The sequence below is a fragment of the Rhamphochromis longiceps genome, linkage group LG11, assembly GCF_057381845.1.
Source record: "Rhamphochromis longiceps isolate RC_006_pf linkage group LG11, R_longiceps_female_GT1.1, whole genome shotgun sequence".
NCBI classification, from domain to species: Eukaryota; Metazoa; Chordata; class Actinopteri; order Cichliformes; family Cichlidae; genus Rhamphochromis; species Rhamphochromis longiceps.
The window spans coordinates 11,545,512-11,617,600 of record NC_140567.1 but is presented as its reverse complement, the minus strand read 5'-3'; the positions used below and the strand labels follow the sequence as shown (position 1 = coordinate 11,617,600).

General features: G+C 41.8%; 2 protein-coding genes across 3 annotated transcripts; one reads left to right on the top strand and one right to left on the bottom strand.

Annotated features, from left to right (window-relative positions):
- Positions 1 to 20,985: 20,985 nt before the first annotated feature.
- LOC146658615 (uncharacterized) lies at positions 20,986 to 53,331 on the bottom strand. Its single transcript, XM_085424142.1, has 18 exons — positions 52,996 to 53,331; positions 52,523 to 52,587; positions 50,057 to 50,339; positions 49,674 to 49,819; positions 26,002 to 26,284; positions 25,629 to 25,774; positions 25,242 to 25,524; positions 24,869 to 25,014; positions 24,482 to 24,764; positions 24,109 to 24,254; positions 23,722 to 24,004; positions 23,349 to 23,494; positions 22,962 to 23,244; positions 22,589 to 22,734; positions 22,202 to 22,484; positions 21,829 to 21,974; positions 21,442 to 21,724; positions 20,986 to 21,214 (listed from the first exon to the last, which is right to left on the bottom strand). The coding sequence occupies exons 2-18, from the start codon at positions 52,584 to 52,586 to the stop codon at positions 21,034 to 21,036; spliced, it is 3,531 nt and encodes a 1,176-aa protein (XP_085280268.1). The 5' UTR covers position 52,587; positions 52,996 to 53,331; the 3' UTR covers positions 20,986 to 21,033.
- LOC146658616 (uncharacterized) lies at positions 33,140 to 48,746 on the top strand. 2 transcript variants are annotated; one of them, XM_085422319.1, is made up of 5 exons: positions 33,140 to 33,409; positions 33,502 to 33,544; positions 33,825 to 33,983; positions 40,928 to 42,161; positions 45,501 to 48,746. In XM_085422319.1, exons 4-5 carry the CDS (start codon positions 40,977 to 40,979, stop codon positions 45,501 to 45,503), a joined length of 1,188 nt encoding a protein of 395 aa, XP_085278445.1. In that variant the 5' UTR covers positions 33,140 to 33,409; positions 33,502 to 33,544; positions 33,825 to 33,983; positions 40,928 to 40,976; the 3' UTR covers positions 45,504 to 48,746. The 2 variants fall into 2 exon arrangements, with proteins under 2 accessions (XP_085278445.1, XP_085278444.1); XM_085422318.1 differs by having other exon boundaries at positions 44,964 to 48,743.
- Positions 53,332 to 72,089: the final 18,758 nt, after the last annotated feature.

Below are 72,089 nucleotides of genomic sequence, written 5' to 3'. Positions count from 1 at the left end.
ATCCAGCAAGTGCTGCATAGATGCCATGACAGACAGACAATCCATCCATATGGCCTCCAATATCAAATTCCCTAAGTGGAATTGCTCCAATCACAGACTCCCTGTGCAGACTCAGCAACTGATCTGCAGCACCCTTCCTTTTGCTTTCCTCTCACCTACCTTTCCTGTCAATTACCACTCTACAGATAGATGGAAAACTGCACATCTCAGCACTCTGAGAGCCACCTCTGCTCAAGTATTTCCCAAGGTTTTGATTGCAAAATCATATGAAAAGCTTGAGATAGTGGCTTTTGAGGACAGCTCCCTGTGGAATATAAGAGCATACAAATGGCTGCCCTTAAGTCCTAACTGAACATAACAAGGAGAGAGAGTTAAGAAAGAAAAGGCTCTTTTTCTCTCTCACTCACTCTGCTTTTTTGCTCTGTGTGCGTGTGTGTGTCTGTGTGCTAGAGAAACTACATTTCAAGATTTGTTTCACAAAAACAGCATGTGTGCTTGTTACACAGGAACTGAAAGACTGATTCAACTTAAGATTTAAATGGAAAAGAAATAGAAAAATTAATAAAGGCTCGCTTCTAGTGAAAATGCCTGGTATGTGTAAAATTTAGGGGTAGGTTTAAGGGTAGCAAAGTATTTTGTTACTAGCTTTAAAATTGTGGCATGTGAACATTTCACATTATTAAAATACGAAATCATGTCATGGTCCTCCAGTCCTCCTTTGTGTCTCCACCGTTTCTCTCTCTCCTTTGTTTTCCCTCTCTCTCCCTCTCTCTCTTATTCTGTTTACGTGCTGACTACTCTGTGTGTGTGTGTGTGTGTGTGTGTGTGTGTGTGTGTGTGTGTGTGTGTGTGTGTGTGTGTGTGTGTGTGTGTGTGTGTGTGTGTTGTAACGTGCGGTGGAGATGAAGCCAGCCGCGGAGGTGTGCAGGTGGATAGCGAATGAGCAACAGCTTCTGACTTTCCAAAAAGTACTCATTTATTTACAATATCAAAAATAAGTGCTACCTCTACCACACATTACTGAAGAGCACACTAGTCCGCGTACACACGGGAGCATCCATTACAGGAGGAGTGCGAAGAAGAACAAAAAAGGGGGTGACACCAGTCGTGAGACAGGAGGCGCCGCCATGTGGTGATACACTGCATTACGATAGCAACTGTTACAGTGTGTGTGTGTGTGTGTGTGTGTGTGTGTGTGTGTGTGTGTGTGTGTGTGTGTGTGGAGCTCCACCCTTTCCTGGCCACACCTGAATCAATCAAACACCTGTGGATCGCAAGGCAATCAGCTGGCTGCTATTTAAGCTCGGACCTGACCTTCAGTCTACACCTCAGTGTTGGCTAACTGTAGTAGTGTCTGTGGGACCGCTCTTTGAGTCTTTGTTTCTGGTAACTTGAACAAAATTTCTAATGTGCCTATTCCTATGCTTAAGACGACCCAGTGGAGCTCTGAGAGAGTGTTTGTTTCCTGGCAGAGTTATGAGGTTCCTAATGTTCAGACTCAGAGAACCAGGGACTTGGAATCACAGAACCTTCCTTCCATATGATTTTTTTTAATTTAAATTTAGCACTGTTCAAGTTATTGAGGCCATTGTAAACATATCAACTTGTGAGTTGTTGACAATGTCTATAAATATTTACCACCCTGAAAGACAGTCTTCAGTATAATTTTGTATAACATAAGTATACTGTGAATGTATTTTCTATTTCAGTGTCATCTCAATGATTGTATAGAAAGCTAACTTAAATTAAAAATTCATAGTCATATGAACTACTTTCTTATTGATTTCTTTGCCCCATTTACATTTTAATGATGTGTGTATTTGAACCTCATTGAACCTAAAAACCTCTAAACACAATTGTTTCCTTACTCTGTGACATGTAGTTATCATCTATCAGTACAGTCCTCAATAACCACCACCCATGAGGTTCACTTATGACACAAGACCTTGGATGGAACATCATAAAATAAATCATTTTAACATAATAAACTTTGCAGTAGAGACTTAAATGTACACGATAACTGTCTGAAAATAAGAAATGCTTCTAATATTTTAAAATACCCTGCAAGTTATCACATAACACAGAACTCACATTAGTATGATTTTCCTAGTGACACATCTTGCCTTTAGCCCCCACAAGGGTCAGGGATCAATTATATTTTGTACCATTTCTTGCCAGATAATAAGTGGAGGTTTCACAACATTAATAATGGAGGCAGCATAGTCTTATTTTTATTATTATTAGTGTGTGTGTGTGTGTGTGTGTGTGTGTGTGTGGGGGGGGGGGGGGGGGGGGGGGGGTTCGTGTTGGTGTTTTACTGTGCAGTATTGGTTAGACAAATTACATGTAACATTCTAGCTACAGACTAGCAGCACATCATCAGTGGTGAACATAATGATTCTGGGTTCAGACCACCTGGGTGTGTTTCTGTGTGGAAGTGGCTACTTCACTTCTTTCCGTAGTCCAAGACATGCAATGTGGGTTAATTTTTTGAGTCTAAATAGGTTGTAGGTGGAGGTGTGAATGGTTATCTTCCTCTATAAGTCAGAGAATGCCATGTCAATGTTTCCCCATGCTTTTTTAAATAAGTTGATAAATAATACTGCATATACAGAGGCATTGCTTGCCATCAGGCACAGCAGACAACTGCTTATAGGCCCCAGGCCACTGGGAGACCCCTAAGGCCTGACAGACTTTAAACTACAGCAGTGCCATTTTAAAAAAGGAGAGACTTAACCTCCCTGCATGATAGTGTTTAACCAAACCTAATGACAACATTGAAGCTCAGCAAAATTTGAGAGGAGAGAAAAGAGAAAGGAAAAAAAAAAGGGGGGGGGGGGGGGAGAGAGAGAGGATAAATAAAGCAAGACCAAGGTGAGTGGAGTAGATAAGGATTAAATATGTTAATATCTAAATGCTGCTAGCCTTAACAGTAGGGGAGTGACACTTGAGCAATGTAACTTCCACTAGAATCACATCATTTTTTTCTTTCTTTGTTTTTTTTTACATTGGTTAACTTAGCTAGCAGAGGGGTTTAGTGTGTCCAGCTCTGCATGGCCAGCAGTTAGAGTCAGGACCCCAACAAACACTAGAATCACCACTGCACATTAACAGCACTTTAAGTACATCTACTCCAATGAGCTAACAAAATCCTGGCTGCAGTTCATATAACAGCAAAGAAATTACTGACTTGAATAGATGTCAATAAAACAGAGTGCAACTCTCTAGCACAAACAGTTTCAGTTTTTTATCCCCTAGTTATTTAGAAATGCCAAACTCTTACTGTTAAAATTTGCATTCATATGGCTTGAGGCAGTGAAGATGGCTGCAACGTTCACCTTTTACATCACAAATCTCATTCATCAAAGAGAATGGGACATCCCATTAACTCATTGCTTATTCAAATACAGAATCCCAGCAGGTGGATCCTTTGCCTTTCATGGCAAAAAGGGTCAGCGATCAAGAGCTGGTCAGAAATGAACTAAAGGTATGAATATCACTTCAGAGTTCTCTCACCGAGGGGATGACTGATGACTGTTTTTCTGCCTGACTGCCACTGTGGGTTAAGACAAGGGGCTTTATGATGCATGGACATCCTTTGTTACTAATTAACCTTCATACCACACTAATTAATTAGATTCTTCCAAGGTCAAGCTTTCTAAATGGGACAATTAAGTGCCTTCCTCTTAAAGTATTTTGCAATAAATAGCCCAAAGAATAAGCCTGCTTGAGTACACACATTTTCACTAGAAGGCGTAATCGACCAGTTGGACAGGACAGTTGGACAGGACAGCTTGCTTGTGTTTAGAAGAAAAAAAAAACATATCAAATAATGACAGAAGCAAATGCTTGCACTGCCATAGTCCTTTACATACACATATGCACATATGCATGCATTTCACATTTGAATGGAGTGCACAAATATGTGAAGACATAAACAGACTGTGGGCTAGGTATCATTTGAAAGACAATTCCCCCTGTACAATGGAGCCGATATCTGACTAACGGTGTGGAACCAGCCAAATGTGGGAGCCAACTGGTGCCCACCCTCGGGCTATCCCTGGATTTGGACCAAGTACAAAAAATTGTGTGTGTGTGTGTGTGTGTGTGTGCGTGTGCGTGCGTGCGTGCGTGCGTGTGCGTGTATGTGGTATAGGGCCTTACAGACAGTAAGCTCTGGCTCATGAGATAAAATAATTGCCTGGAATGGAATATTATGGTTGACTTGAGGTTGTGCATGTGTGTGTGTGTGTGTGTGTGCCATGGAAATACCATAGAACCTTTTTCTCGTGTGTACTTTGCTAGCGGAACAGTTATGTCTCACCATCAGTCAATCAGTAGTACATATACAGCAACTTTGATAAATGGCTAATTGTTTTCCTCATTCTCAGTTGAAAAAACTTCTTCAGAAAACTGTGTATCTGACAGAGATTAATAAACAGCAACGCCATCTTGGATCTCTCATGGATACATCCAATGTTTTATTAAACCCCATATAAATGAAAGCATAGGGTGCCTTTTGCTTTTAAATACAGCAATGTTCTTTAATTTGAGCATGGTGGAAATTTAGATAAGTTTATTCAGAGAAGGCAGATAAGTGATAGAAAATCTATCATTATCATTATTACTTATTCACTGGTATGATACTGTTAGATGACAGGCTCGGTTAGAATATTTTGTGGGACAAATTAACAACTCTAACGAGGTAAAGACTGAAGATACAAGTTACCCAAAGTAGATACTCTCAGAAATTCTGCTGTGCTTTTACTACATAAAAACAGAAGATTTCACACTTTATATTTGGTATCACTGACATGGATCAGAGGTTCAGTATTCAACAACCAGGCTAGAGCCAGTGGCTTTCTATGTACCTACCTGACCAAAACACAGATGATTCATGGAAAGTGTTTAACACATTAGTAACACTCTGCTCATAAACAGATTAAGTTTTGTTTTTTGTAAGATAGATTGTAAGATACATTTTTTTGACAGAGCACAACTGTTTTACTGTGATTCCACTGTGTATGTGTTTTAAGTACATATTATGAATTTAAGTCTGTTTAATTCTGTTGCAATTCTTTTAAATACCATATCAAATGTATTTTGGATAAAATCACACTGGGCATTCTGTGCCGTGCCAGACTCCCAAGATTTTGTGGGCAAACACATCCAGGCATTAACTTCTTTATTAAAAATTTCAAGTAAAGGATCGTTGTTTGTTGCAAGAGCTGAATCTCCAGCTATGCCTGAGGAGTCTTCTGCAGCTTTCTGTTAAAGAGTCCAAATTCTCCAACACTTTTTGAGACAGTGTTATGCAGTGTCAGCTTGTCCCAAAGTGTAAGACTGTCTAGGTTTTCTGTCAAATTAAGAGCTATGTTGCTTTTAAAATGAAATTCTTACAGGAAATGTTGAATTTGCCTTAACAGCACTCTACTCTACAATATACTTCAGGTCAACAGATGATGAAAGTAGATCTTGTTCAAATATAAACAATTGTTCTTGCAGTTGTTACTGTTTTATTAAATGTGTTGTAAATAATCTTAATACAGTGTCATGGCATCATGAGAAGGCATTTGGTGACAGTTTGCCAGATGCATCTGATTGCTAAAGTTTTATTTTGGACAGTACAAAATTAATAATACCACTCAAGTCATATAATTTTCTGTAGTATTAAGTCCTATAATTTGTATGTCAGTGGCACATTTTAAACAGCAGGTGCTGGCTGAAAGTGCCTTGCAGAAAAGGATGGATTGTCGGGCGTTGTGTGGAGGCGAGGAAGAAGGAACCCAAACGCAGGACTGGCAGGTAGGTGAAGGTTTATTATAGGGAGTGGGTGAACAGAGGGTGAACGGACACTGACTGGCTGGACAACTGAACGGCTGACTGAACTGAGGGAACACACGGGAAGGACAACATAACATCAATGACACGACAGTGAACGAGTAGAAACAGAGGGCTTAAATACACAGACTGATGAGGATTATAATGAGAGACCGGTGAGTACACAGCTGAACATAATCTGGCTAATGACACAAGACGAGCTGACACAGGAAAAGCAGGAAGTGAGCACATGGAAGTGGCAAAATAAACTGAACATGAACAAAACTGAAAACACTGGGTCACCGACCCAGGAACCCTGACATGGATATATTTCGTAAAATCCTGGGAAATTATTTGTTATTTGTCTGTATTTATTAATTTACCAAATAATAAATATTTGTAGACTGCACAGAATCCTGTTTTCCTTAATGTATCATTTTGCAAAAATGCACATTTTCCACATCTTAACAAATGTGTTATACATTTATAAGCAAATAAAAACCTGAAGACAGAAAACAGAGAGAATGTGTGGGTGTTAGCAAGAGAGAGGAAGGGCTAATTAGAGAACACTGTATTATATTCATTCTCATACACTAGGGACACCCAGTAACACAATGCCTTGGCACAACGAGACAAAATGCCACATCTCCAGGTAAAATTTATTAGGGAGTGATGCTAGATAATATGGATGCCCTGGCTCACATAGGAAACAATGTGTTATCCAGTTACCATTACACCCAGCTAGCTGTGAAAAAAGCTTAGATTAATGATGCACCTGTTTGGTCTATATGGAGTACTTGATAATGGCCTGCATGTTAGGGCTTATTAAGATGCCAGAGAAGGAGAAAACGAGTGGATAGTAGGAGACCAAAATGAGGAAAATAGGGCTTCAAGAAAAATAAAGAAAGGGGAAAAGACAAATACAAACTGAAAGAAAGAGGCAAGAACTGAATAATATAAAATGGGAAAGAAGAGAAAAAAGTGGGAAAAAGAGACTCGAACACACATATTATTTTATAAATTTGACCTTTTGTTCATGAGGGTCATCTTGTATACATTTAGACAGTTTCCAGGATTGCTGTTTTCACGTTCTTTTTGAAAGGCCCCTTTCAGGGTGTACTGGCACAAGATGGCACACACAATAGCTCTATTTCCCCTCTACCTCAGATGCCTTGGGATGTTACAGTAGAATTCCTAACTGACTGCCTGTGGGGGATGATTTTATGGTGCAAAACCCCATAAATGTTGAAAAAATGACAAGCAGGGTACTGGTTGTGCTCAGACCTTATGTGACAATTTTGGGTTTAGAAATTGCAGTTTCTTCCATTTACCAGTGATCTTTGGCCTGTAGGTCATTGCCTTTGATTTTGTATGGATGCGGTTGTGAAAGTTACTGATCATTTGTGTCATCACTTTTTCGATGAAACAGTGCACACGCAATTGTCTTTTTTTTGCCTACATGAAAAACATTCTCAGAAGAGACAGTCTGAAGTTCCATTTACTCCACTATGAAAGAAATACTGAGAGCAAAGAGTGACAATCATCCACCTGCTATGACAACCTGCTATCATTACAGTGTCAAATGACCCCTTGGGCTATATTATATCCACCCAGTGACACCAATTACTAAACAAAGATAAGTTGTAATATCACCAACATACATTTATACTGTGTTTTGTCAAATGTTAATGTTACATGGAGGTCATTTGGGTGTACTTTGAGTATGTGTTGAGGCATTTGATGAACTGTAATGCAGCCAAGTCTGCACCAAAAAATGATGAAGGAGCCTAAGATGTTTCCTTTTGGGTCAACAGTATTTCACAGTGATGGCTACAAAATGCAGTTTCACAGCTCACAGATCTCTTTGCACACATTTGTGCAGAAGAATAAATATATTTGTATTATTTTGGTGAATAATTTCGAAGTTAAAGAATCAGTTGCTTTCCATATTTTACAGTCAGAGCCCTGAGAAAGTACTGAAGATGTTCTGTTCTGAGCCTATTTCTTCCATTATGGAATATGCTTTTGAACAATACCAGCATCAACTTAGCTATGAAATCATCTTATTACCATACAGTCTACTAATCTGCACTCTGGAAAAGCAAGTTATGTTATTCCTGTGATGACCTGTAGGGTACAGTGGTATGACAGCTGGAAAAGGCTCCCTTGGAAACCTTAATGGGATAAGTGACTAAGAAAATAAATCAGTCCTTCACTAGCTATTAATTAGGCATGAAGAAAGAAAATACATAGTTTAAGAGGATTGCCATTCCATGTTAGACATTTTAAATATGTATCTAATATACATTGTATATAGCTGTTGTGGGAAGTTGCTTGAAATTTTGCCATAATTACAGTCCTGAAACTGCTGAAACTGAAGATAATATGGCAGGTAAAACATCCTTGTTTAAGACTTGTAATACATTTTAACCCAAATTGTGTAGTTTGCATTTCAATAGCTTAATAAATAATCTTATTCAGCATAAATTGAGGAGTTTGTTCCTATGTCTCAGGTGGGAGTCAATGGAATGACTATAGGAACCAGCAAATCATAAGAGGAGTGCATTTGCCATTACACACTGCACATTCCCACAGGGACAGTTGAAAAGAAAGGAATGGATAATTTGCTGATCAGGGCATATTCCTTTCCTCATCTCTCTTGCTGTGCATGCATAGTGTCTCCATACCAGAACCTGTGACTGTGTGCGTGCTTGTAAAGGCAGTGATGTGTGCCTGTGTACATGTGCCGCATAGGGAAGAATAAATGAAGATGAACATTCCAGACCCTCTGCTCTTTTCTTGTGTTTTCCTCTATTTTTCTGTCCCCCACCACCAAATATGTATTGATTGCCATGCATATTTATTATCTGTGCTGAACCAGTGGCTCTCTGGGGCTTTTAGAGGTGATAGGCCTCCTCCATAGAGCAGAATCAACAATATTGAACAGACAAGGAATCTCCAAACCTGCCTTTAAGCACTGATGATATAAAGCATTCACTTCTGACTCATTGCATACTCATTGTCCACTGGGTGCATATTATGTACATTGCATGCAATTGGATGTTGGTTTTATGATGGTATTAAACAATGATTCAGTTTTTTCATTTAAATTTTTTGCACTGTATGTGCTGGCATTTTTTATTTTTTATACATATTCAGATCACATTGTGCCTTTCAGTTTTCTTTTTCTCTTGTTTCTGCATGACGTTTCTTCTTTCTTTATGTTTTATTAAATTTTCAAATTTAAACTTGATTAAAAGGACACTCAACATCACTAATCTTGTGATTCTGATTTTATACCGTAACGTATTTATTAATACTTTTATACTTATAATCAAGCCAAATTATTCATTTTCCAACAACTGCAAGCCATCATTTATTTCCTATCAATAGGCTCACTGAGTATAGAGCTCTTAAAGGGAACGCCCAGAATAAAGACAAGAGAAAGGTCTCCTAAGTGCCTCTTCATCTGCCTGCTGTCATCCTTGACCTAGTACTGATGGTTCTGTGCCTGTTTGTGTGAATATAAGTCTTTTTTGTATACTTAGTGTGCAGTAAAGCATTTAGACTATCAACCTGGTAAGAGTCTTGCTATATAAATTAAACAATATTACAGAAAAATAGATATATTACACTGAACATGTTTATTTATTTGTATGCAATGCATGCCTTCACTCTGCTCTCCATCTCGATTAGGCTTAGGTCAGGTGGCCAACATGGCACCTGTGTGTTTGGCATGCCATCTATTGCTCTCTTTTATTTGTTTTATTTTATTGCTTTTAGTCAATTTTGTGCAACATGTCAGCCCTACATTGTTTTATGATTGCCAGACATTATTGGAAATAGGCTTATCTACCCAAGCTTTAGTTCGGTTTGGAAATGACAACCAAGGCTTTCTGCCTCCCGATTTGGAAGTAACACCACCACACTGGCGTTCCTTACCACTGCCACTGGATGTGCGGAAGCGACGCAGGAGACGGGGTAACCGTGGAGGTTGCCTCGTCAAACTGAGACTCAAGATTTCTTGTTTTCCTCATGAGCTTCGCTCCATTTGTCAATCCGGCCCGCAACTCTTGGTGCTGTTGCATGCTTTGGACCCGGTGGACTCCTGCTTGGTTCCTCTTGTGGGATCTCTCGAGAAGGGTTCTGCAAAATCCCCTCCTCTCCGACATCTGCGTTGGCGTGGAGTGGACCGAACAAACCTCCGACCTGTGGATCTGGTTGTTAACGCCTTGGAAGCTCCCAAGCCAATTCCTCTCAGGTTGGGTTTAATTAATACCAGATGGCCAGTGGCAAATAAGACATTCATTTTGAAGGAATTTTTCTCTTCCCATGCACTGGATTTTCTTTTCTTGGCTAAAAACTTGGATTCCACCCGGTGAGTTAAGTGCCTTTTCTGAATTATTGCCGGCTGGCTGTGCCTTCTTTAGTGTTCCGAGAGTTTCTGGTCGCGGAGGAGGGCTAGCTTTTGTTTTTAAGGCACATGTTGACTTTAAGCAGCTATCCCCATCGACACGCCACACCAGTTTTGAACTGTGTTTGTGCAAACTGGGCCACTCGTCTTCGGTGTTGTGTTTGATTGTTTATCGGCCCCCAAAATATAATAAGGAGTTTTTATCCGAGTTCTCAGAGTTTCTTGCTAACTGTGCATCACGGTATGACCAGATCCTTTTGCTTGGTGATTTTAAAATGCACGTCTGCTGCCCGGGAAGCCCCTGGCTAAGGACTTTCTGGACTGAACTATTTTAATTTTGTTCAGTCTGCTAAAGGTGCCACTCAAGAACGTGGTCACACACTGGACTTGGTTTTATCACATGGTTTATCTGTCCGTAACCTACTCATCGAGGATGTTGTGTTTTCTGACCATATGCCTATTTTATGTGACATTGTTCTTTTTAATCCTGTTGTTAAGCGAGCTGTACCTGCTCGATGCTATCATGCTTTTGGCTCAGATACTGCCGAGCGGTTTTCCATATTGTTTGACCAACTTATTTCTTATCCTCCTGAGTTGTCCACCTCAGATGGATTACTTTCTTATTTGGATTCTGCTTGTAAATCTGTCCTCGACGTTGTCGCTCCTTTTAGAATCAGACAGTATAAGCCAAAGTCTAGTCCTTGGCTAACTGATTTTACCAGAGCCGCTAGAAAAGAATGTAGAAGATGTGAAAGACGGTGGAAAAAAGATAGGCTGCATGTCTCTCTGGAAGCTCTTAAGACTAGCTGGAAAGTCTATCAGAGAGCAGTAAAGGCTGCCAAGCACTCCTATTTTTCCCAACTTATTGCTGCCAGCTTGCATAACCCTCATGTTCTATGTAACACTATAAATTCTGTACTTAATACGGAAGGCTATATTCTTTTGCACTCTTCTGCGGTTATGTGGAATAAGTTTCTTAATTATTTTGTGGACAAGGTTGCTAGTTTGAGACCTCCGACTCTATCTATTGCTGACCCAACCATGCATGGTTCTTGCTCAAGTCTGTTCTCTGCTTTTCTACCAATTGTTTTATCTGATTTAGAGAAACTTGTGTTGAATGCTAAACTGTGTGGCTCTCCAAATGACGTTGTTCCTCCCCATTTTCTTAAAAAGGTATTTCCTACCATCGTACCAAAAATTTTGAACATTATTAATACTAGTCTTTTGTCTGGTCAAGTACCTAGGGAATTTAAGCATGCAGTCATACATCCTTTACTTAAGAAACTAGGCTTAGATAGTTCAGTCATATCAAATTTTAGACCGATCTCTAAGCTTCCCTTTCTTAGTAAGATTCTGGAAAGGATTGTTTATACTCAGTTGATGGACTACTTGAATGACTCTAATTTGTCAGAAATCTTTCAGTCCGGCTTTAAGCCATTTCACAGTACTGAGACAGCCCTCGTAAAAGTTATGAATGACATCCTGATAGCGACAGACCGTGGTAAATATGCAGTGCTGGTCTGGTTGGACATGACCGCTGCATTTGACACAATGGATCACGATTTGCTGATCTCCCGCTTACAGCACTGTGTGGGAATTTCTGGTTCGGCACTTTTGTGGTTAAAGTCCTATCTCTTAAATAGGACCTTTTGTGTTAAGTTGGAGTCGTCTTCATCCTCTGTGGCCCCTCTGCTTTCGGGTGCGCCACAGGGATCTATTCTTGGGCCATTATTGCTTAACACTGTACCTTTTGCCTCTTGGCACGAATTCCCGAAAACATAAAGTGCCATTCTATCTATATGCAGATGACTGCTGCCAGCTTCATTTACCTTTTAGTCATTCTGATAGTCTCCCAACTGGACCTCTGCTTGACTGCCTTATTGATGTTAAAGCATGGATGGCAAAAAACTTTTTAAATTTTAATGATCGGATCGTTTTTCTCACACTCCAGATGTTGATCTTGGCGTTTAACTCTGTGGGTAACTGACATTTTTCTCTTTTTTTTAAAATTAATTTTATTGCTATGTCTGGTTTCTGCTATCTTATTACTATATGCATATTTGTATTGTACAGCACTTTGGTCTACCAGGTGTGTTTTTAAAGTGCTAATATAAATAAATGATGATGATGATGATGATGATGATGATGATGATGATGATGATGAGGTGACTGTGAAGGCCAGGCCATCTGGAGCAGCACTCCATCACTCTCCTTCTTGGTCAAACAGCTCTTACACAGCCTGGAGGTGTGTTTGGGGTCACTGTCCTGTTGAAAAATAACTAAACTAAACTCAAACCGGATGGGATGGCATGTCAGTGCAGAATGCTGTGGTAGCCATGCTGGTTCAGTGTGCCTTCAATTTTGAAAAAATCCCCAACAGTACAACCATCAACCACTTCCACACCATCACCTCCTCCTCCATGCTTTACGGTGGGAACCATACATGTAGAGACCATCGTTCACCTTTTCTGCGTCACACAAAAACACGGCGGGTAGAACCGAAGATCTCAAATTTGGACTCATTAGACCTAAGTACAGATTTCCACTGGCCTAATGTCCATTCCTTGTGGGGGGTTTTTTTTTTTTTTGCCCAAACAAATCTCTTCTGCTTGTTGCTTGGTTTTAGTAGTGGTTTCTTGGCGGGTATTTGACCACAAAAGTGCAGTCTCTTCTCGACAATTGATGTAGAGATGTGCCCTCTACTGTAACTCTGTGTGGCATTTATCGGGGCTCTAATCTGAGGTGCTGTTAACTTGAAATTTCTGAGGCTGGTGACTCGGATGAATTTATCCTCAGCAGCAAAGGTGAATCTTGGTCTTCTTTTCCTGGGGTGGTCCTCATGTGAGCCAGTTTTATCGTAGCGCTTGGTGGTTTTTGGAACTACAGTTGGGGACACATTCAAAGTTTTAGCAAATTTCCAGACTAACCGACCTTCAGGTTTTAAAGTAATGATAGACTGTCGTTTCACTTCTCTTAGCTGATTGGTTCTTGCCATAATATAAATTCTAACAGTTGTCAAATAGGGCTGTCAGCTGTGTACCAACCTGACTTCTGCACAACACAACCGATGGTCCCAGCCCCATTAACAAGGCAAGAAATTCCGCAAATGAACCCTGACAAGGCAAACCTGTGAAGTGAAAACCATTTCAGGTGACAACATCATGAAGCTCACTGAGAGAAGGCTAAGGGTTTGAAACACCATCTCCTGGTAGACATAGCAGTTGTTGTCTGAGACTGCAATACCAAGCTCACCAACCCATGCGCCATGCATCACCATCCAGTGTGGGATATACCAAGGAGATGCTCTGTCCCCACTGCTGTTCTGAATAGGCCTGAAGCCTCTCAGTGAGATCTTTGACAAGACTGATTATGGATTCTGTGCAAGCCACCTCCTCTACATGGATGACATCAAGCTGTATGCCAAGAGTCAACTAGACATCAATTCACTGATCCACACCACCAGGATATACAGATATACAGGTAGTCAGAACTGAAGGGATTGCACTGCCAGAAGGCAACACTGGAGACATAGAGGACAGCTACAAGTACCTGGGAATCCCACAGCCAAATGGGAACCATGAAGAGGCCGCTAGGAAAGCTAAAACCACTAATTACCTGCAGAGGGTCAGGCAAGTCCTGAGAAATCAACTGAACAGTGAGAACATGATCTGGGGTATCAACACCCATGCCCTGCCCATGATCAGGTACCCTGCTGGGATAATAAGCTGGCCAAAGAAAGAGAAAGAAGCGACTGACATCAAGACCAGGAAGCTTCTGACCCTGCATGGAGGGTTTCACCCCAAGTCCAGCACCCTGAGGCTGTATGATAAGGAAGGAGGCCGGGAACTGGTGAGTGTCAGCACTACGGTCCAGGATGAGAGAACAAACATCCACAAATACATCAGGAAGATGGCCCCAACTGACCACATGCTCAGTGAATACCTCAGGCAACAGAAACCCAAGAAAGAGGAGCAAGAGGAGGAATGATCATGGAAGGACAGGCCCCTGCACAGTATGCAACAATGGCAGATAGAGGAAGTGGCTGATATCCAGAAGTCCTACCAGTGGCTGGACAAAGCTGGAATGAAAGACAGCACAGAGGTGTTAATCATGTCAGCACAGAAACAAGCTTTGAACACAAGATCCATAGAGGCTGTGTAAAGATGCCCCTGAGACAATCCAACACATAACAGCAGAGTGCAAGATATTAACAGGCAGGGCATACATGGAATGCCATAGTATACAGAAATATCTGTGCTGAGTATTGCCTGGAAATCCCAAGGTCAAAATGGGAGACGCCCCCTAGGGTGGTTAAAATTGACTTCCAGATACAGACGGATAAAATGGTGATGGCTAACCAACCAGATATAGTAGTGAAAGACAAGCAGAGGAAGACGGCAGCAGTGATAGATGTAGCGATACTGAATGACAGCAACATCAGGATGAAGGAACAGGAGAAGCTGGAGACATACTAAGGGCTCAGAGAAGAGCTCAAGAAGATCTGGAGTGTGAAGGTAACAGTGGTCCCAGTGGTAATTGGAGCACTAGGTGCAGTGACTCCCAAACTAGGTGAGTGGCTCCAGCAGATCCCACGAACATCAGAGGAGCGCAGTCCTACGAACAGCTGAGAAACTTCGCAGGACCCTCAAGCGCCTGGGCCTCTGGTAAAGGACCTGAGCTTGAAGGATAGACCATCTGGCTTTATGTCAGGACTTCTTGTTTGTAGAGGAAGAGTCTGAATTTGAGTTCTGAACTAGTCTGCCAGATATCTGGATAATTTACCAATTCACCAACCAAAATCGATTTGAGCATGAATAACTCGATATCGATTCATTAAAATCCTGAATCAATTTTTAAATATAAAATTATTTTGCCCAAAACTCCAGAATCTACAGAAACCAGGTCAAACCTCACAAAATTCCAACAACCACCAAAGACATAAACACAAAGTGCGGACCCGGTGACGCATCACCATCAGTGAGATGTTGGCTTTCTCACACGGATACGCTGTCGGGGCTAAAAGCCGACAGCTCACAGATTCTGATGTGTTGCCGGGTCTGCGCTTTGTGTTTACGTCTTTTTTGCACTAGATTCGGAAGCTCCAGGTTTCAAGACTCTCCAAACAATATTGACTGAACCAGCAGCAAAAGAAGATCCAAACTGCGCTTCACATTTCGGTTCACATAAACATTGTCATGAATTCCCTCTTACTTTTGCTGTTGCTTCCACCACGATAAAATGACACTTCACGTACAGCTCTTTCTCTGTCTCTCTGTGTACTCCATCTAAAAATCTCTGTTTTCTGCATTATTCGCTTGCTTATTAACCACCAGTCTACCATTGTTTACAGCGCTGTCAGCCGCTGTTTTTTTTTTCTTTTTTCTTTTTTTATTTAACTGACTTCCGACAAGTCACCACATTCCCAAACCAGAAACCGTGGATGGACAGATCGATCCGCACTGCAGTAAACGCCAGGACCGCCTCCTACAACGCGGGTCTCGCCACTGGCGATATGAGCGCCTACAAAGCGGCCTCATACGGCGTGCGGCGCGCGGTGAGAGATGCCAAACGCCGGTACCGGGAACGTGTGGAGTCCCGCTTCCACCAGGGCGACACACGGAGTATGTGGCACGGACTACGCACCATTATGGACTACAAAGCCAGGGACACTGCGCCGATCAACGCCGACTCTGCATTCACGAACGAGCTGAATCGGTTCTACGCCCGTTTCGAGGTTAGCCAGGCGGCTAATGCTATCTACCGCCTGACTACCGAGGACAGTGACGTCATCAGCGAGAGACCGGTGACCAGCATCGCGGAGCATGACGTCCGAACGGCACTGAGGAGAGTGAACACAAGGAAAGCGGCGGGGCCAGACGGCATCACCGGCCGTCTGCTGCGCTGCTGTGCTGACCAGCTAGCAGGTGTGTTCACTTACATCTTCAACGAGTCCCTGGCGAAGTCTGTGGTCCCCACATGCTTCAAAAGATCCACCATCATCCCTGTGCCCAAGAACAGCAAACCCTCATCCCTGAACGATTACCGGCCAGTTGCACTGACCTCGGTAGTAATGAAGGTGTTTGAGAGGCTGCTGAAGAACATCATCTCCTCCTCCATCCCAGACACCACAGATCCGCTGCAGTTCGCCTACAGATCCAACAGATCCACAGAGGATGCCATCGCCCACGTCCTACACACCACTCTCAGCCACGTGGACAAGAAACAGGGTAACTATGTGCGAATGCTGTTTGTTGATTACAGTTCAGCGTTTAACACAATAGTGCCCTGCAGACTGTTCACAAAGCTGAGGGATCTGGGACTTAACAGCCGTCTGTGTGCATGGGTGTTGGACTTCCTCACTGGCAGAACTCAGGTGGTGAGGGTGGGCAGGTGCTTCTCCAACAGCATCACCATCAACACAGGAGCACCTCAGGGATGTGTCCTCTCGCCAATGCTCTACTCCCTCTACACTTCAGACTGTGTGGCCACCCATGGCTCCAACACCATTGTGAAGTTTGCTGACGACACAGTGGTGTTGGGTGCCATCTCCAACAACGATGAGGCGGCCTACATGGATGAAGTGAAGAATCTGGCATCGTGGTGCCAGGACAACCACCTCCAGCTGAACGTCAGCAAGACCAAGGAGCTGGTGGTGGACTTCAGAAGGGGTCAGCACAGAGACTACAAGCCCATTATCATCAATGGAGCTCCAGTGGAGAGGGTGCAGTCCTTCAAGTATCTTGGTGTCCACATCTCCTCAGACCTGACATGGGCTGCCCACATTCAGGTCCAGACCAAAAAGGCTAGGCAGCGCCTGTATCACCTACGACAACTGAGGAAGTTCAGGGTCTCTCCAAAGATCCTCAGGATTTTCTATACAGGGGCTGTGGAGAGCATCCTCACACAGAACATGACATCGTGGTTCGGGAACAGCTGTGTGAAGGACCAAAAAGCTCTCCAGAGAGTGATCCATACAGCAGAACGCTGCTGCAGGATTGCTCTCCCCCCGCTTCAGGACACCTACACCAGGAGATGCCGGACTAGAGCAGCGCAGATACTGAAGGACCCGTGCCATCCTGGCAACAAACTGTTCCAACTTCTGCAATCTGGTAGAAGGTTCCGCATCTTCCGGGCAAGGACAGAGAGACTCAAGAGGAGCTTCTATCCCCAAGCCATCCGTGCCCTAAATACACACACCCGCCCTCTCACATCATCTATAATTGACTGAGACAGGACTCTCTTCCAGACACTCTAAACCAAGGCACAATGTACATTTCAATTCCTTTAATTTTAAATATGTTTATATTGTCTATCCTGCAAAATAGTCAGATGTCTATTCATATTAATGTACAGAATTCACCTGCTTGCTGCTACTACTGCACATTCACCCAGTGTATATGCTATATATATATATATATATATATATATATATATATATATATATATATATATATATATATATATATTAGGGGTGCAACGATATTCGTATCGATATTGAACCGTTCGATACAGTGCTTTCGGTTCGGTACGCATATGTATCGAACAATGCAACATTTGTAATTTATTTTATCAATTTTCCTTCTGACGATGCTGTCTGTGTTGAGCGCTCAGTGAATCTGTGTTCGACTACTCCGCCTAGGCTGCACTGTCGAGCGCAGATCCCCTGAGCGCTCCACACAGACAGCATGGTCAGAAGGAAGAGCGCAGGGCAAGCTAGCGAGACAGAAGTTAAGCTCTCCTTTCAACAGGCAAATTGAACCTCATTCAGATCTGGCGTTTGGAATTATTTTGGTTTTCATGTGACGTATGACCCTGAAGGTAAGCGAGTCATGGACTAAAGTAAAACAGTATGTTGGATGTGCCATGCAATGCTCTATTACATTGGTGTGAACTAGTGTGTTACCGCAGTTAGCTCGTTAACGTGTTGGCCGTCTAGCCCCATGCACGGAGCGATCGGCGGTAGCTCGTTAACGGAGTTTTGCCGTGTTGTGGCGTTAAGGTCATTTCAACGAGATTAACCTGAAAGCACTAGTGGGAACACAACGAATATGACTGCACATTTACGCCGACATCATCCTAGTGCAAAGACAAGTGGAAGCAGACAAAAAAAGCAAGCATGCTACTAACTTTAGCCGAGTCATTTAGACAGCTGTTAGCACATGATTCTCCTTATGCTGCTGAGAATATAGCCCAGAAGAAGCGGATAGTATAGCTTTTATTTTGGAAAGAGCCATTTCTCTGTAATAAACTCTCTTTTCCAAAGATGAGTGATTCCTCAATCAGATACAGGGCTTGCAATATCGCTAGCCCGACGTCCCGGAGCTAGCGATTTTTTTCAGTCGGGCTACCAAAATCTATCTCTGCCCTGCCCGTCGGGCTATTGTAGGAAAAATATATGTCAATGCTTTTGCATTCTTTCAGAAATGTAGCTGGGTAATTATGTCATTGGCATCGGTGAGCCACTGTCAATATGTGACATATTGAAATCGCGTTTGAATTTGCACTTGTTTTTTTGCTTTCACTTTGCAATCTTGCGAACTGTGTATAGAGAGCGACAGCACTGATCTGTGAGTGATGATAATTTGTGCACCAATTCCTCTGACATCGTCTTATTAATCGTTAGCTTACTATGCAAACATGACAAGTGAAATCTCCCGCAGCAAGCTTAAACATGTGAGAGGTTGATCGCGCAGAGAATCGCTGAGCTTATGTGAGTGCGTGTGTAAAAGCATTTCAGTTCTGCTGAGACAAATAAGACAGGTCAGGGTGAAGAAGTGACAGCCAAATAAAAGCTTGCCACAAAACGGAGAAGTTATGACAAATCAGACTATAAGGCAAAAAGAAAGTGCAGCTTTATGGTTTCATGGACAAAAGAATTTCTGTGGCTGCAATATGACGAGCTAAATAACCAGGGCTGCACATAAGTGGTCCGCAGGTGCGCATTCGCTGTCAAAATAAAAAACACGCACAAGGGTTAGGGTTAAATTTAAAAACTGTACTTTTGAGTTAAAATATATATTTATAATTTTAATAAATGACAAATTAAAAATGCATGAACATTTTTTTTGTATCGAAAAAATATCGAACCGTGACACCAAAGTATCGAATCGAACCGAACTGTGAATTTTGTGTATCGTTGCACCCCTAATATATATATATATATAATGTTCTTCCTCTACCCCCCCCCCCCCCCCCCCCAATTTTTGCACATGTCGAGGAGCGTGTCAGGCTACATTTCACTGTGTGTTATACCAGCCGCTGGTTTTTTTTTCTTTTTTCTTTTTTTATTTAACTGACTTCCGACAAGTAAGTCTCAATACTGAATAAATGTAAACTTTTTAAAATTATGCGAAACTGCAAAATGCTTGGCTGTGTCTCTAATAAAACCTCTATAACTTTGCTCTGCTTCACTTCAGCAGCACCAGGTAATGTTTATATGTTGATTTCTGTTTTATCCTCAGTTACTTTGACATCTGCTGTGATGCTTACACCTTTGATAAAGTCTCACAAGTGTCAGCTCTCTTTTTATAGATATAAAAATCAGAATTATAAAATAATATTTCTGGCTGTCTGAGGCAAAATTTCCTCGATTCAAATCAAACCAAATCGAATCGAATCATGGATTGAATCGATCCATGTGAATCGGAATCGAATCCATTCTAAAGATCAGTGACGATACCCAGCCCTACTCTTGAGGTTTATAAAAAGGTGAAATACATGGGTCACTTTATTACTGATCAAATGAATGATGACGATTAGATATATATATATATTTATATAGACAATGTTGTAAGCTCTATATCCAGGCAAATACCACTGCATGTAAGTTCAGCTTCTGTTCAGTGGCTTTGCTTAAAGCAGTGGTTCTTTTCTCAATGAGTACCACCTCATAAAATATATGGCTCTTGAAGTACCACCCTCATAACTGACATTAAAGTACAGTAGTATAGGTCTATTTAACTCCACATACAGTTTACAGGAGACAATTTTATTTCTTATATGAATGTTATATATTTCAACTGTCATAAAGCGGATGTGACAAATGATGATAATAATAACAACTGTACTGGATTAAAACATCCACGCTTTGTACATTAATGTTTTTGTTCTATTTAATCTGAACAAGAACCTAAAAAACAGTCAGTGATCACTGCTGGCCTCTCTTGGTTGAGAACCACTGGCTTAAAACGTATTGCACAGCACTATATACTGCTTCCTTGTGGTCATCTTACAAGCAATGCAGCATCCAGAAGCTGCATGTTGCATATAATGATGCAATGAGAATCCTGCGTGGGATACCTAGAGGGGTAGTGCCAGTCAGATGTTTGTACCTGTGGGTATTTGGACCTTTAACAAAGTTAATGTTCACGTTTCGGGAACGACAGAATGGTGGTTCTCTAAGGATTGATTGATTGACTGATGGGTAGAGCAAAGGATTCTACCCTTTCAACTATTTCTCTGCAACGGGAACGAATGACTCTTCAAACGTGTGCTGCACCAATATTTATTTGGTGTTTAAACATGTGCATGGAAAAGAAACAGAAAGTGTAATATGTTTTGTAAAATATTACATGTGATACAACAGATAAAGGTAAAATTTATTTATGAAGTCATATATGAATGGAAGCATTCAGTAAAAACTGATTGATCGGAATAGAATATCCCTGCAGTGTGTCGTGAAGAGTAGGGGGTACAAAAAAGAGTCACTAAAAAGTTGCAAAAAACTTGAAATAAATGACCCTTATTGTCACACACCTACTTTAGAACTTAAGGAATACTACAAGACTAAATAATTTTGTTTAGACCCAGCCACACTCAGATTCATTGTAAGAATCGAGTTGTGTACCATCAACTTCCACCTCACAAAGTGTCAGGTATTCTGTTCTCCCGGGAATAATGATGTTTATGTAGCGACCTTCCATTCCATTGCATGCAAAGGTTTGTGATGCCCCAGCAGCGATGGATGAGATTACAGCACATCTGAAAACAAATGACAAGAAAAAAGATTAACAAGTAACATAAGACTAATGTAAAACAAAAATTTGTATAAATGTCCGTCTCAGATAGTTAAGATGCTGCTCGAAATTGTATGGTGGACGTAACTCAAAATAACGATGCAGAAGTAGCATTTGTTTTATAAACATAATTAATGATTGCCACATATATGACTGTTATGACAAAGTTTCAAAGATGAGTAGCTCATTTACCTGGGATTCGCATTGCCATTGTCATTAAGTGAATTTCCAATGCGGATCTCAGCTCCATTGATCCTCTCAGGGCAACAGTCTTGTCTGTTGGTGATAGTCACAGTGTTGATTTTATACGTCTTCAAAAGGTCAAGTCTCCACCATGGATTCAAGTCGTTGTTTGTATGGGCACAGGATCCCTGGTTGTAGTTGCTGGCACGATTCCCATCAATGGCATTTTCGGGTTTGGCATTCCCATGCGTTGAAGACTGACTCACTTGTCCAAGTCTGGCAACATTAGTCTCTGAAAAGTTGCAAATATTAGCAATAATATGATAAGAAGAACTTCAAAACCCATTATGTGTTCATTAAACGTGGAACACACAAGAAGAATTGGACAAGATTTACCTGAAAGTGCACCATCAACTTCCACCTCACAAAGTGTCAGGTATTCTGTTCTCCCAGGAATAACGATGTTTATGTAGCGACCTTCCATTCCAGTGCATGCAAAGGTTTGTGATGCCCCAGCAGCGATGGATGAGATTACAGCACATCTGAAAACAAATGACAAGAAAAAAGATTAACAAGTAACATAAGACTAATGTAAAACAAAAATTTGTATAAATGTCCGTCTCAGATAGTTAAGATGCTGCTCGAAATTGTATGGTGGACGTAACTCAAAATAACGATGCAGAAGTAGCATTTGTTTTATAAACATAATTAATGATTGCCACATATATGACTGTTATGACAAAGTTTCAAAGATGAGTAGCTCATTTACCTGGGATTCGCATTGCCATTGTCATTAAGTGAATTTCCAATGTGGATCTCAGCTCCATTGATCCTCTCAGGGCAACAGTCTTGTCTGTTGGTGATAGTCACAGTGTTGATTTTATACGTCTTCAAAAGGTCAAGTCTCCACCATGGATTCAAGTCGTTGTTTGTATGGGCACAGGATCCCTGGTTGTAGTTGCTGGCACGATTCCCATCAATGGCATTTTCGGGTTTGGCATTCCCATGCGTTGAAGACTGACTCACTTGTCCAAGTCTGGCAACATTAGTCTCTGAAAAGTTGCAAATATTAGCAATAATATGATAAGAAGAACTTCAAAACCCATTATGTGTTCATTAAACGTGGAACACACAAGAAGAATTGGACAAGATTTACCTGAAAGTGCACCATCAACTTCCACCTCACAAAGTGTCAGGTATTCTGTTCTCCCAGGAATAACGATGTTTATGTAGCGACCTTCCATTCCATTGCATGCAAAGGTTTGTGATGCCCCAGCAGCGATAGATGAGATTACAGCACATCTGAAAACAAATGACAAGAAAAAAGATTAACAAGTAACATAAGACTAATGTAAAACAAAAATTTGTATAAATGTCCGTCTCAGATAGTTAAGATGCTGCTCGAAATTGTATGGTGGACGTAACTCTAAAAAACGAGGTAGAAGTAGCATTTGTTTTATAAACATAATTAATGATTGCCACATATATGACTGTTATGACAAAGTTTCAAAGATGAGTAGCTCATTTACCTGGGATTCGCATTGCCATTGTCATTAAGTGAATTTCCAATGCGGATCTCAGCTCCATTGATCCTCTCAGGGCAACAGTCTTGTCTGTTGGTGATAGTCACAGTGTTGATTTTATACGTCTTCAAAAGGTCAAGTCTCCACCATGGATTCAAGTCGTTGTTTGTATGGGCACAGGATCCCTGGTTGTAGTTGCTGGCACGATTCCCATCAATGGCATTTTCGGGTTTGGCATTCCCATGCGTTGAAGACTGACTCACTTGTCCAAGTCTGGCAACATTAGTCTCTGAATAGTTGCAAATATTAGCAATAATATGATAAGAAGAACTTCAAAACCCATTATGTGTTCATTAAACGTGGAACACACAAGAAGAATTGGACAAGATTTACCTGAAAGTGCACCATCAACTTCCACCTCACAAAGTGTCAGGTATTCTGTTCTCCCAGGAATAACGATGTTTATGTAGCGACCTTCCATTCCAGTGCATGCAAAGGTTTGTGATGCCCCAGCAGCGATGGATGAGATTACAGCACATCTGAAAACAAATGACCAGAAAAAAGATTAACAAGTAACATAAGACTAATGTAAAACAAAAATTTGTATAAATGTCCCTCTCAGATAGTTACGATGCTGCTCGAAATTGTATTGTGGACTTAACTCTAAAAAACGGTGTAGAAGTAGCATTTGTTTTATAAACATAATTAATGATTGCCACATATATGACTGTTATGACAAAGTTTCAAAGATGAGTAGCTCATTTACCTGGGATTCGCATTGCCATTGTCATTAAGTGAATTTCCAATGCGGATCTCAGCTCCATTGATCCTCTCAGGGCAACAGTCTTGTCTGTTGGTGATAGTCACAGTGTTGATTTTATACGTCTTCAAAAGGTCAAGTCTCCACCATGGATTCAAGTCGTTGTTTGTATGGGCACAGGATCCCTGGTTGTAGTTGCTGGCACGATTCCCATCAATGGCATTTTCGGGTTTGGCATTCCCATGCGTTGAAGACTGACTCACTTGTCCAAGTCTGGCAACATTAGTCTCTGAAAAGTTGCAAATATTAGCAATAATATGATAAGAAGAACTTCAAAACCCATTATGTGTTCATTAAACGTGGAACACACAAGAAGAATTGGACAAGATTTACCTGAAAGTGCACCATCAACTTCCACCTCACAAAGTGTCAGGTATTCTGTTCTCCCAGGAATAACGATGTTTATGTAGCGACCTTCCATTCCAGTGCATGCAAAGGTTTGTGATGCCCCAGCAGCGATGGATGAGATTACAGCACATCTGAAAACAAATGACAAGAAAAAAGATTAACAAGTAACATAAGACTAATGTAAAACAAAAATTTGTATAAATGTCCGTCTCAGATAGTTAAGATGCTGCTCGAAATTGTATGGTGGACGTAACTCAAAATAACGATGCAGAAGTAGCATTTGTTTTATAAACATAATTAATGATTGCCACATATATGACTGTTATGACAAAGTTTCAAAGATGAGTAGCTCATTTACCTGGGATTCGCATTGCCATTGTCATTAAGTGAATTTCCAATGCGGATCTCAGCTCCATTGATCCTCTCAGGGCAACAGTCTTGTCTGTTGGTGATAGTCACAGTGTTGATTTTATACGTCTTCAAAAGGTCAAGTCTCCACCATGGATTCAAGTCGTTGTTTGTATGGGCACAGGATCCCTGGTTGTAGTTGCTGGCACGATTCCCATCAATGGCATTTTCGGGTTTGGCATTCCCATGCGTTGAAGACTGACTCACTTGTCCAAGTCTGGCAACATTAGTCTCTGAAAAGTTGCAAATATTAGCAATAATATGATAAGAAGAACTTCAAAACCCATTATGTGTTCATTAAACGTGGAACACACAAGAAGAATTGGACAAGATTTACCTGAAAGTGCACCATCAACTTCCACCTCACAAAGTGTCAGGTATTCTGTTCTCCCAGGAATAACGATGTTTATGTAGCGACCTTCCATTCCATTGCATGCAAAGGTTTGTGATGCCCCAGCAGCGATAGATGAGATTACAGCACATCTGAAAACAAATGACAAGAAAAAAGATTAACAAGTAACATAAGACTAATGTAAAACAAAAATTTGTATAAATGTCCCTCTCAGATAGTTAAGATGCTGCTCGAAATTGTATGGTGGACGTAACTCTAAAAAACGAGGTAGAAGTAGCATTTGTTTTATAAACATAATTAATGATTGCCACATATATGACTGTTATGACAAAGTTTCAAAGATGAGTAGCTCATTTACCTGGGATTCGCATTGCCATTGTCATTAAGTGAATTTCCAATGCGGATCTCAGCTCCATTGATCCTCTCAGGGCAACAGTCTTGTCTGTTGGTGATAGTCACAGTGTTGATTTTATACGTCTTCAAAAGGTCAAGTCTCCACCATGGATTCAAGTCGTTGTTTGTATGGGCACAGGATCCCTGGTTGTAGTTGCTGGCACGATTCCCATCAATGGCATTTTCGGGTTTGGCATTCCCATGCGTTGAAGACTGACTCACTTGTCCAAGTCTGGCAACATTAGTCTCTGAAAAGTTGCAAATATTAGCAATAATATGATAAGAAGAACTTCAAAACCCATTATGTGTTCATTAAACGTGGAACACACAAGAAGAATTGGACAAGATTTACCTGAAAGTGCACCATCAACTTCCACCTCACAAAGTGTCAGGTATTCTGTTCTCCCAGGAATAACGATGTTTATGTAGCGACCTTCCATTCCATTGCATGCAAAGGTTTGTGATGCCCCAGCAGCGATAGATGAGATTACAGCACATCTGAAAACAAATGACAAGAAAAAAGATTAACAAGTAACATAAGACTAATGTAAAACAAAAATTTGTATAAATGTCCCTCTCAGATAGTTAAGATGCTGCTCGAAATTGTATGGTGGACGTAACTCTAAAAAACGAGGTAGAAGTAGCATTTGTTTTATAAACATAATTAATGATTGCCACATATATGACTGTTATGACAAAGTTTCAAAGATGAGTAGCTCATTTACCTGGGATTCGCATTGCCATTGTCATTAAGTGAATTTCCAATGCGGATCTCAGCTCCATTGATCCTCTCAGGGCAACAGTCTTGTCTGTTGGTGATAGTCACAGTGTTGATTTTATACGTCTTCAAAAGGTCAAGTCTCCACCATGGATTCAAGTCGTTGTTTGTATGGGCACAGGATCCCTGGTTGTAGTTGCTGGCACGATTCCCATCAATGGCATTTTCGGGTTTGGCATTCCCATGCGTTGAAGACTGACTCACTTGTCCAAGTCTGGCAACATTAGTCTCTGAAAAGTTGCAAATATTAGCAATAATATGATAAGAAGAACTTCAAAACCCATTATGTGTTCATTAAACGTGGAACACACAAGAAGAATTGGACAAGATTTACCTGAAAGTGCACCATCAACTTCCACCTCACAAAGTGTCAGGTATTCTGTTCTCCCAGGAATAACGATGTTTATGTAGCGACCTTCCATTCCAGTGCATGCAAAGGTTTGTGATGCCCCAGCAGCGATGGATGAGATTACAGCACATCTGAAAACAAATGACAAGAAAAAAGATTAACAAGTAACATAAGACTAATGTAAAACAAAAATTTGTATAAATGTCCGTCTCAGATAGTTAAGATGCTGCTCGAAATTGTATGGTGGACGTAACTCAAAATAACGATGCAGAAGTAGCATTTGTTTTATAAACATAATTAATGATTGCCACATATATGACTGTTATGACAAAGTTTCAAAGATGAGTAGCTCATTTACCTGGGATTCGCATTGCCATTGTCATTAAGTGAATTTCCAATGCGGATCTCAGCTCCATTGATCCTCTCAGGGCAACAGTCTTGTCTGTTGGTGATAGTCACAGTGTTGATTTTATACGTCTTCAAAAGGTCAAGTCTCCACCATGGATTCAAGTCGTTGTTTGTATGGGCACAGGATCCCTGGTTGTAGTTGCTGGCACGATTCCCATCAATGGCATTTTCGGGTTTGGCATTCCCATGCGTTGAAGACTGAGCCACTTGTCCAAGTCTGGCAACATTTTGACCTTAATATTTAAAAGATAGAAAGATGCACAGAATTACCAAATGTAATTACCAGTGGTGTAAGTAATTTCACTAAAATATCTACAGTCAGCTTCTTTAATTGAATTTTTCTTATAATCTTTTTGAAAACACTTTTTCACTGATCTAATTAAAATATATAATTAAATGTGAATTCTTCAAATCAGTTATTTACTTAATATCTTTTCGTTTGTTAAATTAACCAAGTCCTAGAATTGTAATGAATTCACGTTTACTTATTATATTTCTTAGATACATTTTTTAATCTCACCCAAATTTCCACTCAGCTTTCCTAGAATAGACAACAAGACAAATATTCCAGCCGTAGTCAACATCCTATAGACAAAAGAAAACATTATTTCAGATAAAGTTTATCATATTTAATCTGGAGTAGAGGATTTTACAATTTTTGTTAATGGTTTGCAATTTGCAATTCCTTCTAGAGTAATTTTTTAAATACAATTGTCAATTTTTAAATTATAACAGTAATTAAGACTTGATAAGGTAGAATATTTCCAAAAATATATTAGTTTGACAGTTGAAGGTTATTAATGATATTACTGTCACATTTAAGTTAAGTACTTTTTTGGTTTTTTTCCTTTGGTTTTTTGTTTTCTTTTTTTTTTCTTTTTTTTCTTTTTTCTGGTAATATATATATATCTATATAGATATATTTTACAAAATACATGGAAAAGCATCCTATTCTACCAAGGAATTACCTTCAGTTGTAGTTAGGAGTCTCATAGGAGGTTCAATCTGCATTTTCACAAACTGAGCCATTATTATATATTCTTACAGTGATCATGTGATCATGTGACATCATGTTCAAATAATAAATGTTATTTTTGTAACTTTGCTTAGTTTCATATACACCCTTGTCAAATACCAGGTGACTCCCTTTTTCATAACAGTGCTGTGCATACAACAGAACTTTTTGTCACGGACCCAACCAGACAACCTCACTTACTGTATTTCTCTATTCTGAAAACATCATGGGATGTCATGTAATAATTCAGAATTTCCTAGTTGTTGCCAGAGGCGGAGCCAGACATTTGAAACACCCGGGGCTTAGCCCTAAATTGTGGTATGCATGTGGGATTTTTTTTTTTTTTGGGGGGGGGGGGGGGGGGGGTAGAAATGACTGAAAGATTAATTGGCTCTGTTTTGAGTTTTGTTCAAGAAAGAATGACTTCATATAGGGAAAAATATATATCACATGTGCAGGACACCTAAAAGTAGTTTTTTAATTAAGGAGCAAGGCAGAACAAGGTCAGGGCTGTATCAAGACACGAGGACTAAACCCCAATTCAACCAGACCCAGAACTGATCCAGAATTAAAACAGGACTACAACAGTTCAAAATCAGGACTACTTAGGACTTAACCAAGACGGAATCAGAACTAGATGATAGTAGCACTAAAAATCATCATAGACCTGCACTACACTTATTTTTTAATTCTACCAAAGTCCACTATTTAGATTGAGAAAAGTTTATATAATTATTTAACCTTGTTGTGCAAAAAAGCCTGCATAACTTAATAAATGTAGAATTTGAAAAATAGCAAACCTAAAAAGAAACACTAGGTACGAGATACATGAGTACCTATGATACGGTGATACTTTTGGTAAACAACCATTTGACTAACATGTATGTCTCACCTGCTCTTGTTCCATCTCTGTTCTGTCCTCATTCTCCTCTCTCTCTCTGTTCCTTTCTCTCCCTCTTAGGCAAGGCAAGGCAAGGCAAGGCAAGTTTATTTGTATAGCACAATTCAACAACAAGGTGATTCAAAGTGCTTTACAGAGACATTAGAAACAAGAACAAATAAAAACATGATTTAAAATTGATTAAAACAAGCAAATAAACTAACTAACTAATTAACAAACAAACAAACAAACAAACAACAGTATATAAAATCAAAACAGATAAAATCAGAACAGTAGATAAAATCAGTAGTTAAATGTAAGTTTTGAAATTTAAGCTTAAAGTGTGGATTTGGTGCTTTATTCAAATGCAGCTGAGAACAGGTGAGTCTTCAACCTGGATTTAAATAAACTGAGTGTTTCAGCTGATCTGAGGCTTTCTGGGAGTTTGTTCCAGATATAAGGAGCATAAAAGCTGAATGCAGCTTCTCCATGTCTGGTTCTGACTCTGGGAACTGATAAAAGACCGGATCTTAGTGCTGACAATCATCAAATATACAGTTGAAACCAGATATTTACAAACTCTTCAGATCAAAACACAAACACTTTTTTAATTGTAACATCAAATCAGACTAAATGTTTATTTTTTTAGATTGATAAATATAAAAAACATATTTGTTAACTTTAAGAGTAAAGAGATAAATTGTCTGTATTTCTTAATTGTAAATGGCACCAAATTGTATTCAAAATTGAGCCACACTTATGGAGCTCCACAATTCTTTTCCTGGTGTTTTGGTTGACATCTCTTAATTTTCCCATTTCAAAGAAACAGGCTCTGTGTTTTGCCTTATATGCATCCACAGTTGTGCCACCAATTTACTCAGATGGACTCTACTAACCTATCAGAAGCTTCTTCAGCTCAGAATAGAATTGTCTGGAGTTTTCTTATTAATTAACAATAAACTTAATGTACATGTACTCCTAAATTTGATCAAAGTGATAAAAATACACAGCTCTGTCTCTCTTTATTCTGACATTTAACTAATTCAAAAGATATTTCAATATTTATTTATCCAAAACAAAACAAGTTTACTCTAAATTGATGTTTAACAGTAAAAAAAATGTTCTTGTGTTTTCCATAAAGTGTATGTAAATATCTGGTTTAAACTGTGAATATACTGCTGTGTATTGAAGTTCCTCTTGTTTTGCATAGAAATATACTGAACAAAGCATAATATATAAAATACTACCAGAGTTTTTTCTTTGAAAGAAGCCCCTTATGTCCATTCTTGTATATCAGTACATTACTGAAACCGATTTATTTAGCTGTGGAGGGTAACAACTAGAAGTGGGAATCGCCATACATCCCACGATACGATATTATCACAATACTTAACGCACGATACGATATTATTACAATTTTTTAAAATATTTTGCGATATTCGAATTCTGTACATAAAGGTAAACTTTATCAATATTCATTTTATCTAATATCAAAGTCTCACACTCAGTCTTTCTCTCATTTCAGTCAGTTTTAATGTTGACAAACTGAACGGTTTGTATTACAGTCTAGTCCAACTTAACTGAATGCAACCATCTGGTACAATTATAGCTATTCTGAACTATGCAATTTTTGAAAACTATGCAGCCCCTTCAGCAACTGAAGAATTTGAAAGTAAATTAAAACAAAATATAATTTTACATTAAATAAAAAAGTTTTAAACTTAATTAAAATAAAAAAAATGTCTTAAATTAAAATAAGTAAACTGTCATGTTTATTGCTGCCAAAAAAAAGTTAATCTTTTGCTCAGAAAAAGGATCAACATGCTCTGAAGTCAGAGCATGTTCCATTCCACAAAAACTTTTTTTGTAACAAAATATCGATTTCTGCTGTCCCTGTATCGATACATTATTAGAAAACAAAATATCATGATACTACACAGTATCGATTTTTTCCCACACCCCTAGTAACAACTGAAAATATGAAATAAACAAACATGTACGCTAAGACTCTCTAAAAAAACAGCATTGTTGTTCTTCAGCTTTTCATTTCGCCATTTGTTGATTCACTTGAAGAGCAAGTAGCCTAACGTAATAATGGGTCAAGTGATCAGTTTGATATCTTTTGTGATACACCTTCATATTTACATTATTTGTACAGTATGAATGATTTGCTTTGGTACCTGGTTAAACTTCAGTTCTCCTCTGTCTGCCTGGCTCCGTTTCTCCAACAGCGCACTCGTAGTCAGCAACTGCCCCACCCCACTTAGTGCCTGAGTTCAGATCATACCATTATTAGGGGGGATTTACGCACAGTCGTAAATTCCCACAGTGTGCACTATGTGCTTCGAATATTGTGTGTAGTTTTTTGTTTTATACAGTTGTCAGCCAGGCATCTAACTATGAAAAAATTACCCCGGGCTTCTGAGAAAACAACCCGGGCTTAAGCCCAGTAAGCCACCCCCCCGCTCCGCCACTGGTTGTTGCCATAACTATTTGCCTAGTTATAAACTAGTTTAAAATATATTGATTAAATGTTTTGAACACTTACACAATTTAAGGAGTAGATTTAAGGGGAAAAAATCCCAACAAGAATAAAATTTGTGCAAAACTGATTTTTGTCTCGTTTTTAATTTTCTTGTTCTTTACCAGTACTACAGTGTTTTTTAAGGTCTGTCTTTAACACACTTTATTGCTATTCCTATACCAGGATACCGGACAATGTATGCATTGTGGATGACGTCAGTGCTGAGGAGGATGTGTGGAAGTGCTTCAAAAAGGTGAATGCATGCAAAGCTACTAGTCTGGATGTGAATCCCAGCTGTGTCCTCAAGTCATGCTTGAGGTCGAGCTGGTTGGAGTGTTTCCACACATCTTCAACCTTTCCCTCTCTCTGTCTGTAGTCCCAGCCTGCTTCAAAACAGCCATCATCGTCCCTGTACCCAAATCCTCCACCATCTCATCACTGAATGACTGCCGACCAGTAGCCCTGACCCCCTTCGTGAGCAATACTTTGAGAGGCTGGTCAGGGACTTCATCTGCTCTGGACTACCCAACTCACTGGACCCTCTAAAATTTGAATACCACCCCAACAGGTCCACTGATGATGCCATAGCCCTGACACTACATACTGCCCTCTCGCACATGGAGAAAAGGATGCTGTTTGTAGATTACAGCTCAGCATTCAATACCATCGTTCCCTCGAAGCTGGACAGACAACTGCAGAACCTAGGATTGAGCAGCTCTCTCTGCAGCTGTCTGACAGATGCCACACACATACTGGTGCTCCACAGGGGTGTGCACTGAGCCCTCTCCTATACTCACTCTACACCTACGACTGCACGGCCACTAGCAACTCCAACACCATTGTGAAGTTGGCGGATGACACAACAGTGGAGGGTCTTATCACCAAAGGTGATGAGACAGCCTACAGGGAGGAGGTCAGCGCCCTGACACAGTGGTGCCTGGAGAACCATTTCACCCTCAAAGTCACACAGACAAAGGAGTTGATAGTGGACTTCCAGAGTTGTAGAGAAGCACACACCCCCATCACCATCAACGGCGTTGCTGTGGAGAGAGTGAGCAGCTTCCATTTCCTAGGTGTACATCTGGCAGAGGATCTCACATGGTCTGTTCACATGAACAAAACAGTGAAGAATGCGCAGCAGCACCTCTTCTTTCTCAGGAGACTGAAGAGATTTGGCATGAGCCCCCGCATCCTCAGGACCTTCAACCGCAAAGCTCTTCAGAGAGTGGTGCGGTGTTCTGAACGGATAATTGGAGGTGAGCTTAGCCCCCTCCAGGATGTCTACAAGAACTGGTGCCTGAGGAAAGTGGGGAAGATCACGGACCGGACACTTCATAGACACCTTACCTTCACTTACTGCAACTTTGACCTTTTCAGCCTCAGTCTTGCCTAACTTTATGTTATTGCTGTCACATTTAAGTTGTACTGCTTTTTTTTGCTTTTTGTTGTTGTTGTTGTTTTGTTTTGGGGGTTTTGTTGGGGGGAGGGGGTTAAAAATATATATCCAGTATAAAATACGTGGAAAGATGGAAACATATTCTCCCACGGACTTACCTTAAAGCATAGATATGTGTCTCAAAGTAGGTTTGATCTGCATTTTCATATACTCAGCCATTGTTATATATGCTTACTGTGATCATGTTCAAATAATAAATGTTGTTCTTGTAACTTTGCTTAGTTTCATACAAACCCATGTCAAATACCAGTTGTCTGCCTCCCTTGAAGGTGACTGTCACTCCACATACATGTTGTTTGTAACCCACATACAATGAGGGTACCACTTTAAGGACTGATATGAGGAGAGATGGACAGCCTGCCCAACCAATCGAAATGCACAGGTCCCAGTATGCTTTGACCAATGGCAGAGCAGCCTGCCGCTGTATGTCCCACCCATGTGCTCTGTGTTCGCTGCTATGTGTGGAGGTAGTTGCATGCTGGCAGGAGAAAAGAGAGACTGAAGCTTTTGAGCAGGAAAAAGTATTAGATATAAGTTGCAACCAAGTTCGCTGGTTATCAGCTACCTTTCATGTTAAAAGAAGCCACAGTGAGTAAACAGGCGAATGCTGCAGTTTTCTGGCGATTTTAGAAAGTACCGTGTGGAGCTAAACTGTTAGCCTTCATTAGCTCTAGTTGTTATCAACTGCCTGAAAGTTCATCTCAATCTGCTTCCAGAAGTAAGGTAACACTTGAAGCGCAACTTATGTTTATTTTCCTTCACGTCGTATTGCAGTTATTAAAGAGAAAAACAACATGTCCTGTTACGTTATTTAGAGCCCCGCATACCATTGTATTCGGCCGTGATGCACTGAGATCGGTGAGCACATGTTGTATGTCTCAGTTAAGTCTGTTTTGCATTTTATTGTTGAGAAACTGAATTTATCTGAATTGTTTGATTAATAACTGTCGTATATGCACTGACTTTACTTGGTTTAATGCATAGTTTGTGTAAGAGAGATGTTTTATTTTTGCAAATTTGAGTATTTTAATTGCAAATTGATGTTGAATGTGATTTCAACAAAATCCTAAATTGTGAATTATAGCTTGAACAGCATAATTAATATTTGAATTGCTCTTCTGACCCTGTCTGTTGACAGGTCAGGGTTTGAAATAGATGGCGAGCCTTCCCACCTGGACGTAGAGAGACTGAGATTCACTTCTTTTCCACTTGATGATCTGCTGCACCTTGCTGTGTGGTAGGACTGTATCACTCTGTTGTGGAAGTTTTCCATTTAAATAAAGCCTGCAGACAAGCGGTGAGTGGTAGCTAACATTCTTTAATCCAAACACACAAAGAACAGAACACCAAGCTTGTGGAGAGCCTGCATGACCGCAGGGCAGGGTCAGCAGAGTCTCACTGAGCCTAGCATGGCTGTCAGTTAAATACCTTCTTCAGGAACAAAAGGCAGTACACAGCTGTTTCACACCTTAAGGTTCACACTAGGGCTGGGCGATATGACCCAAAATTCATATCTCGATATTTTTTAGCTGGATGGCGATATAAGATATATATCTCGATTTTCTTTTTTTTTTTTAAGCCATAAGTTAAGAACAAAAAGAGAGTTCTTAGTCACGCTGTGTCCCAGATGTCACACGGGCACTTTTATTTACATACAGCGTAGATGTACATGAAGAAATTACTCAAAAATAAATTATCAGCATTTATTAAATAATCATGGTCCATAAATAAAAGAAAACAATGTTGTTTTTGTGCATAACAAAAAGCTCACAATTGTGCAGTCAAAATGTAAACTAATAGACGCTGAGCATAATAACAAAGAGACAGATTTCACAGCTGCACCACGTCTCTGAACAGGTGCCATTTGTGGTCCTTATACACACACAGTACGTATCACTCCGCGAGGCTCCTCCTCGGTAGCCGTAATCCTCCGACAATCCATCAAGCGGTGCAGCTCCGTAGCTTAGCAAAGTCATATTAAAACATTTTTTGACAGATTGCTGAGCGCTGTGTACCACATAAAATCGGTTCGCGGTCAGTAAGCACAACCAGAATTCATACATAAGGCGCACTGTCGATTTTTGAAAAAATGAAAGGATTTTAGGCCGTGCCCCTCCGGGCTGCATGTCGTTAGCGCGGTTAGCTCGCTAGCGCGGTTTGCTCGCTAACACGTTGACGCCATCCAGCCCCACGCACGGTAACTCGCTAACGGAGATTTTCCGCTTTCATCTTGTCATTGCCTGCAGGTGAAGCTATGGGGGAGGGGGAGTTGTGTTCAGTGAAGGAGAGGCGAGGCCGAGTAACGTTGCGTAGAGACAAAAGTGGACGAAAGAGAGGCAAACCTGCGGCTCCACAAGTATAATTATAACGTAACATAGACTATATTGATATAAACGATATTGTCACATCTTATATCTCGTATGAAAATATATCGATATTTTTAAAAAACTCGATATATCGCCCAGCCCTAGTTCACACTCCCTGGCTACTAGGGCTGGGCCATATTATACCGTTCACGGTAATACCGGTATAATGTTAGGCAACGATAGGAAAATGAAATATCATACGCACATGGCCGATTGTTGAGTGAAACAGATGAACCAGAATTGGTTTGTAAAAATGGTGCAACTTCAGTGATGTGGAACTGGTTTGGTGTTTGTCCGTCAGATACACAACAAAGCACATTTTTTTGCAGAACATGCAAGCGGCCGTCGTTATTGTCGTATTTGTCGGACTAAGATGCTCTTAAATCTGGGAGTAATCTGGGTCCTAAACTCCGTATGTTTCAGGTCAAACAACACTGCAGCATCACTTAGAGTTAAAAACTGTCTAAATTCTTTCATCTTTAATAAAATGATCAGCATTGCTGCTTTACCAGGTGTAACTATAAAGTTTAACTTCCAGGCATCCATGAAAACAAAATGTATTACATTTAACGGAGTTAGAAGTTAGCAGGAAGCTAGCGGAAGTTAGCTCGCTAGTTTCGCTAGTTACCTAAGCATGATATAGCATGTTCTGACTGAGAGATTTCTGAAAAAAATCAAACGTACAGCTCTGCTATCACTTCCAACATAAATGAAGACAGGAAACTAAACAGCAGTGACGTTTGTAGGGTTACTGAAGTTGGGCTAGCTGGTATATAATGATGTGCTACGTGATCGCTAGCGACACAGCTATGTTAGCATAACATAAACAGTGAAGCTGGAGGACGAACACTAACACTTTTCCACTTATAAAAGTTAACGTGAAGGTTCTTCATGGTTAGAGACAAATGCAATCGCATGGCAGGATACTGTAAACGGACCAAACTTCAGTCAGGAGAACAACTGAGATAATCCATCCACAATACGAGGTTAGTCATTAATATACTGCAACAACATGGGAATAGAGCAGCTGCCAGAGAATTCAACATTAATGAATCAATGGTACAGAAGTGGAGGAAGCAAGAAGAATGAGTTTAATAAAGTTTGATTTATCTGACTGCTTTGTTTCGCTTAATGTGCCTTATAATCCCGTGCACCTTATGGTCCGAAAAATGCGTACTGCACACTGCAGTTTAATGTTGCAAAGCACCTCTTTTTAACTTCAGTGGATATTATACATGGTTATGCTCAGGATATGTCAGCCCATTTCTACTGGAAATGCCTTTTGGTTAAACTTTCAGCAAGGAATTTGCATTTGCACTGTTACATTTTTATAAAGCTTTAATGTACATAAAAACCAGCTTCTTGTTTAAGTGAAAATAAATGGAAGGTTGTCTTTTTGCGCTAGTAATGTTGTGGAGTTGTATTTTGTCTCGCATCAATTATATCGTCGGTTATATCGTTATCGCAAATTTTCAAATATATATCGTGATAAATATTTTTGGCCATATCGCCCTGCTCTACTGGCTACCTCCTTGAAGTCCTTGAAGAGACAAAAGACTCTTCGTGTGGAGTGTCTGCTTCCCCCCAACTTCCTTACTAGACCCCCACCATTTGTCTTGCGGTATGTGTGTCAGACATGTTAAAATCCAGTGGCACCAAGGCATTATACAATAAAATAATAATAAATAATAATAATAATAATAAAATAAGTGTTAATACATAAGTAAAAGAAATTCCTATACACACTCACACTTTCACGCACAGCTGGTTATACATAAGACCACTGACTGACATTCTCTCACCCCTATTTTCTTTCACACCCTGGGAATTTTTTGGACACTACCCCTTGGACATTTTTTATTTGGGACTTTAAATAATGAGCTGTTGTGTAGAACATTCTCCACATGTGAAAAGAGTGTGAGATTTTCATTTGAATGTACATTGGATTTGTGTAACTGTTTCTATAAGAGTTAAGGAGTCATGTTACTAGGGTGCACCCGAACATTGAAACCCGAGCATTGAAACCCGGACATTGAAAACCAAAAGTAACACTTGGCCAAGTCATTGCTTTAGTAGTTTATGTGTTTTACTTTTCTTTTAATTTTTGTAAGCTTCCTTTCTACCATTGTAAAGTGTCTTTAACCTGTGCTTCTCAACCTTATGGTTTATTTCACTAAAGTTGGCTGGTTCTTTTGAGTTACATTCTTGTCTCTGTGTCTCATTTAAACTCACCCGTGTGCTCGTATAGTCGAGCCTATTGGCCCATTGATATATTCTTTTCAACAATTCCCCTTACTGTGTTACATTTGCTATATAAATTAAACAACATTACAAAAAAATAGATATATTATACTGAACATGTTTATTTATTTGCATTGCATGCCTTCACTCTGCTCTCCATCTCGATTAGGCTTAGGTCAGGTGGCCAACATGGCACCTGTGTGTTTGGCACGCCATCTATTGCTCTCTTTTATTTATTTTTTATTTTTTTATTGCTTTTAGTCAATTTTGTGCAACATGTCAGCCCTACATTGTTTTATGATCGCCAGACATTATTGGAAATAGGCTTATCTACCCAAGCTTTAGTTCGGTTTGGAAATGACAACCAAGGCTTTCTGCCTCCCGATTTGGAAGTAACACCACCACACTGGCGTTCCTTACCACTGCCACTGGATGTGCGGAAGCGACGCAGGAGACGGGGTAACCGTGGAGGTCGCCTCGTCAAACTGAGATTCCACGCCACAGCAGCAGCAGACGGGGCTCTCAGTAGCGCAACAGCAGCTGCTACAACGAGACTATTTCCAGCGATCCGGAGGTAAAAGACTTTGTTTCATCTGCCTTTCCGGTGCACGGGACTATGTTTACATTGGCTATTAACCCCTCCTCTGACAGTATAAGCATGGTTAGTTCCGAAGAAAGAAGCTCAAAGACTGTTGGTGCATCAGCAGATCACACTTCTCTAGAGGTTGTAAACCCTGAAGGTGGTGCTTTAGTGCCTGTAAGCTACAGCTTTAGCACACTTAAATCTGCGAAGTCAGAGTGCTGTTTCTCATCCGCTCACTCAGGGCAGGGAATTAATCTCTTGCAGTCTGTTCTTTCTAGGCCCGCCTCCCAGGCCCCTTGTGCTCTAGGGATAGCTGTGGCTCAGCACTCCCCTGCACCTGCCTCAGTTCCCCAGGTGAGGGGGGCTGGCGCCCAGCTGTTCCCTGTTCCGGTTAACGGATTGGCTGAGGCTCTGCTGGTCCCTGCACCCGTATCAGCTCCTCGGGTGGGGACAGCAGCCGCCCAGTCCCTGCCGAAACCTGTGCCAACCCCTGAGGTGAGGCCCGCCAGGACCCAGCCGATCTCTGCACCTGTACCTACTCTTCAGGTGGGAGCGACTGGTGTCCAGCAGGTGCCTGCACCCTTCATCCGCATTGCAGGCTCAGGGGAACCTACACCACCAGCTGTCCTACATCTGCTCCCACAACCATCACTACACTCAGCTGCTCAGGATGCTCCTCAGTCAGTCATTCAGCCTTCTCCCCAGAGCACAGTCCAGCCTTCTCCCCAACCGCCATTACTACCACTCAGTCGCCCTTAGCTCCATCATCCACACTACCACCTGCTTCTCTTCCACCACAACCATCACTACACTCAGCCATTCAGGCTGCTGCTCAGTCAGTCATTCAACCTGTAGTCCTGCCATTAATCATGTCAGCACAGAAACAAGCTTTGAACACAAGATCCATAGAGGCTGTGTAAAGATGCCCCTGAGACAATCCAACACATAACAGCAGAGTGCAAGATATTAGCAGGCAGGGCATACATGGAACGCCATAGTATACAGAAATATCTGTGCTGAGTATGGCCTGGAAATCCCAAGGTCAAAATGGGAGACGCCCCCTAGGGTGGTTAAAATTGACTTCCAGATACAGACGGATAAAATGGTGATGGCTAACCAACCAGATATAGTAGTGAAAGACAAGCAGAGGAAGATGGCAACAGTGATAGATGTAGCAATACTGAATGACAGCAACATCAGGATGAAGGAACACGAGAAGCTGGAGACATACCAAGGGCTCAGAGACAGTGGCGTTTCCAGCGGGGTGGCCTGGGGGGGCACAGGCCACCCCCCCAACCAGACTGGCCACCCCAGGTTAACATAGCTGGACTGGCCATCGGGCATACCGGGCATATGCCCAGTGACTTATTTTTTATTTTTTTTTGTAACGGCATGAACAATGAGAGGTGGTGGATTGGCCAGATGCAGGTCGATGTGTAAAAATAACTCAGTTGTTTGGTGGTGGCTATGGCGGGGCTTCCACAGAGGCCAGCAGGTGGATGAGGGAAGGGGAGGCAGGAGGAGAGCCCCGAGGCAGCCGCCAGTCCGAGTGTCAGGTGAACTGAACTTCAGGTAAGAAGTTATGGCCTGCAGTCTATCTGGGTCAGATATAAACCAAGTTCAGGTGGAGTTTATTTTCATTGTGCTGACTTTTTACAGTCAGTTACAATAACTCGTACTGCTACTAGCTAGCATGACGGAGTTTCTATACAGCTGGGTGGGTGCTATGATGTTACTGATAGTGAACTTTATTTTATTCATAAGTTTAGTTAGTAGAGTTGCCAACGGCTCCTTAAAAAAGTGGAATGGTCCCTCATTCAGAGAAAATATTATGCGTTTCGTATTGAGCTGAGAAGAGACACAGTTTGTCCCGTACTTTCGCTATAATGAAAAAAAGGCACAAAGCTGGAGTTATTCTGTCGTTACGCTGCACAGCTGCATCTTCTTCTCTCATTCTCTCCCCCTGCCTCTCCTGTTGCTACTTCAATCATGAAACTGATCAATGATCAGCTGATCGGCTTTTCTCTCTTGTTTGTTTATCGCCCACTTTGCGCCAGAAAGAGGAAACCAGCAGATGTCGCGCTAAACAATAGCAGCACGTTTAAGCTTGATCAGCTGTTGTTAGAATTTATTTAATATTAATTTCTAGTATCAGCTGATGTTTGCTGGAGCCACAGCTGTAAAACTGCTGGTCATGATATCGGTTTGGATATGTGGTGAGAGGGAAACATGAAACCAGGAGATGTCCTTACTGAATCATCAGAGCTGAACAGGTGATGGAGAAACAGGTTTACCTTTTAGGTCACATGAATGAGTTGAATGGAAGTTATGAACTGTTTCTGAGAGACGAATAACACCAGCATCCTTTTCTAAGCAGCTGACAGCTGGTAACTGTGTAGGGGCGGGTCTAGGAAAGTTTTGCCAGGGGGCAAAACGTTCCTAGATCCGCCCAGGGGGCCAGGTAGGGCATTAACAGGGAAAGGGGGGGGCACAAAGAAATACCTGCTCTACCACCTGGCTGTAGTTCAGGTCAGCCACTAATCAGAAGGTCGGTGGTTCGATCCCAGGCTGCCTCCTGCCTGCATGCCAAATATCCTTGGGCAAGATACTAACCCCATGTTTGCCTACTGGTGGTGGTCAGAGGGCCCGGTGGCGCCAGTGTCTGGCAGCCTCGCCTCTGTCAGTGCACCCCAGGGCAGCTGTGGCTACAATGTAGTTTGCCATCACCAGTGTGTGAATGTGTGTGTGAATGACTGAATGTAGTATGAAGCGCTTTGGGGTCCTTGGGGACTAGAAAAGCGCTATACAAATGCAGGCCATTTACCATTTACTTTCTTATTCTCATTTAAAATATCTATCTTTTATTAAATAATTATCTAAATCTTACAACCAAAGTTTTTATCTGACTTAAAATGTATAGTGTGGCGTGGGTGTGGTCCTTGGCCAGCTGCAGAGGAGGCGTGACGCAGTGAGCTCCCGGGGCGGCGCAGGGGCGGGGTGAACAGGTGTGCTGGGATCTGACAGTGATTGTGTCTCTTTATGTGTTGGCAGTGACAGACGGAGAAGGAACGTGACAGCAGAGAAAGAGAGCGCGGAGTACATGTGTCCACTACAACCCGAGCTTAATAAAAAGTTCTGCACTGTCAAAAGTCGCTCCGGCTGGTATTTCTTGGGTCCACCGTTACACTGGTGCCGAAACCCACGCGTGATGTCCGGTCCCCTGCCGGCTCCCCCTGCTCCCCCGGCGGCGCCGCCGCCCGCCCCGCCACCCGCCCAGCCGCTGCGGATCTTGGGCCAGATGATGATGGACATGGCGGCGATGGCGGCTCGTCAGGCGGCCACGCAGGACCAACAGTTGGCGTTGCTTCGCCTGCAATCGGAGCAGCAGACCGCGGCTCTGGGGCAGCTGCTGGGGAATGCGGCCGCGCCGGCTCCCGCCCCTCCGCTGTCGGTGACGTTGCACCGGATGCGGGATGGGGAGGACCCGCTGGTTTTCATCGAGGCTTTCCAGGCCACGGCGGTGGCCTGTCGGTGGCCGGAGGAGGAGTGGGCCGCCCGGCTGCTGCCGCTTCTGTCGGGTGAGGCCCAGACGGCGGCGCTGAGCCTGCCCCCCGGCTCGCGGGGGGTGTTCGAGGACGTGTGCCGGGCGGTGCTGGATCGTTTGGGGCTCTCCCCGGAGGATTACCGCCGTCAGTTCCGGGCCAGCAGGATGTCGGGGGGGGAGCGGCCGTTTGCCTGGGCTCGGCAGCTGGAGGATGCGGCGGCGAGGTGGCTGCGACCGGGCCCCTCGGCTGGGGAGACGCGGATGCTGACCATGGTCGTCCTCGAGCAGTTCGTGGGAGGCCTGCCCGAGGCGACGGCTCGTTGGGTTCGCTGCCACCGCCCGGCGGATTTGACGGCGGCGGTGACGCTGGCAGAGGACCATCTGGCGGCCGACCCGGGACCGGGCCGTGAGGAGCCGCGGCGGGGCGCCCGTGTTCCGCCGCCCAGGCCACCAGCGGCGGCGTCGCAGAGGAGAGGCGGCGGCCCTGCGGGAACGGAGCAGGCAGCAGGGTGGAGCCCCAGGAACCCGTTCCGGCCGCTGCTTCCCGCCGGAACCCCGGCGGCCGCCGAGGTTGCCCCGGAGCCACGGGGAGCCGCACAGACGCCGGGGCCGGACTGTTGGAAGTGTGGGCGGCCGGGGCACCTGCGCCGAGACTGTCCGCTCATGGAGGTGGGGCAGGTGTTCCGCGTTGCCGGCGCTCCAGCGCCCGCCCCCGGTCCAGGAGTGACGTACCGCGTGCCGGTAAGGTGTCAAGGGGGTATTCGCCATGCTTTGGTGGACACGGGCTGCACGCAGACTCTGGTCCACCAAAGTTTGGTTCGCCCCGGGGCATTGTTGGAGGCTGACTGGGTGGAGGTTAAATGTGTGCACGGGGATGTTCACAAGTACCCAGTAGTGTCACTGTTGCTGAAATTCAGGGGCAAAACGCATAGAGTGAAGGCGGCGGTTAGCCCGCGCCTGTCGCATCCCCTTATTTTGGGTACGAATTGGCCGGGGTTCCACAGCTTACTGGGGCAGTACGCGGGGATGCGATCGCGGTCTGTAAATTCGTGTGACGTTTGCGCGGCGCTCGGCGGTGACGCGGGGTCGACCGACGCTGACTCTGGGGGGGAGGAGGAGGCGGGGACTTCCACGGAAGCCCCGCCGCCTCCCGTTGTGTACCCCACGGAAGATTTTCCACTAGAGCAGTCTCGGGACGACACCCTACGCTCAGCCTATGACCAAGTGATGGATATTGATGGTCGCTCGGTGCGCCCCGACGCTGCGCGAACGTACCCTCATTTCCAATTGCGGAACGATCGGCTTTATAGAGTGAGCCGTGACACTCACACTAATGAAATCCGCACACAGTTGTTGGTGCCGCAAAGCCGCCGGGAAATGATTTTCCAGGCGGCTCATTCGAACCCCATGGCAGGGCACTTGGGTGGCGAGAAAACTCTGGAGCGCATAATGGCCCGATTCTATTGGCCGGGCATTTGGGCCGACGTGCGCCGTTGGTGTGCGTCGTGCCCCGAATGCCAGCTGGTTAACCAGCCGGCCGTACCAAAGGCGCCGTTGCGCCCATTACCGCTGATGGAGATCCCGTTTGAGCGTATTGGCATGGATCTCATCGGGCCATTGCACCGGAGTGCAAAGGGCTATCGCTTTGTGCTGGTCCTGGTGGACTACGCAACGCGGTACCCGGAAGCAGTGCCGCTACGCACCATTTCAGCGAAGAGCGTGGCGCAGGCACTGTTTCAGGTCATCTCCCGAGTCGGTATTCCGAAAGAAATACTGACTGACCAGGGCACGTCGTTCATGTCGCGCACATTGCGGGAACTGTATGAATTACTGGGTATTAAATCTATTCGGACCAGCGTCTACCACCCTCAGACTGATGGGTTGGTGGAGAGGCTGAATAAGACTTTAAAATCCATGATTCGTAAGTTCATTCGCGAGGATGAACGCAATTGGGATCGCTGGTTAGACCCTCTGTTGTTTGCAGTGCGGGAGGTGCCCCAGGCCTCCACGGGATTTTCTCCCTTCGAGCTGTTATACGGCAGGAAGCCGCGGGGGGTGCTCGACCTGATTAAGGAAAACTGGGAGGAAGGTCCGAGCCCTGCGAAAAGTGAAATTCAGTACGTGCTGGACCTGCGAGCAAAGCTGCACACACTGGGGAGGCTCTCGCGGGAGAATTTGCTCCAGGCCCAGCAGCGGCAGCGACGCCTGTATGACAGAGGGGCTAGACTCAGGCAATTTTCACCGGGAGATAAGGTGCTTGTGTTACTTCCTTCTTCCAGCTCTAAATTACTCGCCAAGTGGCAAGGACCCTTCGTGGTCACACAGCGAGTGGGGGACGTTGATTATGAAGTGGTACGGTCGGACAGGGGCGGGGCCACGCAGATTTACCACCTCAACCTCCTCAAAGCCTGGAGGGAGGCGGAGACCGCTTCTCTAGTGAGCTTGGTAAGAGGGAGAGATGAGTTGGGGCCGGAGGCGCCAAAGTCTAGCATCCCCGCCTCCCTCCATTGCAGTGACCATCTCACACAGGCCCAGAGGGCGGATGTTGCTGCATTGCAACAGCGCTTTGCCGACGTGTTCTCCCCCTTGCCCGGCCGTACTTCTCTCATAGAGCACCATTTTGAGACGCGGCCTGGCGTGACGGTGCGTTCACGGCCCTACAGGCTGCCGGAACATAGAAGGCAAATTGTTTTCCGGGAATTGAAGGAAATGCTGAGGCTGGGAGTAATAGAAGAATCACACAGTGCTTGGTGTAGCCCCATCGTCCTTGTAGCAAAGAAGGATGGGTCTATACGGTTCTGTGTCGATTATCGCAGAGTGAATGAGGTGTCACGTTTTGATGCTTATCCCATGCCCCGGGTCGACGAGCTCCTGGACCGGTTGGGCACCGCTCGCTTTTTTACGACTCTGGATTTAACCAAGGGCTACTGGCAGATTCCCTTGTCTACAGAGTCCCGGGAAAAGACGGCCTTCTCCACTCCGTATGGGTTATACCAATTCGTGACGCTTCCGTTCGGCTTGTTCGGCGCCCCTGCCACTTTTCAGCGCCTCATGGACCGGGTGCTGCGGCCCCACGCTGCCTATGCTGCCGCCTACCTAGACGACGTCATCATTTACAGTGACACGTGGGCGGGGCATGTGCGGTGTGTGGCCGCGGTGCTGGAGTCCCTGAGGCAGGCGGGGCTCACGGCCAACCCGAAGAAGTGTGCGGTTGGACGGAGGGAGGTACAGTATTTGGGGTACCACTTGGGGAGCGGGCAGGTGCGACCTCAAGTGGAGAAGACGGCGGCGATTGCATCCTGCCCGCGTCCCAAGACGAAAAAAGAGGTGAGACGGTTTCTGGGGCTGGCCGGCTATTACCGGCGGTTCGTCCCAGGGTTCGCGGACCTGACCAGCCCCCTGACTGATCTCACCCGCAAGGGTGCCCCAGATCTGGTCCAGTGGACGGAGCGGTGCCAGGCGGCGTTTGTGCAGGTGAAACGGGCTCTCTGTGGAGAGCCGCTGCTGTTCACACCTAACTTCTCCCTCCCTTTCTGTCTGCAGACTGACGCCTCGAGCAGAGGGCTGGGGGCCGTTTTGTCCCAGCAGGTGGGGGGAGTTGACCGGCCGGTCGCTTACATCAGCCGGAAGCTCACGGACCGCGAGTCACGGTACAGCACCGTAGAGAAGGAGTGCCTGGCGATCCGGTGGGCGGTCGACTCCCTTCGCTACTACCTCCTGGGCCGCCCGTTCACCCTCTGCTCGGACCACGCCCCGCTGCAGTGGCTCCACCGCATGAAGGATGCCAACGCCCGGATCACTCGGTGGTATCTGGCCATGCAGCCCTTTAAGTTCAAGGTGATCCATAGGCCGGGCGCGCAGATGGTCGTGGCCGATTTCCTCTCTCGCTCGCGGGGGGGGGAGTAGGTTCGGCCGGATGGGCCCCGGCCTCAGTCGGGCGGTGGGGATGTGTGGCGTGGGTGTGGTCCTTGGCCAGCTGCAGAGGAGGCGTGACGCAGTGAGCTCCCGGGGCGGCGCAGGGGCGGGGTGAACAGGTGTGCTGGGATCTGACAGTGATTGTGTCTCTTTATGTGTTGGCAGTGACAGACGGAGAAGGAACGTGACAGCAGAGAAAGAGAGCGCGGAGTACATGTGTCCACTACAACCCGAGCTTAATAAAAAGTTCTGCACTGTCAAAAGTCGCTCCGGCTGGTATTTCTTGGGTCCACCGTTACATATAGAAATCATACATATACCAACAAGACAGTGTACATCACTGTCACAACAGCGTTTGTTTTCATTCAAAGGCTTTATGGCTTTAATACCTGGTGGGCCGGTCTCTAGTCAAAATGCCCGATTTTCTGTCCCAGTTAATACTGGCAGTGTTACCATGCCAGCTGACTGTATTTCATCATCAGCCAGTGTTGTTCTTTATCAATATTACCAAAGCTTACCATAAGGCAGCATAGAAAGTATTTACTTGCTTTCAGGTTTTATTCAAATGTTAGTCTTTTCAGTTGTTTCCCCACTTTTTTCCTGTTTCAAAATCAAACACCAGTTTGTGAGAAGATTATCTTCTTTTTTTTAATAGGCAGATAAAGTTTTACATTGGCATTGGCTAATTTGTCAATTTGTTTGTTAGAGATGTTTGTATTTTAATATTCAAAAATGTTTTTGCCCAAAACATATGTGCACTATATGTCAGTAAAAATACTATGCAAATATTGCTGTCCTTGAATGCTGAGTAAACAGTGACAAAGCACTGATTGTATCTCTTGTACTCTATCAACATAGTATCTAAAAACTTTGCACCGTAGTGGTTAAAATCTCATTCTAATAAGAGTTAAAAGCGCATTCGGTTATTAGGTTTATAGGGTTATTAAATTATGGTTAACGGTTGGTAGAATGTTTTTTAAACATTATCTGCCAATTACATCTGCCACCCTTCTCCAAATCTGTGCCCCTACCTGGCCCCCCCAACAAAAATTTTCTAGACACGCCACTGCTCAGAGAAGAGCTCAAGAAGATCTGGAGTGTGAAGGTAACAGTGGTCCAAGTGGTAATTGGAGCACTAGGTGCAGTGACTCCCCAACTAGCTGAGTGGCTCCAGCAGATCCCACGAACATCAGGAGCGCAGTCCTACGAACAGCTAAGAAACTTCGCAGGACCCTCAAGCGCCTGGGCCTCTGGTAAAGGACCTGAGCTTGAAGGACAGACCATCTGGCTTTATGTCAGGACTTCTTGTTTGTAGAGGACGAGTCTGAATTTGAGTTCTGAACTAGTCTGCCAGATATCTGGACAATTTACCAATTCACCAACCAAAATTGATTTGAGCATGAATAACTCGATATCGATTCATTAAAATCCTGAATCAATTTGTAAATATAAAATTATTTTCCCCAAAACTCCAGAATCTACAGAATCCAGGTCAAACCTCACAAAATTCCAACCACCAAACAGCTAAAACAGTAAATGAGAGCAGGAACACGGATTCTGCACAAAGACATAAACACAAAGTGCGGACCCGGTGACGCATCACAATCAGTGAGATGTTGGCTTTCTCACACGGACACGCTGTTGGGGCTAAAAGCCGACAGCTCACAGATTCTGATGTTTTGCCGGGTCTGCGCTTTGTGTTTACGTCTTTTTTGCACTAGATTCGGAAGCTCCAGGTTTCATCACTCTCCAAACAATATTGACTGAACCAGCAGCAAATGAAGATCCATTTCGGTTCACATAAACATTGTCATGAATTCCCTCTTACTTTTGCTGTTGCTTCCACCACGATAAAATGACACTTCATGTACAGCTCTTTCTCTGTCTCTCTCTGTGTACTCCATCTAAAAATCTGTTTTCTGCATTATTCGCTTGCTTGTTAACCACCAGTCTACCATTGTTTACAGCGCTGTCAGCCGCTGGTTTTTTTTCTTTTCTTTTTTTATTTAACTGACTTCTGACAAGTAAGTCTCAATACTGAATAAATGTAAACTTTTTAAAATTATGCGAAACTGCAAAATGCTTGGCTGTGTCTCTAATAAAACCTCTGTAACTTTGCTCTGCTTCACTTCAGCAGCACCAGGTAATGTTTATATGTTGATTTATGGTTTTCTTCAGTTTTGTTTGGGTGCAGAATATTTTTAAGGTTATCTGATTTAAAAAGCCAGGCCAGTAAAATCTCCTTCACGTTTTTCTGTTTTATCCTCAATTACTTTGACATCTGCTGTGATGCTTACACCTTTGATAAAGTCTCACAAGTGTCAGCTCTCTTTTTATAGATATAAAAATCAGAATTATAAAATAATATTTCTGGCTGTCTGAGGCAAAATTTCCTCGATTCAAATCAAACCAAAACGAATCGAATCATGGATCGAATCGATCCATGTGAATCGGAATCGAATCCATTCTAGAGATCAGTGACGATACCCAGCCCTACTCTTGAGGTTTGTAAAAAGGTGAAATACATGGGTCACTTTATTACTGATCAAATGAATGATGACGATTAGATATATATATATTTATATAGACAATGTTGTAAGCGCTATATCCAGGAAAATACCACTGCATGTAAGTTCAGCTTCTGTTCAGTGGCTTTGCTTAAAGCAGTGGTTCTCAAACTTTTCTCAATGAGTACCACCTCATAAAATATATGGCTCTTGAAGTACCACCCTCATAACTGACATTAAAGTACAGTAGTATAGGTCTATTTAACTCCACATACAGTTTACAGGAGACAATTTTATTTCTTATATGAATGTTATATATTTCAACTGTCATAAACAGGATGTGACAAATGATGATAATAATAACAAATGTACTGGATTAAAACATCCACGCTTTGTACATTAATGCTTTGTATTTTGTTCTATTTAATCTGAACAAGCACCTAAAAAACAGTCAGTGATCACTGCTGGCCTCTCTTGGTTGAGAACCACTGGCTTAAAACGTATTGCACAGCACTATATACTGCTTCCTTGTGGTCATCTTACAAGCAATGCAACATCCAGAAGCTGCATGTTGCATATAATGATGCAATGAGAATCCTGCGTGGGATACCTAGAGGGGTAGTGCCAGTCAGATGTTTGTACCTGTGGGTATTTGGACTTTTAACAAAGTTAATGTTCACTTTTAGGGAACGACAGAATGGTGGTTCTCTAAGGATTGACTGATGGGTAGAACAAAGGATTCTAACCTTTCAACTATGTCTCTGGAACGGAAACGAATGACTCTTCAAACGTGTGCTGCACCAATATTTATTTGGAGTTTAAACATGTGCATGGAAAAGAAACAGAAAGTGTAATATGTTTTGTAAAATATTACATGTGATACAACAGATAAAGGCAAAATTTATTTATGAAGTCATATATGAATGGAAGCATTCAGTAAAAAGTGATTGATCTAACTAAATGACCCTTATTGTCACACACCTACTTTAAAACTTAAGGAATACTACAAGACTAAATTCTTTTGTTTAGACCCAGCTACACTCAGATTCATTGTAAGAATCGAGTTGTGTACCATCAACTTCCACCTCACAAAGTGTCAGGTATTCTGTTCTCCCAGGAATAACGATGTTTATGTAGCGACCTTCCATTCCATTGCATGCAAAGGTTTGTGATGCCCCAGCAGCGATGGATGAGATTACAGCACATCTGAAAACAAATGACAAGGAAACAGATTAACAGGTAACATAAGATTAATCTAAAGTAAAAGTTTGTTTAAATGTCAATTTCATATAATCAAGGTGCTGCTCTTTATTGCCTGATGAACTTAACTCTAAAAAAAACAGAGATAGAAGTACAAATCTATTACAATTATAATTAATGATTGCCACATATATGACGGTTATGACAAAATTTGAATCACGTATAAGATGAATAGCTCATTTACCTGGGATTCGCATTGCCATTGTCATTAAGTGAATTTCCAATGCGGATCTCAGCTCCATTGATCCTCTCAGGGCAACAGTCTTGTCTGTTGGTGATAGTCACAGTGTTGATTTTATATGTTTTCAAAAGGTCAAGTCTCCACCATGGATTCAAGTTGTTGTTTGTACAGGCACAGGATCCCTGGTTGTAGTTGCTGGCACGATTCCCATCAATGGCATTTTCGGGTTTGGCATTCCCATACGTTGAAGACTGAGCCACTTGTCCAAGTCTGGCAACACTAGTCTCTGAAAAGTTGCAAATATTAGCATTAATATGATAAGAAGTACTCCAAAAACCATTATGTGTTCATTTAACCCAGAACACACGAGAAGAATTGGACAAGATTTACCTGAAAGTGTACCATCAACTTCCACCTCACAAAGTGTCAGGTATTCTGTTCTCCCAGGAATAACGATGTTTATGTAGCGACCTTCCATTCCATTGCATGCAAAGGTTTGTGATGCCCCAGCAGCGATAGATGAGATTACAGCACACCTGAAAACAAATGACAAGGAAACAGATTAACAAGTAACATAAGATTAATCTAAAGTAAAAGTTTGTATAAATGTCAATTTCAGATAATCAAGGTGCTGCTCTTTATTGCCTAATTAACTTAACTCTAGAAAAACAGAAGTAGAAGTAGAAATCTATTACAATTTTAATTAATGATTGCCACATATATGACGGTTATGACAAAATTTGAATCAAGTATAAGATGAATAGCTCATTTACCTGGGATTCGCATTGCCATTGTCATTAAGTGAATTTCCAATGCGGATCTCAGCTCCATTGATCCTCTCAGGGCAACAGTCTTGTCTGTTGGTGATAGTCACAGTGTTGATTTTATATGTTTTCAAAAGGTCAAGTCTCCACCATGGATTCAAGTTGTTGTTTGTACAGGCACAGGATCCCTGGTTGTAGTTGCTGGCACGATTCCCATCAATGGCATTTTCGGGTTTGGCATTCCCATACGTTGAAGACTGAGCCACTTGTCCAAGTCTGGCAACATTTTCACCTTGATATTTAAAAGATAGAAAGATGCACAGAATTACCAAATGTAATTAACAGTGGTGTAAGTCATTTCACCAAAATATCTACAGTCAGCTTCTTTAATTGAATTTTTCTTATAATCTTTTTGAAAACACTTTTTCTTTTTCTTTTTTTCTTTTTTTTTTTCTTTTTTTTTTTTTCTAAATGACATCAGAAACAGCAGTATGCGACATTACGTGATGGCAGAGCTTCAGTTCATCCTTTGTCATTTTTTTTTTTTTTTTTTTTAATAAATAGGACAGGGGGAATGAATGAGAGAGAGAGGGGGAGAGAAAGAAAGAAAACCAAAGGGGAGAAGAGACGGTGAGAAGGGGGGGGAAGAGAGAGAAAAAAAAAAAAACTCCTGGGTCACCTGTATGGAGAAAAAAAAAACAAACAAACAAACAAACAAAAACAAACAGAGGAGACAGCAAACAACAAAGAGCAACATAATAATAGAGAAAACAAAGCACCATCACAATAAACTAGCTAGTCATAGATATCAGTATTTACTAAATAATAAACGATATTGTGCAGCACGCAAGATAGACAGCGCACAGTGTGCTTTGAGGCAGCAGCCAAGAAAGCTTTAGTCCGCGTCTGTGAATACCCATGTGTGCATACCTGTGTGGATCAGCATGCTTGCATTCCAAAGGTTTCTCCATGTAATGATCTGCTAGGGAGTGTGGGGGGGCCACAGCCCCGTCCTCCAGGGTGTGAAGCGGGTATGGAGGAGATCAAAACTCCAGACATCCAGAGGCCCCCAGAACACAAGAGACCATGGAAGACCAACAGAGGGGCAGCCGCGCCACTGTCCCAGTAAGAGCTGAGGAGAGTCCCAGATGAGGGCTCGCCCAGCAGCCGCGGAGCAGAAGTCAGGGGGAGTTGCAGTGACGCGCCCGTGAGCTCCGCCGGCCCCCAGCTGCGCCTGAGTGACCGAGCCCTAGGCCGAGAGGCCGGGGGCACCCCACCTCCAAAGGGGCCCGAGCGAGCCCCAGGCCCCAGGCCCCGACAAGCGGCCGCCAAGGAGTGAGCCGGTGTGCACCCGGACGCCCACCCCCAGACACAAAGAACCACCAACACACCGACACCTGAGGGAGTCCGCCACCGGCAGGGGAAGTGGTGGTGGGTGGAGATAGGCCTCCAAACCTTGGAGGGCCTGAGGTGTCCCCAGAGAGGTGGCGTCTGATACCCAACCTGACATATAGACACAGACATACAGGCACACACAGACACAAACATCCATTCCCACCCTCATGCTCTCATATGCACTCACTCCACACTCAACCAACGTGGAGACAGACATAAAGAGACGCTGTACACACAATCACACTCCCCAAGCGTACTCTACAAACCGGGTCTAGGTACCCTTGCCCCTGGAGGGGGGAATTGCACCCAGACCCAGGTGGTGTTACCCTTTTCCCTGCGGTGGGGAGAGGCAGACCACCCCGACTCCGCAGCAGCAGGGAGGCCCCACACCCCAGACCGCAGTCGGACGGCCAACTCCTCCTACTAGCCCTCCCGCTCCAGCAGGCCGCAGAGAATGGGGGTGGGAGAAGACTCCAAACCTCCCTCCACCCGCTCATTGTAGTGTTGATGCATATGTGTTCTAAGGTGCAATTAAAACCCAGGAGGGCATGGAGCTACCTGCCAAGGAGCAGCAGGTAAGCGCATAGTCCCTCCTGCTAACCCTCAATGACTAAGTGTATTTAAAATTGAGAGGTGGGCAACGACGTCAGGGGTGAGGTATACACCCTGATGGTGATTTGGACTCCGTGATTGTGCCCACCCCCAAGATCCTATATGTATGTGTAATGAGAGTGTGAATAATGTGAATGTCTAAGTTGTGGGATAAAATTGAGGCAGAGGCAGCCAGAAGGGGACAGGGGGGGGGGGTAGCCTCCTCTGCACCCTGGTGACATACCCCCACTCCAAGGCCCTGCATGTGTGGGTGGTTGTGGAGGAGCGGGAAGAGGGAGGCAGCTGGAGATGGGGAGGGAAGGAAAACACTTTTTCACTGATCTAATTAAAATATATAATTAAATATGAATTCTTCAAATCAGTTATTTACTTTTACTATCTTTTCGTTTGTTAAATTAACCAAGTCCTAGAATTGTAATGAATTCACGTTTACTTATTATATTTCTTAGATACATTTTTTAATCTCACCCAAATTTCCACTCAGCTTTCCTAGAATAGACAACAAGACAAATATTCCAGCCGTAGTCAACATCCTATAGAGAAAAGAAAACATTATTTCAGGTAAAGTTTATCATATTTAATCTGGAGTAGAGGATTTGACAGATGTACAATATTTTTTTAATGGTTTGCAATTTGAAATTTCTTTTAGAGTAATTTTTTAAATACAATTGTCAATTTTTAAATTATAACAGTAATTAAGCCTTGATAAGGTAGAATATTTCCAAAAATATATTAGTTTGACAATTGAAGGTTATTAATGATATTACTGTCACGTTTAAGTTAAGTACTTTTTTTGTTTTTTTTCCCTTTGGTTTTTTTTTCTTTTTTCTTTTTTTTCTTTTTTTTTGTTTCTGGTAATATATATCTATATATATCTATATAGATATATTTTACAAAATACATGGAAAAACTCATATCATCCTATTCTACCAAGGAATTACCTTTAGTTGTAGGTAGGAGTCTCATAGTAGGTTCAATCTGCATTTTCACAAACTGAGCCATTATTATATATGTTTACACAGTGATCATGTGACTGACAGTTGTTTAAAGAATGAAAATTTATGTTCAAATAATAAATGTTATTCCTGTAACTTTGCTTAATTTCATATACACCCTTGTCAAATACCAGGTGACTCCCTTTTTCATAACAGTGCTGTGCATACAACAGAACTTTTTGTCACGGACCCAACCAGACAACCTCACTTACTGTATTTCTCTATTCTGAAAACATCATGGGATGTCATGTAATAATTCAGAATTTCCTAGTTGTTGCCATAACTATTTGCCTATAAACTAGTTTAAAAGATATTGATTAAATGTTTTGAACACTTACACAATTTTTGGAGAAGATTTAAGGGAAAAAATTCCCAACAAGAATAAAATTTGTGCAAAACTGATTTTTGTCTCGGTTTTTAATTTTCTTGTTCTTTACCAGTACTACATTAAATATATATATAATATAAAATACATGAAAAACTGGAAACATATTCTACCAAGGACTTACCTTAAAGCATAGGTATGTGTCTCAAAGTAGGTTCGATCTGCATTTTCATATACTCACCCATTGTTATATATGCTTACTGTGATCATGACTATGAGTTGTTTAAAGAATGAAAAATCATGTTCAAATAATAAATGTTGTTCTTGTAACTTTGCTTAGTTTCATACAAATCCATGTCAAATACCAGGTGTCTGCCTCCCTTGAAGGTGACTGTCACTCCACATACATGTTGTTCATTAACGTAACTACAGATTTGCATTATTTCTTTGTCCACAATCTTATTTTCCCATTACATGACATATTTTCTGTCTGCCTTTATGCATTATTTTCTTGTGCAGCTCCTTTGGCTTTTAGCTACAAACTACATCCTAACTGCAAAAGAAACAGACATAGTTCAGGTCTGCCATTGCAAATATGCTATTTATCGTGATGCTATTAGCTGGCAGCCTGATTGTACTATTGTACCATTCTGTCAGGCTGCCATATCTGATGACATGCCTTGTATTAGCATGGTGTCTGTGCAGATGTTTGCAAAGAGCTGGAGTTCTCCTAGAAGTACAGTGGGGCAAAAAAGTATTTAGTCAGCCACCGATTGTGCAAGTTCCCCCACCTAAAATGATGACAGAGGTCAGTAATTTGCACCAGAGGTACACTTCAACTGTGAGAGACAGAATGTGAAAAAAAAATCCATGAATCCACATGGTAGGATTTGTAAAGAATTTATTCGTAAATCAGGGTGGAAAATAAGTATTTGGTCAATAACAAAAATACAACTCAATACTTTGTAACATAACCTTTGTTGGCAATAACAGAGGTCAAACGTTTACTATAGGTCTTTACCAGGTTTGCACACACAGTAGCTGGTATTTTGGCCCATTCCTCCATGCAGATCTTCTCGAGAGCAGTGATGTTTTGGGGCTGTCGCCGAGCAACACGGACTTTCAACTCCCGCCACAGATTTTCTATGGGGTTGAGGTCTGGAGACTGGCTAGGCCACTCCAGGACTTTCAAATGCTTCTTACGGAGCCACTCCTTTGTTGCCCGGGCGGTGTGTTTTGGATCATTGTCATGTTGGAAGACCCAGCCTCCTTTCATCTTCAAAGTTCTCACTGATGGAAGGAGGTTTTGGCTCAAAATCTTACGATACATGGCCCCATTCATTCTGTCCTTAACACGGATCAGTCGTCCTGTCCCCTTGGCAGAAAAACAGCCCCATAGCATGATGTTTCCACCCCCATGCTTCACAGTAGGTATGGTGTTCTTGGGATGCAACTCAGTATTCTTCTTCCTCCAAACACGACGAGTTGAGTTTATACCAAAAAGTTCTACTTTGGTTTCATCTGACCACATGACATTCTCCCAATCCTCTGCTGTATCATCCATGTGCTCTCTGGCAAACTTCAGACGGGCCTGGACATGCACTGGCTTCAGCAGCGGAACACGTCTGGCACTGCGGGATTTGATTCCCTGCCGTTGTAGTGTGTTACTGATGGTGACCTTTGTTACTTTGGTCCCAGCTCTCTGCAGGTCATTCACCAGGTCCCCCCGTGTGGTTCTGGGATCTTTGCTCACCGTTCTCATGATCATTTTGACCCCACGGGATGAGATCTTGCGTGGAGCCCCAGATCGAGGGAGATTATCAGTGGTCTTGTATGTCTTCCATTTTCTGATGATTGCTCCCACAGTTGATTTTTTCACACCAAGCTGCTTGCCTATTGTAGATTCCCTCTTCCCAGTCTGGTGCAGGTCTACAATACTTTTCCTGGTGTCCTTCGAAAACTCTTTGGTCTTGGCCATGGCGGAGTTTGGAGTCTGACTGTTTGAGGCTGTAGACAGGTGTCTTTTATACAGATGATGAGTTCAAACAGGTGCCATTCATACAGGTAACGAGTGGGGGACAGAAAAGCTTCTTACAGAAGACGTTACAGGTCTGTGAGAGCCAGAGATTTTCCTTGTTTGAGGTGACCAAATACTTATTTTCCACCCTGATTTACGAATAAATTCTTTACAAATCCTACCATGTGGATTCATGGATTTTTTTTTCACATTCTGTCTCTCACAGTTGAAGTGTACCTTTGGTGCAAATTACTGACCTCTGTCATCATTTTAAGTGGGGGAACTTGCACAATCGGTGGCTGACTAAATACTTTTTTGCCCCACTGTATAATGCTGTTGTGTCTGTCCTCGATGCAGTTTCCATTTTACCATAATGCACTTGTCCTTTTGTGCAATAAAAATTCAAATACTGTACATATTCCTGCTGTAGACAACACCTCTATTTTCGTCCTCGATGACATGAACTGAAATCAGCTGGTTATAGTGCAAGTGCAAATGGAACCGATAAACAGAATCATTAGGCAAACAGACTAACAAATCAAAGGAACTATACAGCTCCATCCCTTATAGACTCCAATTTGTTCATATAAATGGGAGGTCCTCTTTTCTTTATCGATACATGAAGCCAGATAACACACACTGTAGGAAAGTCTTTTAATTTCATGCTTCTAAATCCAAATAAATTCACTAGAAATATATTGTCTAACCAGGAGTTTAATCTGGATGGCAAGCATCTGGTGCCTAACCAGACAGACCATGGCTTTCACTCTTTGGCTCTGTCAAATTGGGCAGATTGACATTGATATAAGTTATACAGTGTGATTTTTTTCCCCTATTACCTCAACCTGATACTGCTGGAGACTTCTTCTTGTCAGAAGGGAATTTTTCCTTCCCACCAAGTACTTACTCAAAAGAAGGTTCCTTTGATTTGGGTTTTTTTCTCTGTAATATTGAAGGAGCTATACCTTGCGATAGTGCTTTAAAGTGCCTTAAGGTAATTGCTGTTGTAATTTGGCACTATCTAAATTGAATTGAACTAAATTGAATTGAATTAAAAAGTGACAACATGTGCATTGGACAGGCAATAACAAGGCAACTCCCAAAATGGAACGGTTTACCAGGTGGTGGCTACAGATCATTGCTCCTTCTACCTCCTGACTGATTTTTCTTCCACCCTCTGAGGTTCCAGAGATACTCCAGCTCCTGCAGCATGGCACATCCATGTGTGCCATTATTTGTTGTGTTTCCCAAACAAGTCATGGTAGATGACATTTTAAACAACATAAAGTATACATACAGTACAGTGTCTCTGCCAATTCTGTGTTTGAGTAGCACAGTGTTAGGCTGTGAACAGGTCCCATTAACTGATGGCAGGCCTTCATGCCACCCTCACAGAGTCTGTCTCTCACCTGTTGTTCAGAAATATGTGCAGAAGTAGCCTGATGGAGGTCATGTTATAAGGTTTGGGAAGTGCTCCTCCTGTTCCTTCTTATACAAAGGAGTAGTTATCTACTCCTGCTGCTCGGTTGATCCTTTTCTATAGTCTAGCTTCCCTCATGTAACAGCTACTTTTCTGGTTTCCTTGACAATATAAACATTGTGTTGGGAGCTGATGGCACAATTGAAAGAGATGGACTACCTAGAGTAAGTAAACAGAATGGGCTGCAGGTACTATCTAATGCAACCAGCTGTGACAAGGCTCTTGGCCTCAAAGGCAGCTCTGGAACTGAATTGGAGACTCGGCTTCGGACCCTTGAAAAACCTGAAGCTAACCAGGCCCCCACTAAGCTAACCCGAAAGTAGCGTTAGCTCTCCCCTGGCAAATTGTCCCCAACGGCCAGGAAAGCAATATGGCTAGGTGACGGTAAGGAGGAAGCATAGTCTTATCTGTCTGAGACATTTTCCCCACGTGGTGACACACCTGCTGGGGATCAAACTCTGGTAATCGGTGATTCTGTTTTCAGACATGTAAAGCCAGAGACACCAGAGATCACTAAAACTGAAATTGAATTGGTGTGTAACTTTGCCAAAACAATGATAGACTCTGTAGTTTTCTCTGATCCCCTTCCCAATCGGACCAGGAGTGCCATGTTTAGCCACATGGTCTCTTGAGATTACTGGCTATTTGATTGGTGTCCAGAAAACAATGTGGGCTTTATAGATAATTGGGAAACTTTCTGGCGGAAACCCAGTCTTGTTAGGAGAGATGGCATCCATAACTCTTTGGATGGAGCAGCTCTCATTTCTAGAAATCTGGCCAAATTTATTAAACCCCTTAAAACGTGACTATCCAGAGTTGAGGCCAGGAAGCAAAGTTGCAGTCTTACAAGCCTCTCTGCAGTTTCTCCCCTCCTGTTATCACCCCCAGAGCCCCCATGCCCTTAGAGACCGTGTCTGCTCCTAAACAGACAAGCAACAAACTAAAAATTGGCAAAAAACATGAAAAATCACAAAGAAAGAACAATACAGTATCCACATCTGCACCAGGAAGAACTGTTATTATTAAACATTACTCGATTACATCAATTTACTCTGCCTTACAGAAACCTCGTTTCTGCCTTGGTCTGCAGGGTAGGTGGACGGACACACCTGAGCAGCATCCACAATCACGCCTCAACAGCTTAAAAGTCTGTACTGGGTCCTGAGCTATATTCTTGTTGGTGTGTGTTCGGTTGGCGGCTGAAAAGCTGCAGCAGCGTGTAAACAAGCAACCATAATAAAGCGTTGAGATGTGGTTGGGTCTGTCATGGATTGTTTACAGTATCATCAACGTCTACCTCACAAAGTGTGAGATGTTTTTTTCTTCCTGGAATCACAATGTTTACGTACCATCCTTCCATCCCATTACACATAAACGTTTGGGAGGCCTTATATCTTTAAACTATGATCACCCCAACCGGTCGCAGCAGATGGCCGCCCCTCCCTGAGCCTGGTTCTGCCGGAGGTTTCTTCCTGTTAAAAGGGAGTTTTTCCTTCCCACTGTCGCCAAAGTGCTTGCTCATAGGGGGTCATATGATTGTTGGGTTTGTCTCTGTATTTATGAAGCGCCTTGAGGTGACTTTTGTTGTGATTTGGCGCTATATAAATAAAATTGAATTGAATTGAATTGAAAATTGAATCGTCTGTAGTAAACCCAACTTTTTTTCCATCCTTCCATCAGCTTTCAGAAGGGATGCAGGGGGACTGGAGCCTATCCCAGCAATTATAGAGGGTGAGAGTGTACACCCTGGGCAAGGCACTCGCAGATACATAGAATAAAAAAATGCAGAATAATTAGGGATCATTCTGCAATATGAAAACACATCTAGAAGTCCAGGAGTGAAAATAGATCCAGTCTGTATAAGAAAATCTATTATTTTGGTGGTGGCGATCGTGGCTCAAGAGTTGGGCGTTCGTCTTGTAATCGGAAGATTGCCGGTTCGAGCCCCGGCTCCGACAGTCTCGGTCGTTGTGTCTTTGGGCAAGACACTTCACCCATTGCCTACTGGTGGTGGTCAGAGGGCCTAGTGGTGCCAGTGTCCGGCAGCCTCGCCTCTGTCAGTGCACCCCAGGGTGGCTGTGGCTACACTGTAGCTTGCCATCACGAGTGTGTGAATGGGTGGATGATTGTGTACAGGGAGTGCAGAATTATTAGGCAAGTTGTATTTTTGAGGAATAATTTTATTATTGAACAACAACCATGTTCTCAATGAACCCAAAAAACTCATTAATATCAAAGCTGAATGTTTTTGGAAGTAGTTGTTAGTTTGTTTTTAGTTTTAGCTATTTTAGGGGGATATCTGTGTGTGCAGGTGACTATTACTGTGCATAATTATTAGGCAACTTAACAAAAGACAAATATATACCCATTTCAATCATTTATTTTTACCAGTGAAACCAATATAACATCTCCACATTCACAAATATACATTTCTGACATTCAAAAACAAAACAAAAACAAATCAGCGACCAATATAGCCGCCTTTCTTTGCAAGGACACTCAAAAGCCTGCCATCCATGGATTCTGTCAGTGTTTTGATCTGTTCACCATCAACATTGCGTGCAGCAGCAACCACAGCCTCCCAGACACTGTTCAGAGAGGTGTACTGTTTTCCCTCCTTGTAAATCTCACATTTGATGATGGACCACAGGTTCTCAATGGGGTTCAGATCAGGTGAACAAGGAGGCCATGTCATTAGTTTTTCTTCTTTTATACCCTTTCTTGCCAGCCACGCTGTGGAGTACTTGGACGCGTGTGATGGAGCATTGTCCTGCATGAAAATCATGTTTTTCTTGAAGGATGCAGACTTCTTCCTGTACCACTGCTTGAAGAAGGTGTCTTCCAGAAACTGGCAGTAGGACTGGGAGTTGAGCTTGACTCCATCCTCAACCCGAAAAGGCCCCACAAGCTCATCTTTGATGATACCAGCCCAAACCAGTACTCCACCTCCACCTTGCTGGCGTCTGAGTCGGACTGGAGCTCTCTGCCCTTTACCAATCCAGCCACAGGCCCATCCATCTGGCCCATCAAGACTCACTCTCATTTCATCAGTCCATAAAACCTTAGAAAAATCAGTCTTGAGATATTTCTTGGCCCAGTCTTGACGTTTCAGCTTGTGTGTCTTGTTCAGTGGTGGTCGTCTTTCAGCCTTTCTTACCTTGGCCATGTCTCTGAGTATTGCACACCTTGTGCTTTTGGGCACTCCAGTGATGTTGCAGCTCTGAAATATGGCTAAAATGGTGGCAAGTGGCATCTTGGCAGCTGCACGCTTGACTTTTCTCAGTTCATGGGCAGTTATTTTGCACCTTGGTTTTTCCACACGCTTCTTGCGACCCTGTTGACTATTTTGAATGAAACACTTGATTGGTCGATGATCACGCTTCAGAAGCTTTGCAATTTTGAGACTGCTGCATCCCTCTGCAAGATATCTCACTATTTTTGACTTTTCTGAGCCTGTCAAGTCCTTCTTTTGACCCATTTTGCCAAAGGAAAGGACGTTGCCTAATAATTATGCACACCTGATATAGGGTGTTGATGTCATTAGACCACACCCCTTCTCATTACAGAGATGCACATCACCTAATATGCTTAATTGGTAGTAGGCTTTCGAGCCTATACAGCTTGGAGTAAGACAACATGCATGAAGAGGTTGATGTGGACAAAATACTCATTTGCCTAATAATTCTGCACTCCCTGTATAGTGTAAAGCGCTTTGGGGTCCTTAGGACCAAGCAAAGAGCTATACAAATACAGACCATTTACCATTTATTTTCCTATGCTGAGGTTTGTTGAGAAACGTTTGATGACCATCCTGCTGAAATAATAATTGTTTGGGATTTTTTTGTAAGTTTGCTTACTGTTATACACAGTCTTGTCAAATGTCAATATATCCAATTGAAGGATATGTTAAGGAGAGGTATCTGTTTCATATTTACATTTTTATATAAACTGTTCATCAACGTCATCATCATCATCATCAAAAACAGCAGCAAGAATTCTACAATAATAATCCATGAACTGAGCAGACTAGTAACTGGACTTTAGGGATAAGAATATTGTCCCATTCCTATCTGATAAAGAATTCTAGCTGCTCAATAGTCCTGTGTCTTCTTTGCCATATCTTTTATTTCACGATGTGCCCAGGCAGTCTGCAGGCAGGCCGTTGCTGTTGTAATGCCATATGCAGTTTACCATTGTCTTGCTGAAAAATACCATAAGAGATATGCTTTACTGAAAAAGATATACTTTGGATAGGTACATTTGTTGCTCTAAAAACTTTATACACCTTACATCATAGATAGTGCCTTTCCAGATGTGTAAGCTGTCAGTTTAAGGCACTAATGTTCCACCATACCATCAGAGATGCTGACTTCGTAACGAATGCTGATAACAAGCTGGATGGTGCATCTCCTCTCTGAATGGACCCTCTCCTCTTTAGTCTGGATACCAAATCCATGTTTCCAAAAACAAAATTCAATTTGTTTGACCACAGAACAGTTTTACAATTTGCCTCAGTCCATTTTAAATAAGCTATGACCCAGAGAAGAGGAGGTTTCTCGACCATGTTCACATATGACTTCTTTGCATAACATGCTTTACCACATTTATAGATGGCACAGCCAACTGTGTTCATAGACAGTGATTTCAGGAATTGTTTCTTAGCCCACTGCATGCCATGTATTTAAAAAGGCATGACAGAATCATGCCTTAAATACATTTTCACCTTAGCGCCTGAAACTCATGGGCATCCAGTATTGATGTCCTTGTGCACAGAGATTTCTCCAGATTCTCTGAATCTTTTAATAATATTATGTACTCCAGATAATGAGATATTCAAAGACTTCTCAATTTTGAGGAGCATTATTCTGAAATTTGTAGAATTTTTTTTTTAGACTTTTCACTGCTGCAATATTCAAAATAAGGTAATATTTTTAATGAAATAGTAAAGTTTCAGTTTAAACATTTGATATGTTTCTATGTTCTATAGTAAATAGAAAGGGTTTTATGAGATTATTTTATTTATTTACATTTTACAGCGTCTCCCAGTGTTTTTGAAAGATGGATTTGCTTTCACAGTTGAAGATGGTATGTAAAATTGCTGACAATTGTTTGGTTTGGTTGTAAATATTATTACACATGATTTATTTTTCATCATAATAAAAACAAACAAACAAAAAATTTGATTCTGACTCTATTTGATAGATTGTGAAAAAGGTTAGACGAATCTTCAATTGAATGACAGGAACATGGTGCTTCCTTTGGAGTTTATGCCATGACACTTCAGACCAATTTCATTACAGATATGTTACACACAGTATAGTCGATTGATCAAGACACCAAATTTTTCAATGTACAATGTTAATGTAGTGAAGAGGCATATTCTCAAAAAAAAGAAGAAAAAAAAGTACCAAGAAGAAAACTAAATATCTGAAATTAAAGCATAAGTCTCCCTATTTGGAGAGTTGTATAACTAAGTGTCATGTTGACTGAGCGTCCCACAAGAAATATCTGAAATTATTATTTGTTTAAGAAGTTTTTGTTTTGTTTGTTTTTTTTTACTGTTATTGTTGTAGTAGGTATGAAAGTACAAAATGCAAAATAATTAATTTGATTAGATGACTCCACAAGGACAATTAACAGAACTGTATCACGAGTGTGCAGATGAGAATTCCAGCAAAGCAGACTCAGTTTTCAAAAAGAAACAATTTGCATAAAAATAGCTTCATATATTTGTTAAACCTGAGAAGATACCATATATTCGATAGAAGCAAGCAAGAAAGGAAGAAAGATGACGAGGAATGTTCAGAGGGAATATCAATGAAAGAACCAACTCTCCAGGGAAGCACTCTGCTCAATTGCTTGCTCTCAGGTCCTCCCTAATGACATCTCTAGCTCCAGATTGCCTCCCCCGCTCAAGTACTTGTTTCACTCTATTGTCCCAGAGAGATGTTCCTATCATGGGGTGTTGAACATGTGGAGGTGGAGTGATGTAGTCAGACAATCAAATGATAGGATTTTCTCTTCCAATCATTTTGTCTTTTTTCTCTCCCTGGCTTTGAATGCGCCAAAGAGAAGACAAAGCATTGCTAGCTGAAACTGCCCTTATGCCCTTTGACTTTGGGTCCAAAAAGATCACTTATATTTTCAAATGATCTGTTTTTATGGTCTTTCTCCTTTCCAAATATAAGATATATATTATTTCATTTCACACAGGATTTCAAAACTGAAATCAAATTTAAGAAGAAGAGGAGGAAAAAAATTATTGCAAACATTATTTTGTTTTAGAATTGTCTGGTCCTTTTTAATAGCAGTTCTTTAGGACAGAATTAGAGTTTAAATTTTGACACGTCATTAGTGTTTACACTTCAAGTTTAAAATATGAAAAATGATGATTTGACAAACAGTCTATAATGAGCCTAAAAAGACAGGAATCCTAGAGGCAGTGACCGTTGTTTGCTTTCTGTAGAAGTACCACCCACATTTAGATAAGGTTAAGTGGGATTAAAAGACTGTGTCACCAATGACTGACATGTGATAAGTAACAAAGGGACGGCATAGTTTCAGTAGAATGCACAAATCTCTTTGTCATTTGTGTTGAAGAGCAGACATCAGTGGGTGTGCCCTACACTCTTACTGTGCATCCAAGTAGTCGCCATAGGCTTTACCACTGCAGCCACAATGTTTACTTTAAGGGACAGAGTCATATACATAACACTTTTTATGGTTTCACCAACATTTTGGCTTGGTTTGCAATTGTTTGTGGACATATCCATATGCTCTAATTATTTCTTCTTATCCACCGGGACATTTGTTGTCATGCAAAAAATGACATAAATAGCATTGAAAAATATATTTTCATTTTTTTTAAAGCTATTTAAGATGCTAACACAACGCAATATCTTATTACAGTATAAAACCACATTATATATTGTCATAAAATAAGGCAATATATAATGAATCAGTATTGCATAGTACAAAAATATGTGGACAAGTTTTCTCAGTATCCCTATTTTAAGTAAATATAGTGTTTACTTTGCGTTAAATATTTATTTGTGGTCTTCAATAGAATGCTCAACAAATATATTTTTGAATGTTACATGTGAGAATATTCTTTTTTAACTGTTTGTTGATGTTATTTCTTTTTTCTACTTGGAAGGTAGGGTAGCTTTAATAATAAGAATATAGGCCAGGCATATAAATAGACATCGCTTCCGCCTGAGCCTGTTCAGGCATTATTTGTAATATAGATATAACTCTTTCATTAATTGTTTTGCAAAGTCTGTGTAATATGTAATTAACTGCTTAAAACATTAAAAGTCCAGCTAAGTAGATTCTTTGTTAATCCAATAAGCATCGCATATTTCTGTGTAATTCGAGTAGATTTCTGGTGTGCATTATTTACCAATAATTAACAGAAAAAATACCTTCCTTTTCTAATGTCACTTTATACACTGGAGCAGCAGTTTCACCCTAAAGGTAAAAAAAAAAGATGCAAAAATGAAAATGAAACAAATTTGTTAACTTTTTTAAATTCAACACATTTATAGTAAGTCATATCAACTTTTGCTTATTAGCTACCAAGATCCTGTAAAATGCACACTGTTTAAAAACAGTTTTGTCTTAAGTTTTATCTTGTAATCATTAAAAAACATGATCATACCCAAGGCTTTGTACACCCTTTTTCTAAATAGTGTTGTGCAAACTACAGTTGACTTTTTGTCATGGTCCAGTACATTCCTAAATGATCGCTGAGCTTATTATATTTACTCTCTTCTAAAAAAATGTGAAGACTCTGTCTGTGCTTTCATAAAGATGTTAAGGTGTGTCTTTATGAAAGCACCATTGTAAATTGCAGTCTAGCAGCCAAGAGATAATATGTCTAAGTTCCGAGGTTGACGTGCACAAACAATTACTTTAAACCATATTGCTGTACAGACTTACAAATGAACATAAAAGTGCACTAAATGCAAACCAAGGATCAGTATATTCCAAAACAAAAAACAAATGAACAAATATATATATATATATATATATATATATATATATATATATATATATATATATATATATATATATATGAAATAAGCTGTCTCATAATCCCTATTCCTTTTTGTATGAATCTTTCTACATGCTGTATATTTTCCTACACTCATCTTGTCTCACTCCCCTTACATACACTGTCTGTGTCACTCTTTTCTAGCTCCCTTCTCAATTGCTCTCTTCTAGCTCCTTAATCCTCGTACTTCTATAGTGCACTGTTTGTCGCCACAACCTGCACCCCCCTTGGTGTCTACACCCTTCCTGCTTTTTCCTCAGCTCTGAGCAGGGTCAAGTGCAGACTTTTGTCTCAAAACATGTGGAGGGAATTAATTGGTTTCAGTGTTTGGCTCTCTCCAGCTGGCTGCTTCTACAAGGCTGTCACCTGGCTCCACTCCTATTTCTTTTGCATCACTTCTCCTTTTCACATATTCTCACTCCTCCTTATGTTCATTTTTTTATTCTTCTACTTTTCTTTCTCTTTCCTCATCTTTGCGCGCTCGTGGTGTCAGGGCCCCCCTTGTAAGATCAAGGCCTCTCTTGCACCTGAAGGACCCTTACATTGTGTCTAATAAGAAAGGATAATGTGTAGTGCTAGTTGATAGACATATATCATAGAAAATTGTGAGAGCTCTGTGAATTATCTTGTGTCCCTTCATTCTCATATCTTTACCCATCACTCACAATAACATGAATTGATCCTCCAGTTGTCCTTACACCATTTAAGCACACATTCTCACTTTCACACCCCAAAATCAGAATAAAGAATAATTAATCTCCCCTGTCCAACTTTTCTTTTTACACCAACTACCAGACCCCATTCACCCTGTCACCCAAGACATACACCCCATTCTAAGAAAAACAGATAAGTCAGACTGCATATTAATTGGATTTAAAGGCACAACCACGTGCCTGGCGTTCTCCTTGTTTCCATGACAACTGAATCAGGATCCAGAAAGATTTCAGGGCCAAATGGAGTTTTGTGGGTGGGCGTCACCCCAACAGAGGATAAGCATAATTACAGTGAGTCACATAGACAGCCAGAGAATAGTGAAGTCTGTAAGCAAGTGCCCCAGCCATACAATAATAATCTGTTTTATTTTTTGTATGAAATTTGATGATCTGTAGTCTAAGATTATCTATTTAATTATCTATCTATCTGTCTAAATATATTTGCATTTACTTTTGCTTCCAAGCCTTTTTTATGTTTCAGAAGAATAATCATGCTGCTGAGTCACTTATCTACATGAAAGTGCTTGAGCTCTGCTTTTATCGTCAATGTTGGTTTAGAAGAGAAAAAAAATAGAAACTCTTTTCACTTTAGATAGTATTTAAACAAGTATGTGTACACATCCTGTGTGTTTTGAGGGTTGTTTTTTTTAGATGTTAGATAAAGCATACAATGCTTTATCTAACATCTCAATATTATATGCAGTGTCAGGAATAATGGCCCCACCCATTTTTTTGTCCCAAGGATATGAAGCAGCAGGGAGGCAGACTTTCTGCAAACACACACACACACACACACACACACACACACACACACACACACACACACACACACACACACAGAGACAGAGAGAGAGTAAGGTAGCTCAATGTTTTATGCATGAATTTGGTTTAATTACAGTGATCCTATTTGCATAACCTTTCCTAGTTTGATCAGATATGCTCATCTATATTGCAGCCCTCTGACACTGACTGTTGATAGGTTAATTCTTGTGCATATGTATTTGCGATTGTGATGCGTGCGATTATCTATATAAAATGTTCAAATATATTATCCCATCTTACTATGCACAAATGGTAACATTTCCTCGCTCCTAAATGCCACACTGATAGTGGAAAATATTTCCACTACTTTTTGGGGTGCAATCTATTTTTAAAGTAGTTAATTCAAAGGAAATTGGGGGAATATTTAGGACGAAATGTAAGAAAAAGAACTTGCTGATTTCCTCTTGGGCATTCTCTCAAGGGAATTGTATATCCCTGCATGAGACTACAAACATCTTCAGAAGTTTATTTTAATTGCTCAGAAGTGCCTTTTACACAATTGGATCAAAGACTCCCCACCAGGTGTTACCCTGTGTTGCAAAGAGATTTAAAGCTGATTTGACCCGTTTCTGAATTCTTGACCACCTTCTCTAGATTTTCTGGAGAAGAAAACTAGCAGACCCAAAAAACTTACTTGCATTTTTCTAAAGGCTCCTTTCACAACCTTATTCATGGAAAGATTGCTGGTTACCCTAAACAAATATACACAAATATATAGACAGTAACATAGTTATTTGAAGAACAACAAAGTTTTTCTAATTTTGCCTATGAACATCACCACAGTAAAGTGGTGTTCAAACAATTGAGATGTGATCAAACTGCTGACTTTCAAGGGTTTAACCAAAATGTTGAATTGACTTCAGGAATTAGTGCTTCAGAAAATGAGCAACTAGGTATAAAACTTGGGGGTATGGTGTTGTTCTGTCACTTGTTATCTCAGTTATGAAGATCGAAAAATGTGTTACTCTAGACACAAACTGATTTTATATCTATTGTGTAATCTGAAATCTCAGACTAAATCTCTGACTAATCTATTCAAATCTCCCTCCATCCATCCATTCGCTTCCGCTTATCCTTTTCAGGGTCGCGGGGGGCGCTGGAGCCTATCCCAGCTGTCATAGGGCGAGAGGCAGGGTACACCCTGGACAGGTCGCCAGTCTGTCGCAGGGCCAACACACAGGGACAGACAACCATTCGCACTCACGTTCACTCGCACATTCAGACCTAGTGGAAATTTGGATTATCCAATTAACCTATCCCCACTATTCAAATCTATCTATTCAAAACTGTTAACTTTGTCGTAAAGAGGGAAAGAGATTGAACCCAAAATGCAGACTCGGGCAGGCAGAACTTAACTGGAAGGAATGAATACAACTGGGAAAAACTAGGAAGTAAACTCACAAACAGAATACACAGCCAAGAATGAGGAACAACACCAAACCAGATGGATTCAGGGCAGAGAGGAAACACCTGGGGTACACGGCTGAACACAATCAACTGAAGAGACAGGGGAAGCACAGCGAAATATAGTACAAACCGAACAAGTGACTGTCAAGGTAAAACACGAAGTATACAAAATGCAAGACAACAGAAACCTACAGAATAGATAAGAAAACTAAAACAGCCAAAGAACATAAACAGCGGGATGAGAGAGCACACAGAGAATTAAATGGAGAAACAGACAACTAGGCAACATGAAGACAAGTGTTCCTGTGTATGCTCTTCACAGGAAGGCACCCATAGGAGGTGATGCTGGGGAGGACACACAGTGGCAAGAACCAGACAAAAAGGACACAGAGAGAAGACCAGGGCATGAAAAGGGACCTAATAACAAACCAGACAACCCAAACTGGACTAAACTTAAAAATGCTCTTCTTGCAGCATTTTTCTGTTTGCTGGTGCGTTTTTAAGGTACAGTCAATTTGACATCTCAGTTTTTCTACCTTGTTTTGAAGTAGATTCAGTGTATTGCAAGTATTGTTGGGTGTAAATGATACTTTCGTTTCAGGGACCTTTTACATGATCAGGACTGACTAGGTTGGATCTCTGGTCTTTGACCCTAATTCAAAAGTAACTTTGATTGAGAACCACTGATCTGTTCAATCCTCAAACTTTTCTCAATGAGTACCACCTCATAAAATATATGGCTCTTGAAGTGCCACCCTTATGACCGACATTAAAGTACAGCAGTATAGGCCTATTTAACACCACATACAGTTTACACGAGACAATTTTATTTCTTATATGAATGTTATTTATCTTAACTGTCATAAACAAGATGTGATAATAATAACAACTGTACTGCATTAAAACATTCACAACAGTTGGGATATCCAATCTTTAAGTGATGACCTGATGAAACCTGCTTCTGGGTCCAAACTACTCCTGTTGTATTTTTAACATGTTTTAATGCTTTATATTTTGTTGTATTTACTCAGAACAAGCCCCTAAAAAAGTCAGTGATCCCTGTTGGCTTCTCTCGGTTTTTATCATCACTATACATTTTAAAGCTCAGTTTTTAAAACCTTACAATGTAACTACAGCCATGAAGCAGTATATTAATGACTGCAGTTGTTCTCCTGACTGAAGTTTGGTCCGTTAACAGCATCTTGCCATGCAGTTACATTTGTTCATCTTCCAGCTTCAGTGTTTATATTATGCTAACCATAGCTGTGTAGCTAGCCACCACACAGCACATCATTACAGATCAGCTCGCCCAACTTCAGTAACCCTACAAATGTCACTGCTGTTTAGTTTTCTGTCTTCATTTATGTTGGAAGTGATAGCAGAGCTGTACGTTTAAATTTTTGCTGTGGCGGTTAAGCTGTAGGATTTTTGGCTTCATGACCCTCCTTCATGGTTCGTGCACGTCGAAACTCAGTTTGCCCTTCGTGGCGTTTCAGCTGACAACACGAAATACCATCATGTGGTGGCCTTGCTGGATACACTTTCCACCCGGCATGTGATGACCCTCCTCCAGGACCCTCCCACCCAAGGGAAATACACCGCTCTCAAGGTGCTGCTGCTGTCGCGCTACTCCCTCTCTGAAACAGAATGGCCAAGAAATTCCTCTCCCTCTCGGGCCTGGGTGATGGTACTGCACTCGAGCTCATGGAGAGCATGCTGTCCTTGCTAGGAACGGATGACGGCAGATTCCTCTTCACTCACGTCTTCTTCCAACAGTTGCTGGTACGAGCTGGCGTCGCCAACTCCCCACTGCTGGCCGCGAAGGATTACCACTCACTTGCAGAAGAAGCGGATTGCATTCTCCTGGCTACCAGGAGCTTCGCCATCCAGGGGATAGTTCCCTATTCACCGCCTCCCGCACCCCTACCAATCCTCCCTGGGGCCTCCAACTCATCAATGGTGGCTGGGATGGTGGCACGACGGAAAAGGGCCGTGTTTTTACCATCAGCGTGACAGCGCTGTGCCGCCTTTGCAGGGAAACAAGCCCACTAGCACTTCGTAGTGGCAGCGACCGCTGGCGATAAGGAAAGGCTACTCTTTTTAAAGGACTCACACTTGGGGACACGTTTTCTGGTTTTTTCTGGTATTTAAAAAAAATTGGAGCTTTCCCGCGTGCCACTAGTGGTACACGTACCACACTTCGAGAAAGACTGGAATAGATATATGGATGGGGCAGATTGGTGGACTGAAAAATGAATTGGCAGATATGTGGATGGGTGGATGTGCTTTTAGACGTGGCTTTCCATCTGCATTCCTGTCAAGTGTGCGTAAATAAAGACACAGCCTTTATTTTTGTATGCCTATGTGTCCAATATGGTATTTTCTTATCATAGAGGGGAAGAATTTATTACTGCTTGGACCATTTGTTACTTCAACAATATAGTACCTGTATATGAGATATATATAACATGACAATCCGCAAAGAATGGGAGACATCCCTGAATTTTGTCACAGGCTTGATGAATGTAAAGTATTTAGGTAGAAAGGTGGCATTTTAGGAATAAGGTAACTGTAAAAACCTGTGGTAAGACTGACATCCTTATCCCCTTTTACATGTATTATTATAAAATGGATATCGGTATGTCACCCTTATACATGCTTTAAAAATATGCCAAATAATTTTTATGTGTGTGTGATTTTTGTAATTTAAGATACCATTACAAATAGAAAGCAATACCACCATAATGACTACATGTCAAATAACAATCTTCACTGTCCCTTGAGCATTCTAACCATATAAACCACAGATGGTGTAATTACTTTTGCTTAGCTTACTTATTAAACTTAATTTGTGCTAAATTACTGTTTTGTTTAATAAACAGGGATGTTCATTGCATTTAAATAAGTGACATTTTAACACTATTAATTTCTATAGCAATCAGTACATTTTATGTTATGTCCATTATCATTTATCATTTAATACATTTTATGTGCCATTTATACATTTAAAAGTGGTTATTCATTTTGATAGTTTGATTCCTGTAAATCCATTTTGTTTTTGTCTTTACTCTTTTTCTACTTAGGTTTTTTCTGAGGTTTAAGCTGTAAATAGCAAGAACCATAGAGGGAAAAACTGAGAATGAGTCATTAATTATGGGACAATGGTTTGGTGAGGGGCCATTGAGTGCAATCTATGAATTAGGAGCTGGCCAGCAGTTCCATTTGCATAATACTGGGGGACTAAATTGCAATTCTAGCGATCTATTGAGAAACACTTGTGGGGCAAAGCTAATGCATCCAAGTCAAAGGAAGTTAAGCCCACATTTATAATAAATTATCCCTCATCTATGCAATCACTTGAAGAAATGATTGCTCTCTTTTATCTCATTAGCGTTTCCTCTCTATTTCTCCCCTGTGCCTTTCTCTTAGTTCCTTTTTCCCCACTTCTTTACTGCATTCCTTCTCTGTGCCTATTCACATTTGTATTTGACTCAAATGCATACCGTTAGCAAAGTACGCTCCAGTGTTTACTTCCACCATTCCTGAGGTCACTGCTCCTCTCTGCCATTTAGGTGAGTCTCTGTCCCTGTGCATTTAGTGAGGCAATGACAGGAGATGCATGGTAATAACATCAATTACTCTGAGCTTTTTCTTAGAACATTCCGCTGATGTAAAAGCAACATAAATGTTTATATAAATTAGGGGCTTTTAGAGGTTCCAGGTTTTTGTATTAATCCTGCAGAGGGGGAAAAATTCCACAGGGCAAAAGATCAAAAACGTATATTTTACAATTAATTTTAGCTTAAAACTTATGCATCTTAGATATTGTTGCTAAACACATTACCTTGTCCAAAAAAATGTGCAAATTTGAAAACAATCAAATTAAGAAAAAGCTAGCTAACCTTTTCTAACTTCATTAGAGAAGGTTAGAGAAATGTTTTATATGTACAACAAGAAAATTATGGGATTCAAAAACTGTCACAGTTTGCAACCATGTTCGGTAACTGATGAGGACCCAGGAACAGACACAGGCGAGGAGACGGTATTGAACTTGAAACAAATGGTGAGCTGTTATTATGGCTAATAGACGGAGACAAAAACAAAGCAGCAAGGACAGTGGCGAAATTAAACTAGAACCTAAACTGGGAAAACTGGAAAAACTGAACACTAAGAAAACTGTGACTCAACTGTGATAACTAGGAAGACAAGGACTAAGAACA

Coding starts and splice junctions, on each gene's coding strand:
- LOC146658616 (XM_085422318.1), top strand. CDS start 40,977: ATGTGTCCACTACAACCCGAGCTTAATAAAAAGTTCTGCACTGTCAAA. Junction 42,162..44,963: donor GAGTGACGTACCGCGTGCCG/GTAAGGTGTCAA, acceptor TTCTGTCTGCAG/ACTGACGCCTCGAGCAGAGG.
- LOC146658615 (XM_085424142.1), bottom strand. CDS start 52,586: ATGTTGACTACGGCTGGAATATTTGTCTTGTTGTCTATTCTAGGAAAG. Junction 25,775..26,001: donor AATGGCAATGCGAATCCCAG/GTAAATGAGCTA, acceptor ATTTGTTTTCAG/ATGTGCTGTAATCTCATCTA. Junction 24,255..24,481: donor AATGGCAATGCGAATCCCAG/GTAAATGAGCTA, acceptor ATTTGTTTTCAG/ATGTGCTGTAATCTCATCCA.